General features: G+C 39.7%; 2 pseudogenes; both read right to left on the bottom strand.

Moving 5' to 3' along the window:
• Positions 1–13,657: 13,657 nt before the first annotated feature.
• On the bottom strand, positions 13,658–31,906 carry LOC136150039 (guanylate-binding protein 7-like; annotated as a pseudogene).
• A 21,958-nt stretch (positions 31,907–53,864) lies between these two features.
• On the bottom strand, positions 53,865–66,922 carry LOC136149298 (guanylate-binding protein 7-like; annotated as a pseudogene).
• Positions 66,923–72,089: the final 5,167 nt, after the last annotated feature.

Genomic DNA, 72,089 nt, shown 5'->3' with positions numbered 1-72,089 from the left:
CTTAAAGTGATGAAAGAAAATAACCTACAGCCCAGATTACTGTACCCAGCAAGGATCTCATTCAAATATGAAGGAGAAATCAGAAGCTTTACAGACAAGCAAAATTGAGAGAATTCAGCACCACCAAACCAGCTCTCCAACAAATGCTAAAGGATCTTCTCTAGACAGGAAACACAGAAAGGGTGTATAAACTCAAACCCAAAACAATAAAGTAAATGGCAATGGGATCATACTTATCAATAATTACCTTGAATGTAAATGGGTTGAATGCCCCAACCAAAAGACAAAGACTGGCAGAATGGATACCAAAACAAGACCCCTAAATATGTTGCCTATAAGAGACCCACCTTGAAACAAGGTACACATACAGACTGAAAGTGAAGGGCTGGAAAAAGATATTCCATGCAAATAGAGACCAAAAGAAAGCAGGAGTAGCAATACTCATATCAGATAAAAAAGACTTTAAAACAAAGGCTGTGAAAAGAGACAAAGATGGACACTACATAATGATCAAAGGATCAACCCAAGAAGAAGATATAACAATCATAAATATATATGCACCCAACATAGGAGCACCACAATATGTGAGACAAATGCTAACAAGCATGAAAGAGGAAATTACTAATAACACAATAATAGTGGGAGACTTTAATACTCCACTTACACATATAGATAGATCAACTAAACAGAAAATTAAAAAGGAAAAACAAACTTTAAATGATACAATAGACCAGCTAGACCTAATTGATATCTATAGGACATTTAACCCCAAAACAATCAATTTCACCTCCTTCTCAAGTGCACACGGAACCTTCTCCAGGATAGATCACATCCTGGGCCATAAATCTAGCCTTGGTAAGTTCAAAAGAATTGAAATCATTCCAAGCATCTTTTCTGACCACAATGCAATAAGATTAGATGTCAGTCACAGGAGAAAAACTTTTAAAAATTACAACATATGAAGGTTGAACAACACGCTGCTGGATAATCAATAAATCATAGAAGAAATCAAAGAAGAAATCGAAATATGCATAGAAATGAATGAAAATGAAAACACAACAACCCCAAACCTATGGGACACTGTAAAAGCAGTGCTAAGGGGAAGGTTCATAGCATTACAGGCTTACCTCAAGAAACAAGAAAAAAGTCAAATAAATAACCTAACTCTACACCTAAAGCAACTTGAAAAGGAAGAAATGAAGAACCCCAGGGTTAGTAGAAGGAAAGAAATCTTAAAAATTAGGGCAGAAATAAATGCAAAAGAAACTAAAGAGACCATAGCAAAAATCAACAAAACCAGAAGCTCGTTCTTTGAGTAGGTAAATAAAATCGACAAACCATTAGCCAGACTCACCAAGAAACAAAGAGATAAAAATTAAATCAACAAAATTAGAAATGAAAATTAAGATATCAGAACAGACAACACAGAAATACAACGAATCATAAGAGACTACTATCAGCAACTATATGCAAATAAAATGGACAACTTGGAAGAAATGGACAAATTTTTAGAAAACTACAACTTCCCAACATTGGACCAGGAAGAAATAGGAAATCTCAACAGATCCATCACAAGCACTGAAATTGAAACTGTAATCAGAAATCTTCCAACACAAAAAAGCCCAGGACCAGATGGCTTCACAGCTGAATTCTACCAAAAATTTAGAGAAGAACTAACACCTATCCTACTCAAACTCTTCCAGAAAATTGCAGAGGAAGGTAAACTTACAAACTCATTCTACGAGGCCACCATCACCTTAATGCCAAAACCAGACAAAGATGCCACAAAATAAGAAAGCTATAGGCCAATATTACTGATAAACATAGATGCAAAAATCCTTAACAAAATTCTAGCAAACAGAATCCAACAACATATTAAAAAGATCATGCATCATGACCAAGTGGGCTTTATGCCAGGGATGCAAGGATTCTTCAATATCAGCAAATCAATCAACGTAATACACTACATTAACAAATTGAAAAATAAAAATCATATGATTATCTCAATATATGCAGAGAAAGCCTTTGACAAGATTCAGCATCCGTTTATGATAAAAAATCCTCCAGAAAGTAGGAATAAAAGGAACATTCCTCAACAAGATAAAAACTATATATGACAAAACCCTCAGCAAACATTATCCTCAATGGTAAAAATTGAAAGCATTTCCCCTAAAGTCAGGAATAAGACAAGGGTGCCCACTCTCACCACTACTATTCAATATAGTTTTGGAAGTTTTGGCCACAGCAATCAGAGCAGAAAAAGAAATAAAAGGAATCCAGATTGGAAAAGAATAAGTAAAACTCTCACTGCTTGCAGATGACATGATCCTCTACGTAGAAAACCCTAAAGACTCCACCAGAAAATTACTAAAGCTAATCAATGAATATAGTAAAGTTGCAGGATACAAAATTAACACACAGAAATCCCTTGCATTCCTATACACTAACAATGAGAAAATAGAAAGAGAAATTAAGGAAACAATTCCATTCACCATTGCAACGAAAAGAATAAAATACTGAGGAATAAATCTAGCTAACGAAAAAAAATGTATAGAAAACTATAAAACACTGATGAAAGAAATCAAAAAGGACACAAATAGATGGAGAAATATACCATGTTCATGAATCAGAAGAATCAATATAGTGAAAATGAGTATAATACCCAAAGCAATCTATAGATTGAATACAATCCCTATCAGACTACCAACGGTATTTTTCAGAGAACTAGAACAAATAATTTCACAATTTGTATGTAAATACAAAAAACCTCGACTAGTCAAAGCAATCTTGAGAAAGAAGAATGAAACTGGAGGAATCAACCTGCCTGACTTCAGTCTCTACTACAAAGCCACAGTCAACAAGACAGTGTGGTACTGACACAAAGACAGAAATATAAATCAATGGAACAAAATAGAAAGCCCAGAGATAAATTCATGCACCTATGGACACCTTATCTTTGACAAAGGAGGCAAGAATATATCATGGAGAAAAGACAATCTCTTTAACAAGTGGTCCTGGAAGAACTAGTCAACCACTTGTAAAAGAATGAAACTAGAACACTTTCTAACACCATACACAAAAATAAACTCAAAATGGATTAAAGATCTAAATGTAAGATCAGAAACTATAAAACTCCCAGAGGAGAACATAGGCAAAACACTCTCCGACATAAACAACAGCAGGGTCCTGTATGCCTCACCTCCCAGAATATTGGGAAAAAAGCAAAAGTAAACAAATGGGACCTAATTAAAATTAAAAGCTTCTGCACAACAAAGGAAACTATAAGCAAGGTGAAAAGACACCCTTCAGAATGGGAGAAAGTAATAGCAAATGAAGCAATGGACAAAGGATTAATCTCAAAAATATACAAGCAACTCCTGCAACTCAATTCCAGAAAAATAAAAGACCCAATCAAAAAGTTGGCCAAAGAACTAAACAGACATTTCTCCAAAGAAGACATACAGATGGCTCACAAACATATGAAAAGATGTTCAATATCACTCATTATCAGAGAAATGCAAATCAAAACCACAATGAGGTACCATTGCACGCCAGTCAGAATGGCTGCTATCCAAAAGTCTATAAGCAATGAATGCTGGAGAGGGTGTGGAGAAAAGGGAACCCTCTTACACTGTTGGTGGGAATGCAAACTAGTACAGCCACTATGGAGAACAGTGTGGAGATTCCTTAAAAAACTGGAAATAGAACTGCCATATGACCCAGCAATCCCGCTGCTGGGCATACACACTGAGGAAACCAGAACTGAAAGAGACATGTACACCCCAATGTTCATCACAGCACTGTTTATAATAGCCAGGACATGGAAACAACCTAGATGCCCATCAGCAGATGAATGACTAGGAAAGCTGTGGTACATACACACAATAGAATATTACTCAGCCATTAAAAAGAATACATTTGAGTCAGTTCTAATGAGGTGGATGAAACTGGAGCCTATTTTACAGAGTGAATTATGTCAGAAAGAAAAACACCAATACAGTATACTAATGCATATATATGGAATTTAGAAAGATAGTAACGATAACCCTGCATGCGAGACAGCAAGGGAGACAGAGATGTATTAAACAGTCTTTTGGACTCTGTGTGAGAGGCGAGGGTGGAATGATATGGGATAATGGCATTGAAACATGTAAAATATCTTATGAGAAACGAATCGCCAGTTCATGTTCGATGCATGATACAGGATGCTTGGGGCTGGTGCACTGGGATGACCCAGAGGGATGGGATGGGGAGGGAGGTGGGAGTGGGGTTCAGGATGGGAAACACATGTATACCCATGATGAATTCAAGTCAATGTATGGCAAAACCAATACAATATTGTAAAGTAAAAAAATAAATTAATTAATTTAAAAAACAAAGCAATTTTGTGTGAACCCTTTTAGACTGAAGTCTCTGTTTCCCCAAGTTCTGTGGGGTTCCTGCAACTAAGTCCTATTGGTCTTCAAAGCCAGATGCTCTGGGGTTCACCTTCTTTGTGCTGGAGCCCTGTGTTCAAGATCCTGAAGTGGGGCTCAGAACTCTCACTCCTGCAGGAGAACCTCTGCAAGATAATTATTCTCTAGTTGGAGGTTCACTCACCCAGGGACTATGGGATTTGATGATATCATGATTTTGCCTCTCCTACACATCTCCTTGTCATTCCCTCCTTCTGTCTTTAATTGGAGAAGATCTATTTGGTGTGTTCCTGTCTTTTTCACTGATGGCTGCTCTGCAGATATTTGTGGTTTGGTGTGCTCATGAGAGGAAGTAAGCTCAGGGTTTTTCTACAATGCCATTTTGGGTGCTCTCAAAAATTATTTCTTACCTAAGCTTTCAAGGAATTGGTATCAGGTACTCAAATGATAAGTCAGTGCGTCCATAGAGTTTCAGGCTATATTTAACTTTAATTTGAGAAAAATTGGGCAACAATGCATGAATTCTGCCTGTCTTCACCCTTGCCTTTCCTTTCTTGTTTTGTCTGATTAATATTTTATAAATGATAAGTACTAAAGTTTATCTCCACCTTTCTTCATGAATGTAAAGTGCTGATGTCAATTTTAGGACAAAATGTGAAATGCAGTCTATGATTATTAGAAGTGAGATTGCAAATGAAAGTAGGGGCAGGACTGCTTTGAAATAGGACTAATGCTAGGAAACCAGCTTCTTACTTTGATCAAAAAATCTACTGTTTATGTGGCAAACAAACCAAAACATTGATACCAAGGACAAGTGAACGTTCTTGTATACTGTGTGCAAGGTAAATGTAAATGATGGTGAATTCTTCATGTTTCTAACCTGAAGAAGGCCCATTTGTCCATCTCCTTTTTAGAAATTTTCTTTGGAGACAGCTCGGCAAGGATCCTTTCCCTATTTTTTAACTTCAAAAGTTTCATGTTAAATATTACAATTTGATTTCTGTATACACAAAAAGTGATCACCATCACAAGTCTAGTTGTCACCTATCACCATACAGTTGACCCCCTTCACCATTTGTCCACCTCCTTTGCCCTGGCCCCCCTTGCCTCTAGTAACCACCAGTTGTTCACTGTATCTATGAGGATTTTTTGTTTGTTTGTTTGTTTTACCCTGTTTGCTCATTTGCTTTTTTTTGTCTCCTCATATGTGAGTGAAATCGTATGGCATTTGTCTTTCTTCACTTGACCTATTTCATTCAGCATATACTGTCAAGGTCCATCCATGTTGTCACAAATGTCAGAATTGAATTCTATTTTATGGTTGAGTATTTTACATATATATATATATGTATGTATGTATGTATGTATATGTATATAAATATGTATATTTCATATCTTTTCTATACATTCAGTCATTGACTGGCACTTAGGTTGTTTCCATATATTGGCTAATATAAATAATGCTACAAGGAAGATCTCAGTGCCTATATCATTTTGAATTACTGTTTTCCTGTACTTTGGGTAATTTCCTGTTCAGTTCAGTTTAATCACTCAGTCATGTCTGACTCCCTGCGACCCCATGGACTGTAGCACGCCAGGCCTCCCTGTGCATCACCAACTCCCGGAGTTGACCCTAAGCTTTTCCACAAACATGGAATAGCTGGGATATATGGTGGCTGTATTTACAGGGTCCTTGACACCAGGTTCAATCCTGGCTGTAACCATTTCTTCTCAGGGAGATGAAAGGCATTAGTTTATTCTTTCAAGGATCCAAAAAATCAATTATTCAGTTTCCAATTTAGCATGAGTTTGACTCTCTGAAGCAAGGTACAGAAAATTTAGCATGTAAATTGTGCCATCCTGTCTGCTTATGGAAAATAAGATCTCATTGATCTTAAGGAAACATGCTCTCTACCGGCTAAAAACTGCACTGGTAAAGGACTCATTGGCCTAGATATATGAATAACATGAGTTTATTCTTTCTAGTCATTTGAGTCTACTGACACACATGTACTGGGTACTGCTTATTCAATAAAATGAAGTGTTCTCTTTTTATGTTGTTATGAAGAGGACTTTCTTTAAGACGTTTAATTCACCAATAATATGAAGGAATGAATTTTTTGCCCATATTCCACACCTTTTTCCAGATAATCAAAGTTACTGTTGTAGACAAATTTGGGCATGCTGGCTGTGAATAACTCAATTCATAATAGGTGCAATACTGTTCTATTAATGAGAACATTTATATATCAATAATAAGTAGATTCTAGGAATCTATTCTAGGAATGGGCAAACGAAAATGGACTGGCATGGGTGAATTTAACTCAGATGACCATTATATCTACTACTGTGGGCAGGAATCCCTTAGAAGAAATGGAGTAGCCATGAGTAGCCATCATGGTCAACAAAAGAGTTCGAAATGCAGTACTTGGATGTAATCTCAAAAATGACAGACTGATCTCTGTTTGTTTCCAAGGCAAACCATTCAATATCCAAGCCTATGCCCCAACCAAAATGCTGAAGAAACTGAAGTTGAATGGTTCTATGAAGACCTACAAACCTTTTAGAACTAACATCCAGAAAAGATGTCGTTTTCATTATAGGGGACTAGAATGCAAAACTAGGAACTCAAGAAATACCTGGAGTAACAGGCAAATTTGACCTTGGAGTATGGAATGAAGAAGGGCAAAGGCTAGTAGAGTTTTGCCAAGAGAACGCACTGGTCATAGCAAACATCCTCTTCCAAAAACAGAAGAGAAGACTCTACACATGGACATCACCAGATGGTCAACACTGAAATCAGATTGATTATACTCTTTGCAGTCAAAGATGGAGAATCTCTATATAGTCAGCAAAAACAAGACCAGGAGCTGACTGTGGCTCAGATCACAAACTCCTTACTGCCAAATTCAGACTTAAATTGAAGAAAATAGGGAAAACCACTACATCATTCAGGCATGACCTAAATCAAATCCCTTATGACTATACAATGGAAGTGAGAAATAGATTTAAGGGACTAGGTCTGATAGACAGAGTGCCTGATGAACTATGGACGGAGGCTTGTGACATTGTACAGGAGACAGGGATCAAGACCATCCCCGTGGAAAAGAAATGCAAAAAAGCAAAACGGCTGTCTGAGGAGGCCTTACAGATAGCTGTGAAAAGAAGAGAAGTGAAAAGCAAAGGAGAAAAGGAAAGGTATAAGCATCTGAATGCAGAGTTCCAAAGAACAACAAGGAGAGATAAGAAAGCCTTCCTCAGTGATCAATGCAAAGAAATAGAGGAAAACAACAGAATGGGAAAGACTAGAGATCTCTTCAAGAAAATTAGAGATACCAAGGGAACATTTCAGGCAAAGATGGGTTCGATAAAGGACAGAAATGGTATGGACCTAATAGAAGCAGAAGATATTAAGAGGTGGCAAGAATACACAGAAGAACTATACAAAAAAGATCTTCACGACCCAGATAATCACAATGGTGTGATCACTCTTCTAGAGCCAGACATCCTGGAATGTGAAGTCAAGTGGGCCTTGGAAAGCATCACTACGAACAAAGGTAGTGGAGGTGATGGAATTCCAGTGGAGCTATTCCAAATCCTGAAAGATAATTCTGTGAAAGTGCTGCACTCCATATGCCAGCAAATTTGGAAAACTGAGCAGTGGCCACAGGACTGGAAAATGTCAGTTTTCATTCCAATACCAAAGAAAGAAAGTTTGCCATAGAATGTGCAAACTATCACACAATTACACTCATCTCACACGCTAGTAAAGTAATGCTCAAAATTCTCCAAGTCAGACTTCAGCAATATGTGAACCACAAACTTCCAGATGTTCAAGCTGGTTTTACAAAAGGCAGAGGAATCAGAGATCAAATTGCTAACATCTGCTGGATCATCGAAAAAGCAAGAGAGTTCCAGAAAAGCATCTATTTCTGCTTTATTGACTATTCCAAAGCCTTCAGCTGTGTGGATCACAATACACTGTGGAAAACTCTGAAAGACATGGGAAGACCAGACCACCTGACCTGCCTCTTGAGAAACCTTTATGCAGGTCAGAAAGCAACAGTTAGAACTGGATATGGAACAACAGACTGGTTCCAAATAGGAAAAGGAGTATGTCAAGGCTGTATATTGTCATCCTGCTTATCTAACTTATATGCAGAGTACATCATGAGAAATGCTGGGCTGGAAGAAGTACAAGCTGGAATCAAGATTGTCAAGAGAAATATCAATAACCTCAGATATGCAGATGACACCATCATTATGGCAGAAAGTGAAGAGGAACTAAAAGGCCTCTTGATGAAAGTGAAAGAGGAGATTGAAAAAGTTGACTTAAAACTTAGCATTCAGAAAACTAAGATCATGTCATCTGGTCCCATCACTTCATGGAAAATAGGTGGGGAGACAGTGGAAACAGTGTCAGACTTTATTTTTGGGGGCTCCAAAATCACTGCAGATGCTGATTGCAGCCATGAAATTAAAAGAGCTTACTCCTTGGAAGTAAAGTTATGACCAACCTAGATAGCATATTAAAAAGCAGAGACAATGCTTTGCCAACAAAGGTCCATCTAGTCAAGGCTATGGTTTTTCCAGAGGTCATGCATGGATGTGAGAGTTGGACTGTGAAGAAAGCTGAGAGCCGAAGAATTGATGCTTTTGAGCTGTGGTGTTGGAGAAGACTCTTGAGAGTCCCTTTGACTGCAAGGATATCCAACCAGTCCATCCTAAAGGAGATCAGTCCTGGGTGTTCATTGGAAGGACTGATTCTGAAGCTGAAATGCCAATACTTTGGCCACCCCATGCGAAGAGTTGACTCATTGGAAAAGACCCCGATACTGGGAGGGATTGGGGGCAGGAGGAGAAGGGGACGACAGAGGATGAGATGGTTGGATGGCATCACTGACTCAATGGACATGAGTTTGGGTTAACTCCAGGAGTTGGTGATGGACAGGGAGGCCTGGCGTGCTGGGATTCATGGGGTCACAAAGAGTCAGACACAATGAAGTGACTGAATTGAACTGAACTGAACTGAATAAGTAGATCAGAGGCTTCCCAGGTAGCTAGTCGTAAAGAAACTGCTTGCCAAGCAGGAGATGTGGATTGGATCCCTGTGTTGGGAAGGAAAAGAAGATAGCAACCCACTCCAGTTCTTGCCTGGGAAGTCTCATGGACAGAGGAGCCTAATGGGCTATAGTCCAAGTGGTTACAGAGTCAGACACAACTTAGCGAATAAACAACAAGAACAACAATAAATAAATCAGAGCTTTGAATATTTGCATTCCATTATAAACAGCACTTTTAGCCATATTTGGATTGCAGTTTATCATTTTTATACTTTTCTATGAATAAGTGAAAGTGAAAGTCTCAGTCATGTCTAACTCTTTGCAACTCCAAGGAATTCTCTAGGCCAGAATACTGGAATGGGAAGCCTTTCCATTCTCCAGGGAATCTTCCCAACCCAGAAATCCAACCCAGGTTTCCCACATGGCAGGCAGATTTTTTATCAGCTGAATCACAAGGGAAGCCCAACAAAACTGGCATGGGTGGCCTATCCCTTCTCCAGGAGATCTTCCCGGCCCAGGAATCAAATCAGGGTCTTCTGCATTGCAGGTGGATTCTTTACCAACTGAGCTATGAAGGAAGCCTTTCTGTGAATAGCAAATCTTTAAAATGATACTAAATTCTTTGATACTCATAGAAGAACTTATACCCAACAGGAAAGTAGTTTTCTTCTGAAAAAAAGAAATCATTTATATTAAGAAAATTTCTCTGCTAGTTGATGGGTGTTGAAATCCCTTGTCATACATTTACTTGATGAGTATTAATGAATGACATTACACAAAATCTGTCATATAGTGTGTTCAATGTCGTCAGATGAGTTATCTTAATAAAGTCTCTTGCATAGGAAATGAGGCAGCAATGAGGAATTTTACTTGTCCTCATGGTTTAGACAGAATCCAGAGTCAATTTATGTAGTTGCAGGGTGCAATAAGGGTGCAAGGTGCAATAAGGTCCTAGTGATTAAGTAGGAGACAAACATTCTGAACAATCACAGATTGGAACTCGAAAAGGTTATTTTTTTCCCATGTGGCTGTTGTATTTAGTGGCGAAGTCATGTCTGACTCTGCGACCCCATGGACTGTAGCCCGTCAGGTTCCCCTGTCAAAGTTTTGTGTGGAAATTAGCAGTAAAATATTTCAGAATAATGTGTGCTGTCTTTGTTTAGATGCTGACTCCAGTTAATACCCACAAGTGAGTGAAAGTCACTCTGTCGTGTCTGACTCTTTACAATCCCACAGACTGTAGCCCGCCAGACTCGTCTGTCCATGGGATTCTCCAGGCAAGAATACTGGAGTGGGTTGCCACAGCAATTTGTGGCCCCGATGGGTGGAAGCTCATGTATTTATTCACATTCCCTATTTGAATACCTGGGGCTTATGTGGTGGGAGCTACATAGATAGTGAAGAACATCAAAAAGACAAGATCACGAGGCAGTAGGAGACAAAATATAAATAGATCATTTTAGTATTAAAATTACACAAAAATCCTGTGGTTTGAGGGAAATCTGATACAATGGCATCACAGAGAAGGACACCAGACCCAATCTTAGGAAATCAGTAAAATCAGAGACAGTAAGGAGGAATGCATGGTGACTGATCAGGGTTTCGGACTGAGGACCTGGATTAGGGATATCTGTGTTGGGCTCAAATTCCCAAAATCAAGAGAATTTGTCCTATTGGGGAGTTGCCAGTGATTTATTCTAAGTACAATGGTCAAGCATCAGACAACTAAGAAGAATTCCTAAAATGTTGAGTTGAAGGGAAATTTTTCTTTGAAATCACCATCTTTTAAAATCTAAGGTTAGTACTTAGAGAACATTTTAGCCAACACACCCAGGGACCCTTTTTCTGTAAAGAATTAGAGACTAAATTTCAATGCCTTAGTGAGAACTCCAAATGACAAGAAAGTTAGGATGCACCTCATATATCTTCCATTTCCTGCTGTAACAAGTAGGTGCTTCCTGTTGAGCTGACATGTTATTTCTAGTAGTATATAATCCTTTCACCTTGTCATAGGAGCATCTTCATTCCATACATTATTTTGTTCTTAATTTTAATAACTGTACTTATGTTTCAATATGTAAGAACTCTTACAAAATATAAATGTCACAGAAGAAAGTGTTGTACAAAGTTAGTTATCCTCTTATGTCTTACATGGAGAAGGCAATGACACCCCACTCCAGGACTCTTGCCTGGAAAATCCCATGGACAGAGGAGCCTGGTAGGCTGCAGTCCATGGGGTCACTAAGAGTCGGAAACGACTGAGCGACTTAACTTTCACGCATTGGAGAAGGAAGCGGCAACCCACTCCAGTGTTCTTGCCTGGAGAATCCCAGGGATGGGGGAGCCTGGTGGGCTGCTGTCTATGGGGGTCACACGGAGTCGGACAAGACTGAAGCGACTTAGCAGCAGCAGCAGCAGCAGCATGTCTTACATCAAACATGAAGGACTATTCATATTGTGCACATGGATACCAATTTCTTCTGTATTTTCAAAGAGAGATGATAGCTAATGCATACATTCATTATTTCTTTCAATCAGTAATACAGCTATACACAGTTTCCATATCTTAGATTTTCCCACACTAGCACAAAGAGTTTCCTTTTTTCGTCTAGAGACTGTGAAGTATTCCTTCGTAAGTGTGTTTCAGTATTTATCTCACTGGTATATGACATAGGGCCTTGAAAGTTGTTTCCAGGGCTTCTCTGGTAACTTGGTGGTTAAGAATACAACTGCCAATGCAGGAGACATTGGTTCGTCCCTGATCTGGAAGATTCCACATGTTGTGGGACAACTAAGCCTGTGCATCACAACTTTTGAACCTGTGCTCTAGAGCTGGGAGCTGCAATGACTGAGCCCATGTACTCCAAGTACTGATGCCTGAGTGTCCTAGAGCCTGTATTCCACAATAGAGAGGCCACCACAATGAGAAACCTGCACTCTGCATTTAGGATGAGGCTTCACTTGTTGCAACTAAAGAAAGGCCTGCCTAGCAACAAAGACAAAGCACAACCCCAAATTAAAATAAAATAAATAAATAAAAATTATAAAAAATTGAGTTGTTTCCAGTCTCTGAAATTACAGCAATCCTGCTACAAATATACTGCAGCATGTGCCATTTTCAACTCTGGTTAATAAGTCCGTTAAGACGAATTACTAAATGTGGATTCTGTATCAGCAGTACTTGCGTTTAAATCTTTGAATTATATTTGTACCAATTTGCACTCTCCCTAGCAGTTAACAGAGACCCCCAATTTCCTGGAACCCTTGACACCTAGTGTCCTGTCCAAACTGCTGTTTCTGGCCCATCTGGGAGGTGACACAGGTCCCTCCTAATTTTACCTCGTATGTCATTTATTAGTAGTGAAGTTAAACACATTTTCTCTTTCTGTATTTTTGCCCATGTAAAAATGTGCCTGTTGCTGCTTCTTCTCTGTTATATAAGGGCTCATTATAACTTAAAGAACTGACTGTATTATATTCAGGACTGTATTATAGATTGCAAATGTTCTTCCTTTTACATTTGTTTCTTGCTCTTCTCAACACTTTACCAGAATTAATCATTGTCTTTCAACTTATTTTCCATTTCTTTAAATTAACTAATTCAATCAGAATTGCTTGTTTTTTATTTTTTGTGTATCAGACCATGGTAATCATGTTGGTAATCACTTAAGTGGGATTCCCTGGTAGTTCAGAACGTAAAGAATCTACCTGCAGTGCAGGAGACCTGGCTTCAATCTCTGGATCGGGAAGATCCTCTAGAGAAGGGAATGGCAACCCACTCCAATATTCTTGCCTGGAGAATTCCATGGACAGACCATGGGGTCTCAAGGAGTTGGACACAACTGAGTGATTCACACACACACACACATACACTACAGCAATTCTTCGATAATCAGTTTTTATTTTTAAGGTTTTCTTGAACAAAGCTATCATGACATACATGTTTCAAAAATGAGCTACAATGTTACAATATTAAGACAAAAGATGCCTTTTAAAATATACTTATTAGGGAATCTCAATCTTTTTCATAATTTCACTTATAGTGATATAAGTGGTTCGATATCAAACCATATACTTTACTAATCCCAGGTAGTACAGCAACTAATGCTAAGCTAGCCCCATCAAGGAACTGTGCAATCACTGAAGGCTTATTATTTTTATTTGTTTTAATGTCTTCTTTTAGTTGATATATGTCTTTAACTCCTCAGCTTTCTTTTTAAATCCTTCTGTAAGTAGTTCTTCTTGCATCTGTAAAAAGGGGGGAGTTCCTTTTAGAAAATAGACCAAATAAGTATTTTTTTTTTAATTTATTTTTTTTTATTAGTTGGAGGCTAATTACTTCACAACATTTCAGTGTATTTTTCAATCAAACAACTATAGCAGAAAAGCACGTTTGTCTATTTCTCTAACACCTGAGATGCTTTTTTGATGTCTGTCTAGTATTTGCAACATTTGCACCAGGGAAGGGAGACCATCCAAGGTTTAGAGTTTCTCATGTTCCTTCAACAGCATCTCCCTGGACACACAGGAGCTGGGTGTAGGTCAGGTTTGAAAACTACCCTAGGGAGGGGTTCCAGCCCTTGGGAGAGAATGCAGGTGAATTCTAAATATCTGTCAGTTTTACTGAGGTAGAATGCCCACACACACGTCACCAAAACAGCACTGCTGACTCTCTTTAGAACACTGGCATTCAAACTCCAGGCTGGGGCAAAGAATGCATTTATTCTAGGTATATAAAATGAAATCAGGCAGACCTGGAAACAAATGTAGCAAATTTTACAGTTTTTTAGTATCCTGTATCTCACAGCAGGCACCATCTGATACCTTCAAGAGCAGATGGAACTATCCCAGGTCTCTGACGGTTGTCCCCAAAATTCTAAGGAGTCTAAGACAGAGGTCCTATTCATTTCAGGGCAAATGTGATGCTATAATTACCGTGAATGGCATTCTAATAGTCTGGGTCATTTTATTTGTCCCATCCAAACCCTAACACTACAGAAGGTTCTGAGTCTTACAGAGGTAAGCCTTTAGCACGATCCACATCTCTTTGACATTATAGTGAATCCTGTGTCTCTGAAGTTCCCTCCGGGATCTGACCTTAGGTCAAATTTCTGTCCCTTTATTCCTGAGAAGTTAGGGTTTTCCCCATCAGGCCCTGCCCAGGCCCTTCTAAACTTACCTTCAGCTTGTGTTTCATCATCATTTCCTGCTCTCTCAGAAGGTTTTCTCTTTCCCTTTCCATCTTCTCTCTCAGCTGGGCCACATCTTCACCGAAACCTCTCTCTTGTGCTTTCATTATTTTGCTCCTTGTCATTCAGTTTCTGTGTTAGCAGTTCCTCCTCCATCTCCGCTTTCTGTCTCTTGGTTCGTTCTTCTGTTTCACAAGCATTTTAAAGAGAGATATATGACAGTTATACTGAGCTCTACCCTCCTGAGCTCAGAGACTAGGATGACTTTAAGTTGGTGGGAAGGTGTCTGCTGTTCCTGCTACCACATCAGGCAACCTGCTTTAGCACATGATATAGAGGCACTGATTGGATGTACATGCCACCCAAACTCCCCCATTTATTTCCACATGTAGCAGAGAGGTTCCACAGAAGAAGGGAAAGCTCTGGTTCCAGGAAGTGTTTGCTCCCAACCTGTCTAAGGGCAGCACAGGAGCCACATTCCCCTCTGAGTGCTCAGTCCTCCCCTGTACTTGCCATGGCCTTGTCCCCATCAGCGAGGGCCTGGTCTGCCTGCAGGATGGCTTCCTCCACTCCTCCCTGTGACTGCAGGAAGTTCTGGAGGACCTCATTGGCCCGAGGAAACAACAAGGAGCAAAGACTTGTCAGGTGGGGAAGATGTAGTGTCTTGCTGTGGAAATTATCATTTAGTAAACTTACACCCCAGACCCTTTAAATTCTCCATCCTTTGCAGGCTCCCAAAATGTTTACAGACTCCAGAATTCAGGGCAGGTCTACAAACTCCCATCTCCCACTGTTTGCAACTGCCATATATGCATATTCTCTCTCTTTATTTTTGACTAATGCCCATGTACTCTTTCTTTGTTAGAATATCATTTATGGTTATTTCAACTTGGAGCTTCTACCACCTCTTTCAGGAAGCTTTCCTAAGCTGTTTTCTGAGTTTTGAATAATTGTCAAAAAATTACGGCTGCCCCACCAGCACTACCACTTGAACGCTCTGTGATCTTAAGCAACTTAGTGATATTTCCATATGACATAGTTCTCAGTTTTACAAAGAGAATGACAGCAGTACCTAATTTATTATTCTGAGGACTAAACTAACTGATCGTCTTGGTAATATGCTGGAGCAGACTGACCCTGAGTTCATCTCCTCTCACAGGCACACTGAAGTCACAGCTATGTGCAGAGCAATCATTGGTGAAAAAGAGCAAAATCTAACAGAAATTCAAGGGACCACAATTGATGGATAGGAGGGGCAGTGTCCCAGTACTGCCACACCCCATACACCCAGGTGGATGATCCACAATCCAGAGAGTAATTACAGCTTTAGAGGTGCTCCCACAGTGGTGAGAGGTCCGGCTCCCACATTGGGCCCCGCAGCCAGTGTCTAGCACTGGGAAGACAATCTTCCACAGCATTCTGCTTTGAAGACTAGCGGGGCTTCCTTTCAGGAGTCTCAGAGGGCTTGGGGAAATACAGATTTAACCCTGAAAGAGTACACACCAACTCTTACATGCTCCAGAACCCAGAGAAGAAGCAGCAATTTGACAGGAACCTGGGTTGGACCTACTTCCTGATCTTGGAGGGTCTCCTAGAGGCAGAGGGCAACTTCAGCCTCCTCTGGGGACACAATCACTGCAGCACTCATCTTTGAGAACTCTTTATCCCAGGTGCACATTGGTGCTGACAATTACCATTTAGGAATCTTGCTTTTAGTTTATTAGCTCTAAGACCCGAGTTTATCCTGGCCCAGTCAGCTGACACGGCTGGGATGGTTCAGGCAACTAACTGAGCATGAGCATAGATCCATGCACCAGAAGCCAGGCTACCTTATGAACTCCTGAGGCCAAAGCCAACTCCAGAAAAAAACCAGCACCTTTCAAAAGCCATGGGGTCTAAGCCTGAAAATCCCTGGGCCCTCCAGCCAGAGAGCTGTGACCTACATCTCCACACCAGTGGGAAGATACCGGGAGCAAAAAAACCTCAGTCTCCCAAACTGCACGACCAGCCCACCCTCTAGCAGGCCAGATCCCGCCATGCACCCAGCTGGGTTCAGGCCTTGACCAATATCAGGGCAACAGAAATTTTAAGACATCTCAGGCCCAGTAGCCTACTGTATGAAGGACCAGCTGCCCTATAGTTAACCAAATTAGGTTCTGGGTCTCTTGGATCCTGTAATCAGGACGCTGGAGGCTGCAACCAGTCCCCCCAAACTGGTTCTTCCCTCCAAGAGGCTGGCAACTAGCCCCACTACCTGGCCTTACCCACTAGTGTGGGCAACATCCAGGTCTCCCAGAGCCTCACATCACTCATTGGTAATCTAGCACTAGACTCAGAACCCTCCAGGTTTCCACAGTTAACCTCCTCATGACCTAGTCCCACCAACCAGTGGCTGACAGCTTCTGAACAAAGCAGGAACAAAGGAACCAACAAGCACCTCCTGACTGCAGTCTGCTGTTTTCTCCCAATTCCTTTACTCCTCACCTTAACCCCTTTCCAGGGCACCTGGTTATAATCCTGTTCAACTTTCTTCTTTGCTTCTAAGTAAACATTGTGTCCTCCAGGAACAAAGAAAATTCCTTCTGAAATACTTTGCATCAAAGGCTCTCAAAGGTACTTAAGCTCAGCCTAACAGTAATTGACAGATGCCTCTTCATTCTGAAGCAAGAAAATTGCCTTCTTTTTCTCTGTGAAGTCCTATCAGGGAGAGTGGAGAAATCCAATGGAAAGAAGCTGTTAGAAGGGAAGGTCCAGCTGTGATTCTTTTGGAGGAAGTCTGATAACATAGGGTTGAGACACAGAATAACCGACATGGAGCCAGGAGTCTAGTTTTAGTCCCAGTTCTGACCACCTCTATGTGTGACTTGTGGGAAGTCCCTTAAATCCAGTGGACTCAACCTCAACATCTGTTCAGTGAAGGGGTTGGCAGGCATGAACCCTATGTGGTTCCTTTAGCAGCAGTAGGACAAATAATGATCCATCCACCAACAATGAAAAATGAAAAGTTTAATTATGATGGGAAACAGGGATTCTTCTGCACACTGGGTGCTATGGATAAAAATACATACATAGCAAACCAACTGCCCATTAATGAGTTAAGTACACACTGATCAGAGTTTTGAACTCTTCATGAATTCTTGATTCCCTGAGAGCTTGAGTGTGTGAAAATATAGAAACAAAATTATTTGTTTGTACTTATAAATTAAAATCAGACTTGCTTTCTCAATATGAGGTAAGAGATTTTTGTAACTTGTAAGATGGTCAAGGGAGACTGAAAGTCAAACTTTCAGTGAAGCTGCCAATGGTAAGTAGAACTGTGATCTCCAAGCATTCTCTCCCCTGGTGTCCACACTCTGCATAGTCTGGAGACTTGTGAATATGACAAATATAGATGCTGTGTTTAGCCTATGTTATATGGCACAGGCTAAGTGAAGAAATGGAGATAACCCAAGTGGGCATTACCTAATCACACAAGCCCTTCACATGTAGTCTTCTCCAGCTGGTGGCAGAAGAGGTAATTAGAGAGATTAGAAATTGAAGAAAGAAACAGTGCCCCATTGCTGTTGAAGAGGTAGGGGCTTCCCCAGACTCTACATGTGAGTAGCAAGCCCACGTGACTTTGTTTTCAGCTACAGTACACCGAGCAGATACTCATGGACCCTGAGTGGGAATCTGACCCGGGGAACGATAAGCTATTAGATGTGTGTTTCAACTTGCTAAGCTCAGGGTAATTTGTTTTACTATGACAGAAAATAAAAAGCCCAACTTTTAGAAAGTGGATGGACTGTATAGCTTGTAGAGCCGTATCACCCACTAGAATCTAGACTCGTTTTATAAGAAGCATATGAACCATGGGGTCAAAAGTGCGGTGGCTAGGCATCATTCCAGAAGAAAGGAATCAGGAAGGATATATTCTAGGACACATTACCGTGAGCTTCTTCTGAAACGTCTGCTTGTCATCCTTGAAGGAGTCCCTCATGAAGATGGCGATGGCTTCCTTCTCACAGGCTGCATGCACCTCCAGCAGCTCCTGGAGCGTGTCTGTGGGGAGGCTCAGTCGAGGGGTCATCTGCTCACTGTAGTGGTCAGCTGCCTTCTGCATGACTGCTGAGTTCTCATGCTCAGTCAGAGTTATTACTGCGTTCTCCAAACAGGGAGCTCCTCCACTGTTGATGGCATCTATGTAAGCCTCCACCAGAGTCCCTTACCCTGAAAGATACATGATATTTATGAAATGGGAGAGAATTCTCACCTGCTTTTTAAAAACAGCTTTACAGATCAGCATTTTCAAAATCATTAAAATTTTTTGAAGTTAAAGATTTCTTTTCTTCTATTTATCCTTCTATTCTATTCTATTTATGAAGATTTTCTTCATTCTTGTATCCTCTTCCATTTTCTTGTATGAATCCACTTTTTTTGAATATCATCACTGTATCTCCTATGCACTCTACCTTGTATGTTTCTCCAATTCATCACATTACAATATTGAACAAATCATCTCAAACAGTATGCTCAAGGGTCTCCCAGAACACTTTTCCCGCTGTAATAAAATAAGAACATCTTATAACACTTGTAAGTAATTTACATAATTTGGGGGCTCTATTTGCAAATTAAAACATCTTGATGAAAATGTCATCAGAATTTCGGTACAGTGACACAAAACACGAAACAAGAAGGACTCAGCACAGGACACTGTGTGACTGCCCAGCTGGCATGTTCATGAGGCCAACCCTGTATATAAGATGTATTTATATTTGTTTCTCAGACTCTCGGTAAAACTACATGGATTCATGGACTACTATTTATTTTATTCTTCGTGTAAATTCACAAAATACTTTGCATATCCTCACTCAAAACACCTATCGCATCTCATCACCATGAAGATTTCTATCTTTAACTTATATCATTATTGTAATAGTTTCAAGAGATTTGATAGACTGCAGAAAAAACACACATGTATATAGGCTTCTTTTAGTGAAGAAACATGCATTTCCATGTGTGGCATGAGCATCCACTTTCCAAGTTACATGGAGAAGAAAACACAATTACTGAGAATCCCAGAGTACAATCACAAGTTCATTGCACACTGAGTCACAGAAAGACATGCTCTATTGTGAGAGAATCACGTCCCCCCTTGACAGTGATTCCTTCTCTTAGGGTCTTGGGTTTTGCATGGGTAAAGATATATGAACAGAAATCGTCTGATTTTTTCTGGAAATTCTCATCCACTTGGTTATCTAGCACTTCCTCAATATGGAGTAATAGCTTTTTGTCACTTGTAGGCCAGTCAAAGGCAAAGCATTTTCTTTCTGGAAAAAATTTCCTGATATTCTCTCTGGGCATGCTGGAGTTTTGAATTCTGGGATCCTCGCCAATAGTAGTGAAAAACAAGCAATCATGGAAGGGACAAATTTCAGGTGAGGGGGCTCAAGTGTTTCATTTCTGGGATATTTGCATTTTGGTATCTCCTGTGTCTGTAAATCTTTACTAATCAATTTATGCAAGTCAACTTTATGCTAATCTACTCAGGAAATGGAAAATCCCTTCCCTATTTTTTTTTTTTTTCTGCACAAAGCTGAGAGTGAAGGAAGGCCTCCCAAGTGGTTCAGTGGTAAAAAATCTGCCTCCCAATGCAGGGGACCAGGGTGTGATCCCTGGGTCTGGAAGATCACCAGGAGAAGGAAATGGCAACCCACTCCAGTATTCTTGCCTGGGAAACCCCATGAAGAGAGGAACCTGGTGTGCTATAATCCACAGGGTCACAAAAGTTTAGCACATGACTGAGTGACTAACAACAAGAGTGATGAAAGTACTTCTGAGGAGGCAGTGGAGGAATCCATTCCAAGTGAAGAAACTTCTGATTATTTTCCTTAACCTTCCATGCTGTGTAGTGAATCAACTAATTATTAGATGGTTTTTGAGCAATAGATTTATCCAAGAAATTGTCAGAAATATTTTTCTGATATTACAGTTCCCATGTCTCTAAATGACATGTGTGCTCTAAAGTAATGTAATTATAGAAATAAAGATATTTATGATAATGCTGGGAAGAAAACCTATGGAAATAAATGATTCTCAGGACATAAAGAAAAGCTTTATAAACCAGGGTAAAAGTGTACACATACTATCAAAAGATCACTTTAGCATATACCATCCCATAGTAAAGATAGCTTAAATGAAACTTGGAGACCTCATCCATCTCCTGTATCTTTTTATATTATGTCTTACAGCATCATAGAAGATAGTTCTAGGCATATCTATCAGTAAGTAGTTATTGAAAGAGTGAATAAATGATTTAATATGCAAAATTAATAAAGCTTTTCAGTTCAGTTCAGTCGCTCAGTTGTGTCTGACTCTTTGCCACCCCATGAATCGCAGCACCCTAGGCCTCCCTGCCCATCACCAACTCCCGGAGTTTATTCACACTCATGCCCATCAAGTCAGTGATGCCATCCAGCCATCTCATCCTCTGTCGTCCCCTTCTTCTCCTGCCCCCAATCCCTCCCAGCATCAGGGTCTTTTCCAATGAGTCAACTCTTCGCATGAGGTGGCCAAAATATTGGAGTTTCAGCTTCAGCATCAGTCCTTCCAGTGAACACCCAGGACCGATCTCCTGTAGGATGGACTGGTTGGATCTCCTTGCAGTCCAAGGGACTCTCAAGAGTCTTCTCCAACACCACAGTTCAAAAGAATCAATTCTTTGGCACTCAGCCTTCTTTACGGTCCAACTCTCACATCCATACATGACTACTGGAAAAACCATAGCCTTGACAAGACAGATCTTTGTTGGCAAAGTAATGTCTCTGCTTTTTAATATGCTATCTAGGTTGGTCATAACTTTCCCTCCAAGGAGTAAGCATCTTTTAATTTCTTGGCTGCAATCACCATCTGCAGTGATTTGGAGCCCCAAAAAATAAAGTCTGTCACTGTTTCCTCGGTTTCCCCAAATATTTGCCATGAGATGATGGGACCAGATGACACGATCTTAGTTTGCTGAATGTTGAGCTTTAAGCCAACTTTTTCATTCTCCTCTTTCACTTTCATCAAGAGGCTTTTTAGTTCCTCTTCACTCTCTGCCATAATGCTTTTAGGTACCAGCAATTATCCTCTCTGCTAAAATAACCTAAGCAACTAGCTTTTCTTTTAACATGACATGCACTGTGTAAGTTCAAGAATGAAGAGTGTGATGTTATGAGAAAGAGCATTTAGGAACCAGACAGTCTTACTGGAAGGACATAGCAATTTTTCCCCCTGAACTCTTTAGTGTATAAACAGCCTGTCTATGAAGGAGTTATCTGTGTAGGCTAGTAACATACATTGTGTGAAATGTATGTCAAAAATTAGTCCTTTTGTTTACCTTACGATTCCGTATTTACCAATTTCCAATCTGATAGATTATCTTACTCAAATAGGAGAGGAGAAACACTCAATATATAATACACATATGTCATGAAAAGATGCTCAACATCACTCTTTATTAGAGAAATGCAAATCAAAACCACATTGGTACCATTACACGCCAGTCAGGATGGCTGCTATCCAAAAGTCTACAAGCAATAAATGCTGGAGAGGGTGTGGAGAAAGGGGAACCCTCTTACACTGTTGGTGGGAATGCAAACTAGTACAGCCACTATGGAAAACAGTGTGGAGATTTCTTAAAAAACTGGAAATAGAACTACCATATGACCCAGCAATACCACTTCTGGGCATACACACCGAGGAAACCAGATCTGAAAGAGACACGTGCACCCCAATGTTCATCGCAGCACTGTTTATAATAGCCAGGACATGGAAGCAACCTAGATGCCCATCAGTAGATGAATGGATAAGGAAGCTGTGGTACATATACACCATGGAATATTACTCAGCTGTTAAAAAGAATTCATTTGAATCAGTTCTAATGAGATGGATGAAACTGGAGACCATTATACAGAGTGAAGTAAGCCAGAAAGATAAAGAATATTACAGTATACTAACACATATATATGGAATTTAGAAAGATGGTAACGATAACCCTATATGCAAAACAGAAAAAGAGACACAGAAGTACAGAACAGACTTTTGAACTCTGTGGGAGAAGGTGCGGGTGGGATGTTTCGAAAGAACAGCATGTATATTATCTATGGTGAAACAGATCACTAGCCCAGGTGGGATGCATGAGACAGGTGCTCGGGCCTGGTGCACTGGGAGGACACAGAGGAGTCGGGTGGAGAGGGAGGTGGGAGGGGGGATCGGGATGGGGAATACGTGTAACTCTATGGCTGATTCATGTCAGTGTATGACAAAACCCACTGAAATGTTGTGAAGTAATTAGCCTCCAACTAATAAAAAAAATTAAAATAATAATAATAATACACATATGTCAGCCTTGCTTTTTCTTGGTACCCATTTCTCTAATATTGGATTCTAAACTTCCTCTGTGAACTTACGCTCTGGTCACTGGGGTTTCCAAGTAACAGCAATGATGGAGCCACACCTACATTTCATTCATCAAGCACCATTAGCATGGCCTCAGTCCAGCCCCAAATCAAGATTGACATCAAGTGCTGAATGTCAGGGCTCTTGATCCCACTTCCTACTGAGCTTTCTACCACCTTGCCCCTGCTCTGATACCTGGAATCAACTTCAAGGCATTCTCCAGGTACTCATCTTCAGTTATGGGGTTTCCATCTAACTCCAGCTCCAGCATGAAATTCCGCACAGTCCAGACAAAGTCTGGAAAGAATCTCACAAACTCGACTGAGTCCTCTACATCATCGGAGATGGGAGATGATTTGATTCTGATCAGCTCCAATAATTCAGTCACATAGCTGGGATCTTAGGTAAGGAAAAAGAAGCACTCTGCAACAAAATTTCCAGCTCCTACCCCAAAACAAGTTTTACGAATATTCCCTTTTGCTCCATTTTACTATCTCATCTGCCAACAGAACGGAGTCATGGAAAAGAAGAAACATTGTCAGTTGCTATTCTTAGGAACTAAATGGAATGTACTCTTTCAGTTCTAAGTATACTGCAGCTGTTCCAGGGCCTGGTGGTTGATGGTGTTCACCTGTTGTAGACAAAGCTGCTGCTCAGGAGCACGGCCAGGACAAAGATCCTCGAGTCATTCTTGGAGTCCCCTAGAGAGTACATTACAGCGTGAGGATGCTACCCCTTATGTTCTCATTCAGTTGTTCATTTACTATAACGGCTTCACTGTAACTCAGTAGTGAGACAAATAACACATTATCAAGACAATGAAAATGCAAACCTTTCTGGTGAAGATATTGACCCCTCTAAGCACTTGAGTGTGATTAGCCACTAACAGAAGTGAATGATGCCCTATATATACTTAAAATGTTTAGTACAGTGCCTAGAACATAGAAGCTGTGGGACAGTAAGTGAGTGTTGGTTGCCTTTCCAACATTTTTCTAATATACCATGGTGTATATTAAGAACACAAATGATATTCACTTAAATTAATCAACTACTAACTGCATCTAACTAACAGGAGACACTGATTTGCTTGCTTGGATATAAAGCTTCATATTATACTCCTTGCCTTAGAGAGAGGGCATTGAAGAAGTGCAGGTATACCTGGGAACATAATCTTATTGGAGACATTTACATGCATCCAAGATAAGCTACCAGGCATGGAATCAAATGTTATATTATAAATGGCAAAGGTAAACAAGTAAGTGTTAGTTGCTTAGTCATGTTCGACTCTATGCGACCTCATGGACTGTAGCCGGTGAGGCGTCTCTGTCCAAGGAATGCTCCAGGCAAGAATACTGGGGTGGGTAACCATTCTCTTCTCCAAAGAATCTTCTGGACTCAGGGATTGAACCTGGGTCTCCTGCATTGTAGGCATATTCTTTACTGTCCGAGATACCAGGAAAACCCATATGCCCAAACCAGAAAAAACATTCTGTGCATTCAGAGCAGTAGTGCTTGTGTCTGACTGTAATATGATGGCATTAAGAAATAAATACCTGGAATTTAAAGAATTGACAGAAGATGGATTTGTGGGGTTATAGAAATCATGCAGCTGGAAGGACCCAGAGAAGCCAATCATAATTGCCAGAAAGTGTGGTCATGTAAAGGTATTACATGGTTATTTTATTTGACTGAAGTAGTGATTGTTTGTGTGATAGTAGATGATGAGGCTGAAAACAACATTCAGGGCAATTCATGAGTGACTTTGGAATAGAATACACACACACACACACACACACACACACACACACACACACACACACTCAGGGCTTCCCTCATAGCTCAGTCTGTAAAGAATCTGCTTGCAATGCATGAGACCCAGTTTTGTTTCCTGGGTTGGGAAGATCCCCTGGAGAAGGAAATGTAAACCCACTCCAGTATTCTTGCCTGGAGAATCCTATGGACAGAGGAGCCTGGAAGGCTACAGTCCATGGGGTTGCAAGAGTTGGACTTAGTGACTAAATCATCATCATATATACTATCAAGATATTTATACTAATATGAGCAGCAAGTAGTTCTACTATCAGTGTGCAGTTCAGTGTGCTTTGGTTCTTTGAAAAATGCAGTTAGATAAAAAAAAAAAAGAGGGTCATGAAAATTACAGTCTATAACGAATCCATAGACCAACTTGGGTTGACACTAATGTGATTATTGAACACAATAAATCTGGATTTTTAAATTTAGAAATTCTGAATTTATGTACCAGCTCTTTTCTACAATGATGAAGGCCAAAAATTCAATGCTACTGCTTTCTTGTATAGATACAGATTACTACAAATAAGTCAAAAAGTTTGATTACAACTAACACTGCAAAGACAAAGATTCTAAAATTATCCCATTTACAAAGTTCTTGGTTAAAGTAGCTCATGCTTCTAGATAAGTCAGTGAAGAATTCATCTTCAGAATCTAAAATGTTCCTGGGATAGCTTAAACTTTTCTGGAGATTTGAAAAATACATTATTCAGAGAAATCCTATGTTAATTGTTCCTACCTACACCACCATTAACTCATCAACTCCACATACTTCAACGACTAGGTCCTATTGATTGAATGGGTTATAGCTTTCATAAGGAAGTTTTCAGGAACCTGAGCAACTGGGATAGAATCTCACATTCTTTTCCTCTTGGTTCCCTGTACTGAGAACACTGAATATTTGTCTCCCCAACTCAGCTCTAGGTCTTTAACTCACCGAGATATCTGTTACACTTCATCCCCAGGATTCAAATGCCCAATAAATATTTATTAACTTGTATGGGCTCCCCTGATAGCTCAGTTGCTAAAGAATCCACCTGCAATGCAGGAGACCCCGGTTTGATTTCTGGGTCAGGAAGATCCTCTGGAGAAGGGAAAGGCTCCCACTCCAGTATTCTGGCCTAGAGAATTCCATGGACAGTATAGTCCATGGGGTTGCAAAGAGTTGGACAGGACTGAGAGACTTTCACTGTATCTTTCATCTCAGTGTTAAAAATAATAAAGCTTATTCCTATCAACTGAAGTATATGTTTTACCAAAGAATTAATTCAAGGAAAGAGAATTTGGCCTCATCATTCATAATAGGATTTGTAGTTTATAGGACATGTCATAAAAATCAAATCGAGGTGGGAAATTGAAATGCAAGTGGAGTCTCAAGAGTAAAGAAGATTCCCTGTGTTACTTTATCCACATTGCCCAGACCCTCAGTGTTCAGAAGGACCAGGGTGTGGTTCTCCTTGGAGGGATGGTGCACACACAACATCCAGATGTCCTTGGTTTCAGACCTGACTGTGGAGCCCAGAGGGTAACCTGCACAGAAAGACAAGAATGCAATACCCAGTAAGAGTAATCGTCCAGACTGCCCAGGGGCTGCTTTGGGTGAACTTGTGTGCAGATGAATGCCCGCATGGGAGGAAGATACTTCCATTTTAACAAGGACAGAAAATCCAACCTCTATACATGTTCAGAACCTTCTCAAGGAACACTTTGCTTCCCCTATTCACCTCCTACCATTAATGGCTCTAACTGTATCACATTTTAGAAATAATGCAGACTGTATTAAACTTTCTATATTTATCTGACACTGAAGATCCCCCATATCCTCCATCCTTTCTGATGGATATTTACCAGTGAGAAGCACTAGCAGGAGACTAGAAATCAGGCTCCTGTTCCCCTTGCTTCCACCCTCATCAACCACAGTGCCCCAGTGTCTCTGTTCCTCTACCTTGGTCACATCTTTCATTTAGCATCATCCATTATCTCTGATCTTCGATAATTCTGGAATTCACGCATTGCTTGCCTTTTCACTCTACACGAGTTATAAAAGCTATCTGGTCCTTGTTCCTACCACCTTCTGACTGCTCCATATCCTTCATTGAATCCCTCTGCTTGTGCCCTTGAACTTGTCCCTCCCCTGTCCCCCGCCTTGAAGTTACCTGCTAAGTGGATTATCTGTGTACTTCTAGCACCCGGACTATACATCAGCTGTTGTCAGATATTCTTCCTCCCCTTCCTCTCTGTGTTTCCCTCATTTCTGTTCTTCTCTTCAAAAAGGATGAATTCTTTGTTCATTGACTGAGGTGGGCATGTAACAGCAGGAAATTCAACAAGACCTGTGAGAATTGCTTGCCCCTCTTTCTAAAGGTTTAAACCCATAGTGGGAGAGGATGTGAGGTATATGTTGAAGAAGCTGCAGGCAATGTATCTTATCCATACTCCAAGATTTTGACTGTCTGCCTTAGGCAATGCTCCCTTCAACTGAGAATAGAAATGGATATGATCAAATACCTAGGGGAGCATGGTTCAGCATGGCTCAGGCCAATCAGCTGCCATGTCCTGTGTGTTCTTAGTGTGGGTATAACACCTGAGATGATCTCTACCCCTCTACCTCTTGATGGCATTTGACTTCTTACTGATTAATACAGAGCAACTTGAGCTCCCAGTTTCACCAAGGAGAAAAGACAAGGAGCTCACCACTGTCAGGTATTTGAGATAAAGAGCAGATAAAGAAGTCATCACAAGGAGAAAGAGAAAGCAGTGACCTGGTCTTGATTGTCCACCTACCTGGGCATAAGTATAGTTTGTTTGGTTTTTGTTCTTTCTGTGATATGACTGGGGTTCAGCTCAGTCACTCAGTCGTGTCCAACTCTTTGAGACCCCATGGACTGCAGGACGCCAGGCCTTCCTGTCCATCCTGAACTCCCGTAGTTTACTCAAACTCATGTCCATTGAATCGGTGATGCCATCCTCATCTCATTCCCTTCTCCTGCCTTCAATCTTTCTCAGCATCAGGGTCTTTTCAAATGAATCAGTTCTTCACATCAGGTGGCCAAATAACTGGAGTTTCAGCTTCAGCATCGTCCTTTCAATGAATATTCAGGAATGATTTACTTTGGGATGGACTGGTTGGTTCTCCTTGCAGTCCAAGGGACTCTCAAGAGTCTTCTCCAACACCACAGTTCAAAAGCATTGATCTTTCTGTGCTCAGCTTTCTTTTCAGTCCAACTCTCATATCCATACATGATTAGTGGAAAAACCATAGCTTTGACTAGACAGACCTTTGTTTGCAAAGGAGTGTCGCTGCTTTTTAATATGCTGTCTAGGTTGGTGACAGCTTTTCTTCCAAGGAGTAAACGTCTTTCAATTTCATGGCTACAGTCACCATCTGCAGTGATTTCAGAGCCCCCCAAAATCAAGTCTGTCGCTGTGCCCATTGTTTCCCAATCTATTTGTCATGAAGTGATGGGACTAGATGCCATGATCTTAGTTTGCTGAATGTTGAGTTTTAAGCCAACTTTTTCACTCTTCGCTTTCACTTTCATCAAGAGGCTCTTTAGTTCTTCTTCACTTTCTGCCATAAGCGTGGTGTCATCTGCATATCCGAGGTTACTGATATTTCTCCCAGCAATCTTGATTCCAGCTAGTGCTTCATCTAGCCCAGTGTTTCTCAAGATGTACTCTGCATAGAAGTTAAATAAACAGGGTGACAATATACAGCTTTGACGTACTCCTTTTTCCATTTGGAACCAGTCTCTTGTTCTGTGTCCAGTGCTAACTGTTGCTTCCTGACCTACATAGAGAATTCTCAAGAGACAGGTCAGGTGGTCTGGTATTCCCATCTCTTTCAGAATTTTCCAGTTTATTGTGATCCACACAGTCAAACGCTTTGGCACAGTCAATAAATCAGAAATAGATGCTTTTCTGGCACCCTCTTGCTTTTTCAATGATCCAGTGGATGTTGACAATTTGATCTCTGGTTCCTCTGCCTTTTCTAAATCCAATTTGAACATCTGGAAGTTCATGGTTCACATATTATTGAAGCCTGGCTTGGAGAATTTTGAGCATTACTTTGCTAGGGTGTGAGATGAGAGCAATTGTGTGGCAGTTTTGAGCATTCTTTGACATTGCCTTTCTTTGAGATTGGAATGAAAATTGACCTTTTCCAGTCTTGTGGCCACTGCTGAGTTTTCCAAATTTGCTGGCATATTGATTGCAGCACTTTTGAAGCATCATCTTTTCGGATTTTAAATAGCTCAACTGAAATTCCATCACGTCCACTAGCTTTGTTCATGGTAGTGTTTTCTAAGGTCCACCTGACTTTGCATTCCAGGACATCTGGCTCTAGGGGAGTGACCACACCATTGTGGTTATTTTTTGTATAGTTCTTCTATGTATTCATGCCACCTCTTCTTAATATCTTTTGCTTCTGTTAGGTCCATACCATTTCTGTCCTTTATTGAGTCCATCTTTGCATGAAAATCTCCCTTGATATCTCTAATTTTCTTGAAGAGATCTCTAGTCTTTCCCATTCTGTTGTTTTCCTCTATTTCTTTGCATTGATAGCTGAGGAAGGCTTTCTTATCACTCCTTGCTATTCTCTGCATTCAGATGGGTATACCTTTCCTTTTCTCCTTTACCTTTCACATCTTTTCTTTTCTCAGTTATTTGTTCATTTTGCCTTTATGCATTTTTTTTTTTCATGGGGATGGTCTTGATCACTGCCTCCTGTACAGTTCATGAACCTCCATCCATAGTTATTCAGGCCCTCTCTCTATCAGATCTAATCCCTTGAATCTATTTGTCAATTCCAGTGTATAATTGTAAGGGATTTGATTTAGGTAATAACTGAATGGTCTAGTGGTTTTCCCTACTTTCTTCAATTGAATTCTGAATTTGGTAATAAGGAGTTCACGATCTGAGCCACAGTCAGCTCCCAGTCTTGTTGTTGCTGACTATATAGAGCTTCTCCATCTTTGGCTGCAAAGAATATAATCGATCTGATTTTGGTGTTGACCATTTGGTGATGTCCATGTCTATACATGGACAGTCTCCTCTTGTGTTGTCGGAAGAGGGTGTTTGCTATGATCAGTGCATTCTCTTGGCAAAATTCTATTTAGCCTTTGCCCTGCTTCATTCTGTACTCCAAGGCCAAACTTGCCTGTTACTCCAGGTATCTCTTGACTTCCTACTTTTGCATGCCAGTCCCCTATAATGAAAAGGACCTTTTTCAGGGTGTTAGTTTTTTTTAAATTAATTAGTTAATTGATTTTACTTTTCAATGTGGTATTGGTTTTGCCATACATTGACTTGAATCCGCCATGGGTGTTCATGTGTTCCCCATCCTGAACCCCCCTCCCACCTCCTTCCCCATCCCATCCCTCTGGGTCATCCCAGTGCACCAGCCCCGAGCATCCTGTATCATGCATCAAACCTAAATTGGTGATTCATTTCATATATGATAATTTACATGTTTCAATGCCATTCTCCCATATCATCCTGCCCTCGCCCTCTTCCACAGATTCCAAAAGACTGTTCAATACATCTGTGTCTCTTTTGCTGTCTTGCATACAGGGTTATCGTTACCTTCTTTCTAAATTCCATATATATGCATTAGTACAGTGTATTGGTGTTTATCTTTCTGACTTACTTCACTCTGTATAATAGGCTCCAGTTTCATCCACCTCATTAGAACTGACTCAAAAGTATTCTTTTTAATGGCTGAGTAATATTCTATTGTGTATATGTACCACGACTTTCTTACCCATTCATCTACTGATGGACATCTAGGTTGTTTCCATGTCCTGGCTATTATAAACAGTGCTGTGATGAACATTGGGGTGCATGTGTCTCTTTCAATTCTGGTTTCCTTGGGGTGTATGCCCAGCAGTGAGATTGCTGGGTCATATGGCAGGTCTACGTCCAGTTTTTTAAGGAATCTCCACATTGTTCCCCATAGTGGCTGTACTAGTTTGCATTCCCACCAACAGTGCAAGAGGGTTCCCTTTTCTCCACACCCTCTCCAGCATTTATTACTTGTAGACTTTTGGATAGCAGCCATTCTGACTGGCATGTAATGGTACCTCACTGTGGTTTTGATTTGCACTTCTCTAATAATGAGTGATGAGGTTATTTTCATGTGTTTGTTAGCCATCTGTATGTCTTCTTTAGAGAAATGTCTGTTTAGTTCTTTGTCTCACTTTTTGATTGGGTCATTTATTTTTCTGGAATTGGGCTGCAGGAGTTGCTTGTATATTTTTGAGAATAATTTATGTCTGTTGTTTAATTTGCTATTATTTTCCCCATTCTGAAGGCTGTCTTTTCACCTTGCTTATAGTTTCCTTTGTTGCACAAAAGCTTTTAAGTTTCATTAGGTCCCTTTTGTTTATTTTTGCTTTTATTTCCAATATTCTGGGAGGTGGGTCATAGAGGATCTTCCTGTGGTTTATGTCGGAGAGTGTTTTGCCCATGTTCTTTAGGAGTTTTGTAGTTTCTGGTCTTACATTTAGATCTTTAATCCATTTTGAGTTTATTTTTGTGCATGGTGTTAGAAAGTGTTCTAGTTTCATTCTTTTACAAGTGGTTGACCAGTTTTTCCAGGACCACTTGTTAAAGAGATTGTCTTTTCTCCATGATATATTCTTGCCTCCTTTGTCAAAGATAAGATGTCCATAGGTACATGGATTTATCTCTGGGCTTTCTATTTTGTTCTATTGATCTATATTTCTGTCTTTGTGCCTGTATCACACTGTCTTGATGACTGTGGCTTTGTAGTAGAGACTGAAGTCAGGCAGGTTGATTCCTCTGGTCCCATTCTTCTTTCTCAAGATTCCTTTGGCTATTCGAAATTTTTTGTATTTCCATACAAATTGTGAAATTATTTGTTCTAGTTCTCTGAAAAAATACCGTTGGTAGTTTGATAGGAATTGCATTGAATCTATACATTACTTTGAGTAGTACACTCATTTTCACTATATTGCTTCTTCCGATCCATGAACACGGTATATTTCTCCATCTATTTGTGTCCTCTTTGATATCTTTCATCAGTGTTTTATGGTTTTCTATATATAGGTCTTTTGTTTCTTTAGGTAGATTTATTCCTAAGTATTATATTCTTTTTTTTTGCAATGGCGAATGGTATTTTTTCCATAATTTCTCTTTCTGTTTTCTCATTGTTAGTGGGATGTTAATTTTAGAAGGTCTTGTAGGTCTTCATAGAACCATTCAACTTCAGCTTCTTCAGTATTACTGGTCAGGGTATAGACTTGGATTACCGTGATATTGAATGATTTGCCTTGGAAACGAACAGAGATCATTCTGTCGTTTTTGAGATTGCATCCAAGTACTGCATTTCAGACTCCTTCCATGACTATGAGGGCTACTCCATTTCTTCTAAGGGATTCTTGCCCACACTAGTAGATATAATGGTCATCTTAGTTATTCACCCAATCCAGTTCATTTTAGTTCACTGATTCCTAAAACGTTGATGTTCAATCTTGCCATCTCCTGTTGTATCACTTCCAATTTAACTTGATTGATGGTCCTATCTTTCCAGGTTCCTATACAATATTGCTCTTTACAGCATCAGACTATACAGCCATCAACAGTCACATCCACAACTGGGTGTTGTTTCTGCTTTGACTCTGTCCCTTCATTCTTTCTGGAGTTATTTCTCCACTGATCTCCATTACCACATTGGGCACCTACCGACCTGTTCATCCTTCAATGTCCTATCTTTTTGCCTTTTCATACTGTTCATGAGGTTCTCAAGGCAAGAATACTTAAGTGGTTTGCCATTCCCTTCTCCAGGGCACCACGTTTTTTCAGAAGTCTCCACCATGACCTGTCTGTCTTGGGTCACCCTACAAGACATGGCTCATACTCATTGAGTTAGCCAAGGCTGTAGTCCATGTGATCAGATTGGTTAGTTTTCAGTGACTGTGGTTTTCATTCTGTCTGTCTTCTGATGGAGAAGAACAAGAGGCTTATGTAAGCTTCCTGATGGGAGAGACTGACTGAGGAGGAAAATTGGCTCTTGTTCTAAAAGGTGGGACCGTGCTCAGTAAATCTTTAGTCCAGTGACCGTGGTTCAGTTTAGTTTAGTACAGTTCAGTCGCTCAGTCGTGTTGACTCTTTGCAACCCCATGAATCATAGCACGCCAGGCCTCCCTGTCCATCACCAACTCCTGGAGTTTACTCAAACTCATGTTCATCGAGTCAGTGATGCCATCCAGCCATCTCATCCTCTGTCGTCCCCTTCTCCTCCTGCCCCCAATCCCTCCCAGCATTAGGATCTTTTTCAGTGAGTCAACTCTTGACATGACGTGGCCAAAGTACTGGAGTTTCAGCTTCAGCATCAGTCCTTCCAATGAACACCCAGGACTGATCTCCTCTAGGATGAACTGGTTGGATCTCTTTGCAGTTCAAGGAACTCTCAAGAGTCTTCTCCAACACCACAGCTCAAAAGCATCAATTCTTCGGTGCTCAGTTTTCTTCACAGTCCAACTCTCACATCCATACATGACCACTGGAAAAACCACAGCTTTGACTGTATGAACCTTTGTTGGCAAAGTAATGCCTCTGCTTTTTTATATGCTATCTAGTTTGGTCATAATTTTCCTTCCAAGGAGTAAGCGTCTTTTAATTTCATGGCTGCAATCACCATCTGCAGTGACTTTGGAGTCCAAAAAAATAAAGTCTGACACTGTTTCCACTGTCTCCCCATCTATTTTCCATGAAGTGATGGGACCAGATGCCATGATCTTAGTTTTTTGAATGTTGAGCTTTAAGCCAACTTTTCCACTCTCCTCTTTCACTTTCATCAAGAGGCTTTTTAGTTCCTCTTCACTTTCTGCCATAAGGGTGGTGTCATCTGCATATCTGAGGTTATTGATATTTCTCCCGGCAATCTTGATTCCAGTTTGTGCTTCTTCCAGTCAGCATTTCTTCAGTCAGTATATGATGTACTCTGCATATAATTTAAATAAGCATGGTAGCAATATACAGCCTTGACATACTCCTTTTCTTATTTGGAACCAGTGTGTTGTTCCTGTGGCCACTGCTCAGTTTTCCAAATTTTCTGACATATTGAGTGCAGCACTTTCACAGTATCATCTTTTAGGATTTGAAATAGCTCAACTGGACTTCCGTCACCTCCATTAGCTTTGTTCCTAGTGATGCTTCCTAAGGCCCACTTGATTTTGCATTCCAGGGCATCTAGCTCTAGGTGAGTGATCACACCATCATGATTATCTGGTTCCTGAAGATCATTTTTGTACAGTTCTTCTGTGTATTCTTGCTGCTGCTGCTGCTGCTAAGTCACTTCAGTCGTGTCCAACTCTGTGCGACCCCATAGACGGCAGCCCACCAGGCTCCCCCGTCCCTGGGATTCTCCAGGCAAGAACACTGGAATGGCTTGCCATTTCCTTCTTCAGCACATGAAAGTGAGAAGTGAAAATGAAGTCGCTCAGTCATGCTCAACTCTTAGCGACCCCATGGACTGCAGCCTACCAGGCTCCTCTGTCCATGGGATTTTCCAGGCAAGAGTACTGGAATGGGTTGCCATTGCCTTCTCCAATGAAAGGCTATATGTACATGTAATTATTTTAAGTTGTTGATGTCTCATTTTCAAATACATTTTCAAAACCCTGCATTTGTATTCTCCTTCCTTCAAGATTACAAATTTTGATAGTCTATTTTGCATCTCATTATTCTGTGTATCTTTTAATTGCTCATTGTGGTTAAAGACCATTTTACTGCTTTTGTCTTGTAATCTCCATACTAGATTTGTGTGTGGCTGATTTCCTGCCTTTGCTGTTGAGCTTTTCATTTCATAATTTTCTTGTTTGACTTATGGCCATTTTTGCCTAGAAGTTCTTTTATCATTTGTTGTCATGGTTGTTTGGTGGTATTGAACTCTTTCAGCTTTTGCTTATCTGTAACACTTTTGAAGTCTCCATCAGGTCTTAATGATTGCCCTGTTGCACAGAGCAGGCTTAGTTTTGGTTTTTCCCTTTTATCACTTTAAATATGTGATGTCTATATATTTCATCTAGCCTGCAGTTTCTGCTGAAAAATCAGTTGATAGCTTATGGAAGTTCTTTTGCATATTATTTGCTTATTTTCCCTTGTTTCTTTTATTTTTATTTTTTCCCCTTGTTTCTTTTAGTATTGGCTCTTAGTCTTTATTTTTTTTTAAGTTTTGCCCATATTTTATTTTATTTTATATTCTTATTGAAGTATACTTGATTTACAATGCAATGTTAGTTTAAGGTGTACAGAAAAATGAATCATTTATACATATACATATATCCACTTTTTTTTTTTTAAGGATTCCTATCCCATAGAAGCCATTACAGAGTACTGAGTAGAGTTTCCTGTGCTATACAGTAGGTCCTTAGTAGTTATCTATTTTATATATAGCAGTATGTATATGTCAACCGCAACCTCCCAATTTATCCCTCCCCTCCTTATCCCTTGGTAACGATAAGTTTGTTTTCTACATCTGTGACTCTACTTCTGTTTTGTAGATAAGTTCATTTGTACCCTTTTTGTAGATTCCGCATATAATAGATATCATATGATATTTGTCTTCCTGTGTCTGATTTCACTTAGCAATGACAATCTCCAGATCCATCCATGTTGCTGCAAATGGTATTATTTTGCTCTTTTTATGGTTGAGTAATATTCCGTTGTATATATGTACCACATATTCTGTATCTGTTCCTCTGTTGAGGGACATTTAGGTTGTTCCCATGTCCTGGCTATAGTAAATAATGCCTCAGTGAAAATTGGGGTGCATGTATCTTTTTGAATTATGGTTTTCTCTGGGTATATGGCTAAGAGTGCAACTGTTGTGTCATATGGTAGTTTTCTTTTTAGGTTTTTAAGGAACATCCATACTGTTCTCCACAGTGGCTATGCTGCGCTGTGCTCAGTTGTGTCTGACTCTTACAACCCCATAGACTAGCCCACCAGGATCCTCTGTCCATGGAATTTTCTAGGCATGGATACAGGAGTGGGTTGCCATTACCTTTTTCAGGGGATCTTCCCCAGACAGGGATCGAGCCCTAGTCTCTTTTGTCTCTTGCACTGGCAGGTGGATTCTTTACCCTGAGCCATCTGGGAAGCCCCATTATGGCTATGCCAATTTATATTAATTTTATTTTATTTAAAATTTTAATTAATAATTTTATTTATTTATTTTTTTCTGCCAATTATTTTTATTAATTGGAGGCTAATTATCTTACAATATTGTAGTGGTTTTGCCCATACATTGACATGAAGCAGCCATGGGTGTACATGTGTTCCCCATCCTTAAACCCCTCCCACCTCCCTGCCCATCCCATCTCTCAGGGTCATCCCAGTGAACTAGCCCTATGTGCCCTGTCTTATGCATCGAACCTGGACTGGCAATCTATTTCACATATGGTAATATACATGTTTCAATGCTGTTCTCTCCAATCATCCCACCCTCACCCTCTCCCACAGAGTCCAGAAGACTGTTCTATACATCTGTGTCTCTTTTGCAGTCTCACATATAGGGTCATCATTACCATCTTTCTAAATTTCATATATATGTGTTAATATACTGTATTGATGTTTTCTTTCTGACTTACTTCACTCTGTATAATAGGCTCCAGTTTCATCCACTTCATTAGAACTGATTCAAATGCATTCTTTTTAACAGTTGAGTAATATTTCATTGTGTATATGTACCACAGCTTTCTTATCCAGTCATCTGCTGATGGACATCTAGGTTTCTTCCATGTCCTAGCTATTGAAAACAATGCTGCAATGAACATTGGGGTACATGTGTCTCTTTCAATTCTGGTTTCCTTGGTGTGTATGCCCAGAAGTGGGATTGCTGGGTCATATGGCAACTCTATTTCCAGTTTTTAAGGAATCTCCACACTCTTCTCCATAGTGGCTGTACTAGTTTGCATTCTCACCAACAGTGTAAGAGGGTTCCTTTTTCTTCACATCCTCTCCAGCATTTATTGCTTGTAGACTTTTGGATTGCAGCCATTCTGACCGGCATGAGATGGTACCTTATTGTAGTTTTGATTTGCATTTCTCTGATAATGAGTGATGTTGAGCATCTTTTCATGTGTTTGTTAGCCATCTGTATGTCTTCTTTGGAGAAATATCTGTTAGTTCTTTGGCCCACTTTTTGTTTGGATCATTATTTTTCTGGAATTGAGCTGCATGAGCTGCTTATGTATTTTTGAGATTAGTTCTTTGTCAGATGCTTCGTTTGCTATTATTTTCTCCCATTCTGAAGGCAGTCTTTTCACCTTTCTTATAGCTTCCTTTGTTGTGCAAAAGCTTTTAAGTTTAATTAGGTCCTATTTGTTTATTTTTGCTTTTATTTCCATTACTCTGGGAGGTGGGTCATAGAGGATCTTGCTGTGATTTATGTCAGAGAGTGTTTTGCCTATGTTTTCCTGTAGTTTTATAGTTTCTGGTTGTCTTTTTCATTATAATGTATCTTGGTGTGTTGCTCTGGATTCATGTTACCTGAAACACTCTCCACTTCCTAGACTCCAGTGTCTGTTTCCTTTTCCAGGTTAGGGAGGTTTTCAGCTATGATGTCTTCAGTTACGTTCTCATCCCCCTTTCTCTCTCTCTTCTCCTTCTGGGACCCCTATACTACAATGAAAATATGTGTCAGCTTAATGGTATAGGGTCTCTTATATTGTCTTCAGCCTTTTGGGTAGGGACAGATCTTGGCACTAAAGAGTCAATATGACAGCTGCTGAGACTGTTCATGTGGTTCAAAGTTCCTCAATATGGCTGCCACCAGAATCTGTGACTCCAGGGTGATCCACCTCGCCTCTCCAGGAGACTCCAAAATTAGCCAGTATGGCTGGCCCAGGCTCCTGTCAAATTGCTGCTTTTTCTCTGGGTCCTCATGTGAGTGAAATTTTATGTGTGCCATTTTAGACTGAGTCTCTATTTCCCAACATTCTGTGGGATTCCTGAAACTATGCCCTATTGGCCTTCAAAGTTAGATGCTCTGGGGCTCATCTTTCTGGTACTGGAGCCCTGTGTTTAAGAGCCTGAACTCTTACTCCTGCAGGAGAACCTCTACAAGATAATTATTTTCCAGTTTGAGGGTTCCCTCACCCAGGGTGTATGGGATCTGATGATATTGTGATTTTGCTCCTCCTACCAATCTCCTTGTCATTCCCTTCTTATGTCTCTAATTATAGAAGATCTATTCTGGTATTTTCCCATATTTTTCATTGATTGTTTCTCTGCAAGTAGTTTTGGTTTGGTGTGCTCATAAGTAGAAGAAAGCTCAGGGTCTTTCTAAAATTTCATCTTGGCTGTTCTCAAAAGTTATTTTTTAACTAAGCTTTCAAGAAATTGGTGTCAGGTTCTCAATTGACATGTCAGTGTATCCACAGAGTTTAAGGCTGTATTTAAGTCTAATCTGAGAAAATTTGGGCAACAATGTATGAATTCTGCCTGTGTCCTCCCTTGTTTCCTTTCTTGCTTTGTTTGATTAATACTTTGTAAGTGGTAAGTTCTAAAGTTTATCTCCACCCTTCTTCATGAATATAAAGTGCTGATGTCAATTTTAGAACAAAATGTGAAATACAGTTTATGGTTAATAGAAGTGAAATTGAAAATGAAAGTAGGGTAGGATTGTTTTGAAATAGGTCTAATGTTAGGAATTCAGCTTCTTATTTTGATAAAAAAAAAATGTACTGTTTATGTGGGAAACAGACCAAAATGTTGATACCAGGGACAATGGAAACTTTTTGTAAATTGCATATAATATAAAGGTAAATGATGGTGAATTCTTTAAATTTATCACCTGAAGAAAGTTCATTTTCGCATCTCTCTTTTAGAGCGTTTCTTTCGAGATAGTTGGGCAAATGTACTTTCTCTATTTTTAAAACTATTTACGTTTCATGTGTACATCACTATCATTTGACATCTGTATATAGAAATAAATCATCACTACCACAAATACCCTTGTCATCCATCACTATACAGTTGATTCTCTTCACCAGTTTTGTCTACCCCCTGGCACCCTTTCCTCTGGTAATTGCCAATTGTTCACTGTATCAATGAGTTCATTTTGTTTTACTTTGTTTGCTTATTTGTTTTTTTTTTTTTTTTTTTTTTTGCCTCCTCATACCGGTGAAATAATATGGTATTTGTCTTTTTCCACTTGATCTATTTCATTCAGCATAATAGTGTCAAGGTCCATTCGTGTTCCAAATGTCAGAATTTCATTCTATTTTTTGGCTGACTAGTATTTATTGTATTTATATATAAAACACCTTTTTTGTCCACTTATTCATTGATAGGCACTTAGGTTCTTTACATATCTTGACTATTGCAAATAAAACTGCAAAGAATATAGAGGTGCCTGTATATTTTTAAGATATTTCCTGGTGGCTCAGATGGTAAAGAGTCTGCCCGTAATGTGGGAGGTCTGAGTCTACCCCTGGGTCCAGAAGATCCCTTCGAGAAGGAAATGGCAACCCACTCCAGTATTCTTGCCTGGAAACTCTCATGGATGGGGAGCCTGACAGGCTACAGTCCATAGGATCACAAAGAGTGATCACACGACTGAGTGACTACACTTTTATATCCTTTTGAATTACTTTTCCTATTCTTTGGGTAAATAACCAGAAGTGGAATACGGGGTAATGTTCAGGATCCTTCAAGCTAGGAGTCAACAGTATATGAACTGAGAACTTCCAGATGTACAGATTTAGAAAAGGCAGAGGAACCAGAGATCAAATTGCCAACATCTGTTGGATCATAGAAAAGGAAAGGGAATTCCAAAAAAAACATCCACTTTTGCTTCACTGACTACACTAAAGTCTTTGAGTATGTGGATCACAACAAACTTTGGAAAATTCAAGAAATGGGAATACCAGACCACCTTATCTGCCTCCTGAGGGACCTGTATGCAGGTAAAGAAGCAGCAGTTAGAACCGGACATGGAATAATGAACTGGTTCAAAATTGGGAAAGGAGTACATAAAGGCTGCATGTTGTCACCCTGCTTATTTAACACACATGCTGAGTACATCATATGAAATGCTGGGTTGGATGAATCACAAGCTGGAATCAAGACTGCTGGGAGAAATATCAATAGTCTCTGATATATGAATGACACCACTCTAATGGCAGAAAGCAAGGAAGAACTAAAGAACCTCTTGATGAAGGTGAAAGACGAGAGTGAAAAAGCTGGCTTAAAACTCAACATTCAAAAAGTGAAGATCATGGTATCTGGTCCCATCCCTTTATGGCAAATAGATGCAGAAAACATGGAAATACTGACAGGCTTATTTTCTTGGGCTCCAAAATTAGTGTAGACAGTGACTGCAGCCATGAAATTAAAAGATGTTTGTTCCTTGGAAGGAAAGATATGACCAAACTAGACAGCATTTTATAAAGTAGAGACATCACTTTGCAAAAAAAAAAAAAAAAAAAAAAAAAAAAGGACTTATAGTCAAAGCTATGGTTTTTCCAGTAGTCAAGTACAGATGTGAGAGTTGGACCCTAAAGAAGGCTGAGCACCAAAGAATTGATGCTTTCAAATTGTGGTGCTGGAGAAGACCATTGAGAGTCCCTTGGAGAGTCCCATGGAGATCAAACCAGTCAATCCTAAAGGAAATCAATCCTGAACATTCGTTGGAATGACTGATGCTGAAACTGAAGCTCCAATACTTTGGCCACATGATGCAAAGAGTCAACTCACTCTGGAAAAGACCCTGGGAAACATTGAAGGAAGGAAGAGAAAGGGGAGACAGAGGATGAGATGGTTGGATGGCATCACGGACTCAATGGACATGAGTTTGAGCAAACTTTGGGTTATAGTGAAGGAGGGAAGGCTGGCAAGCTGCAGTTCATGGGGTTGCAAAGAGTTGGACATGAGTGAGTGACTGAACAACAACGATGGTAGTTTTATTTTCAGGCTCCCTGACATCTCGGTGGCTGAACCTATGTTCAGTTCTGCCTGTAATCATTTCTCCTCAGGGAGCTGAGATGTAAAATTATTCTTTCTGATGAGGGCCATTAACCTAGCAATAGATTACTCAGTTTTCAAATTAGCATGAGTTGAACACTGTGAAGCAAGGCTTAGAAAGTTCAGCAAGTAATAGCAAATTTTGCAGTTTTAATCATTTTATGGGAAAACAAGATCCCATTCATCTTAAGGAAACATGCTCTGTACTGGCTAAAAAATGCAATGGAAAGGACTTATTTGCTTTGATATATAAATGAAACCATTTTATCCTTTCTAATCATGTGTGTGTGTGTATTAGTCAGTCATGTCTGACTCTTTTTGACCCCATGGGATTGTAGCCCACCAGGCTCCTCTGTCCATGGAATTCTCCAGGGAAAAATACTGGAATAGGTATACATTCATTTCTCCAGAGGACCATCCTGACCCAGAGATCAAATCCAGGTCTCCTGTATTGCAGGCAGGTTCTTTACCATCTGATTACAGTCTACCTATATGCATGTTCTAGTGTTATTCACTTAGTTGTGTCTGACTCCTTGCAACCCCATGGACTGTGGCCCACCAGGCTCCTCAGTCCTTGGGATTCTCCAGGCAAGAACACTGGAGTGGGTTGCTTTGCCCTTCTCCAGGGGATCTTCCCAACCCAGGGATTGAACCCAGGTCTCTGTCATTGCAGGCAGGTTCTTTACTGTTTGAGGCACGAGGGAACCCCATGCATGTACTAGGCCTGCTTATTCAATGATATAAAAATGTCCTCTTTTTAAATTGTTATGAAGAGGAATTTCTTTAAGAGTTTTAACTCACCACTAATATGAAGAAATGGAATTTTCCCCTACATTTCACACCTCTTTTCAGATGACCAAGGTTACTCTCTGTAGAGAAATTTTGGCATGTTGATTGTGAACAACTCAGTTCATAATAGGTACAAAGCTGTTCTTTTATGAAAACATTTATATATCAATAATAAACACCTGAGAATGTTGAAAATCATGTATTCCATTATAACCTGCATTTCTAGCTCATTGTTAGAATTGTAGTTTATTATTTTCATACTTTTTTTGTCAATAGTGAATTTTTTTCAATTATTTTGAATTCCTTTATAATCATAGTAGAATCATGGAAGAACACATACACAACTGGAAAGTAATTTCCTTTGTAAAAGAGAAATCATTTATTTCAAAAGAAAATTTTCTGCTAGGTGATGGGTATTGGAATCCATTTTCATACATTTGCTAGGTAAGTATTAATGACATTGCACAATGTCTGTCGTACAGTGTGTCCAATGTACACGGATGAATTATCTTAATAAATTTGCTTACATAAAAAGGAGGCTTCAATGAGGCATTTTATTTGTCCTTTTGGTTTGGACAGAAGCTGGGGGCAAGTAAGGAAGCTTCAGGTATGATAATGATGTTTGATTCTAGTGAGCAAGAAAGAGACAAATATTCAAGTCAATGGCAGATTGTAACTGAAAAAGATATTTGCTCCATGTGGTAATTAACATTAAAATATTTCAAATAATAATGTGCTATGTACGTTTAGATGCTGACTTCAGTTAATACCCATAGGGTAGTTAATAGAATGTGAATTGACAGGGACATAAGAGTCCATAGTAATGATGAAATCAGTGTTGCTTAAGACATGCAATATGTTAGGAAAACTGAGCAGTTCCAATCCTCTTGCATGAACAGGACATAAGGTAGGGAGGGGCCATGGCTCCTGGCACCTGTGCTGTTCTGAGGCTCCCTTCTACTGCTCTTATTAACCACATCTCAGAGAAGACCCAGCCCTTGATAGAACTTCAAGGCCAGAGGACCTGCCATAACTGGTAACCATGGACCAGGTGTTTGCTTCATAGAGCAGGGCTTCCCCAGAATGCAGATTGGTTGCTTAAATGTTCTTGCCTATCTTACATTCAATGCTCACACAATTAGCAGAAAAAACATCTGAGCCTGAGGAGACCAAAGGACCCTACTTGCCACTTTCTTACTAGTCCTGCTTCCGTAAGAAGCTATTTCCCGTATTCTTGAAGAGAAGTCTCTTTTCCAATCTGTGTGTTAAGCTTCTGTTTTTAATTTTAATAACATATTGATGTTTCAATAAGTAAGAGTTTCTACAAATTTTTAAATCACAGAGGAATGTGTCATGCAACGTTAGTTATCCTCTCATGTCTTACATCAAATATGCAGGTCCATTCCTATTGTGCTCATGCATACCAATTTCTTCTGTATTTTCCAAAGATAGATGATAATATATTCACATATTCATTATTTTTCCAATCACAACTATACTCACTTTCTCCATCTTGAGTTTTTCTCATGTTAGCACATATAGAATTTCCCTTTTAACTTCAATGACTGTAGAGTATTCCTGTGTGTCTCAGGATTGATCTCGCTATTGTGTGACAGAGGGACTTCAAAGTCGTTTCCTCTTCTGGAATTAAAACAATCCTGCAGCAAATATACTGCTATATGTGTCATTTTCAACTTGGGTAAATAAATCTGCAAGATGAATTGCTAAACGTGGACTTCTGTATCAGCAGCATTTGCATTTAAATCTTTGGTACATATTTGCACCAATTTTCACTCTCTCTAGCATTTATCAGAGACCCCCATTTCCTGGTACCCTTGCCAGCCAGTGTCCTGTCCAAACTCTTCTTTTTCAACCATCTGGGAGGTGACATAGGTCCTTCCTAATTTTACCTTGTACATCATTTATAATCAGTAAAGTTAAACACATTTTCTCTTGTATATTTCTACCCATTTAAAAATATCTTTGTTGCTTTTTCCTCACTGATTTATAAGGGCTCATTATAACTTAAAGAATTGATCTCCATGACTGTATTATAGGCTACAAATGTTCTTCCTCTTCTCATTTGTTTCTTGCTTTTCTTAACACTTTTCTAGAATTAATCATTATCTTCCATGTTGTTTTCCATTTCCTAAAATTAACTAATTTAATCAAAATTGTATTTTTTTTCTTTTTTTAATATCAGGCCCTGGTACTCACTTTGGTAATAACTTAAATAATTTTTTGGTAGTCAGCTATTATTTTTAAGCTCCTCCTGAACAAAACTATAATGATAAACATATTTTTAAAATGAACTGTAGTGTTACACTACTAAAACATAAGAAGCATTACAAATTATACTTAGTAAGGTTTCTCAGTCCCTTTCATACAATCACTGAGAAGTTTTAGTCCCACACAAAATGCTTTATGAGCCCCAAGGAATATTGCAATTAATATCATGCTAGCCATATCAAGGACATGTCAAATGAAGGACTTATTTTCAGTTGTTTCAATATTTTCTTTTAGCTAATCTATCTCTTTAGTTAGCTACTCAGCTTCCTTTTTAAATCCTTCTGTAAGTGTTTCTTTTTCCATCTGTAAAAAAGGAGATTCCCCTTTTGAAAATGCCCCAAATTAGCATTCTGTATCAAACAGCTACAGGTGATATGCATGTGTGTCTATTTCTCTAATACCTTAGATGCTTTTTGATATAAGTCTAGTATTTGCAAACATTTGTACCAGGGAAGAGAGAACATCCAGGGTTTGGAGCTTCCCATGTTCCCTCAAGACCATCTTTCTGGGCACAGAGGACTTGGGCCTAGGTCACACCTGAAAACTACCCCAAGAAGGGGTTCCAGCCCTAAGAATACACTTTGGGAGAATATGTGAGTGAATTCTAAATATTTCTCAGTTTCACTGAGGTAGAACGACCGTACACAAGTCACCAAAATGGTACTCCTGACTAGCTTTAGAACTCTGGCCATCAAACTCCAGACAGACAAAGAATGCGTTTACTCTAGGTGTATGAAATGAATCAGGCAGACGTGGAAACAAATGTAGTAAGTTTTACAGTTTAGTATCCTGTATTTCACACCAGCACAAGCTGATACCTTCAAGAGAAGATAGAACTATTCCAGGTCTCTGATGATTGTCTCCCAAATTCTAAAGACTCTAAGACTAAGGTTATATTCAAATGGGAATAATTGTAATGCTGTAATTACCACAAACAGCAGCCCAGGAGCCTGGGCCTTGTTATTAGTCCCATTCAAACACTAACACTACAGAAGGTGCAAGTCTTAGAGAGGGAAAACTTCAGTGCAATTCACATATCTTTGATGATACAGTGAATCCTATGGTTTTGTATTTCCCTCTGGGATCAGACTTAAGGTCAAATTCCTGTCCCTTTATTCCTGAGGAGTTAGAGTTTCCCCATCAGACCCCACCCAGGCCCATCTAGACTTACCTCAGCATCATTTCCTGCTCTCTCTGAAGGTTTTCTCTTTCCCTATCCGTCTTCTCTTGCAGTTGGGCCAAGTTTTCTTTGAAACTTCTCTCTTGTGCCTCCATTTTTTGTTCCTCTTCATTCTGTTTCTCTCTTAGCAGCTCCTGTTCTCTCTTAGCTGCATCCTTTTTTGGCACGCTCAGCTCTTTTACAAGAGTTTTAAAGATGGAACAGTTGTGCTGAGCTGTCACCTCCTCTGCTCACAGATAAAGTGGCTTTAATATGGGAAGGAGTCTGACTGTTCCTGCTACCACATCAGACAACTTGGTTCAGCTCATGATATAGAAGCACTGAGTGGATGGATATGCAACCCAAACTCTCCCGTTTACTTCCACATGTAGCAGAGAGGTTCCATGGAAGAAGAGGAAGCTCTGGTGTCAGGAAGTGTTTGTTCCCACACCTGCCAAATGGCAGCACAAGAGCCACCTTCCCCTCTGAGAGCTCAGTCCTCCCCTGTACGTGCCTTGGCCCTGTCTCCATCAGTGAGGGGGTCTGCCTGCAGGATGGCTGCCTCTACTCCTCCCTGTGACTGCAGGAAGCTCTGGAGGACCTCATTGACCTGAGGAAACAAAGAGCAAAGACTCATCAGGCAGCAAAGATGTGGTGTCTTGCTATGGAAATTGTTGTTCAGTAAACCTACAGACTGGATTCTGTAACTTCTCCATCTTTTGTAGGCTCCCCAAATGGTTACAGACCCTAGAATTCTGTGCAGGTCTACAAACCCCCATCATCCGTTGTTCACAACTGTCATATCTGCATATTCTTTTTCTCTTGACTAATGCTCATCTACTGTTTCTTTAATAGGGCATCATTTATGCACACTTCAACTTGTCCTTTCTACCTCATCTTCCTGGAAGCTTTCCTAAGCTGTATTCTGAGTTCTGAATGACTGCCAAGAACTCACAGCTACCCCACCAGCACACCACTTGCTGGCTGTGTTGTCTTAATCAAATTAGGAATGTCTCTGTACATCATAGTTCTCAATTTTATTATGGCGTGACAGCAGTACCTAATTCATTATTCTGAGGACTAAGCTCATTGTCTACGCAATATAGTGGAGTGGAAAGATTCTGAGTTCACCCCCAAAGAAACAACTGTTTGCAAAACAACCATTGGTGAAAAACATGGAACCTATCAGAAGAGATCTCCTATGAATGGTGATATAAAGGAGGAACCACAGTGAGATGAGTAGGAGTGGTGGAGTCTCAATACAGTCAAATTCCATACCCCCGTGTGGGCTATTCAGAACTTTGAGGATAATTATAACCCGAAATGTTTTCCAAGGAGTGAGAATTCCTAGGTCTGTATCATCACCCGCCCCTCCACCACAGCCATGGATCTAGCACCAGGAAGACAGTCCTCAAGAACTTTGCTTTGAAGGCCAGTGAGGCTGACTTTCGGCAGTCCCAGAGGGCTTGGGGAAATAAGAATCCTAGCTCTTACAGGATGCACACTAAATGTCACAAGTCTCAGGACCCAGAGAATAAGCGATAATTTGATAGGAGCCTGGGTCGGACCTACCTGCAGTGTGGGGTCTGAGCAGGGGGATTTATTGTTGTTATCTAACGGAAGTATGCTCAGAAGGTCAAATTTAAGAGTAAACTTAACCTGAAGCTGCAGCCAGGGGTCAAGTCAGCTGCCCTGGCTTGCCCCTAGGGCTTCTCCTGCGTCCGGCTCCTCTGGAAACCTGACTATTATATTCAGAAGCTGAAAAGCCAGCAAGTTTTTAAGGGCCATCCAAGTATTGGTGGCAATTATGAGAAACGAAATAAAAATTGAAAGAACATGGATTTTTTTTTTTTTTTTTTTAAACAGAGGCCAGGAATCTGGACGAATTCTGGGAAAGAGAGGGGATGATTGTTCCTCCATGCCTGGCTGGGTAAGCACACTTTGTCCCTCCTACACAAGTGGCTTGAATGTGGCCCAAGTAATGTGCAGATGAGAGTTCAACAGTCTGTCTCTCAGGGGTGTTTTTGTGAGAGAGAGGTTTGTTTGTTAATATTTCTCCACTTGAAAAATGTTTCATTTTTTCTTTTCTAAAATGTTTCTTGTTTTTAACTCAGTGATTTTTTTCATTAGTAAAAGAATTATGTGTGTGTATAAAATCTTTAATTTTATAGCCCATAGTCACTATTTTTTTTAAATTTTAATTGGAGAATAATTGCTTCACAATGTTGTGTTGATTTCTGCCATACACCACCACAAATCAGCCATAATTATATGTGTATCCCCTCCCTCTTGAGCTTCACTATTATTTGGTTAAGAGTTTTTCTCTTTTCTTTTACTAATGTGGATCCAGATTTGGAGGTTAGGACTTGATTCATCCCTTCCATTCTTTTCTATATCCTTCAAGGCATTGTTAAAACCTGCAAGTTAAAAGCTTGACTGCTGCTGTTAGGGAGCCCGATTCTTTTGCCCGAGGAGCTGCAAGCCAAAACACTGAGATCCCAGGTTTGCAGCAGAGAGTTTATTTGTGAGGTATCAACTAAAAAAGATGCACAATTTGAGAGTTGTGAGTTAAGTCTTGTTTGGGGCAAAATGAGGACTGTAGCCTAGAAGGCAGCACCTCAGAAAGCTCTGAGAGACTGCTCCAAAGAAGTAGTGGGGGAGTTCAATATTTAAGGTTTTGGTGAAGGGGGAGTTCAATGCAATCAAGTGCTTAATTTACAAGAGTTTTTCTTCTAGTCACGAGGATCTGATGTTACCATGAATGGATTTAGTGTTTTTCTAGATATGAGGGGGCTCTTCCCTGATAGCTCAATTGGTAAAGAATCCGCCTGCAATGCAGGAGACCCTGAAGAAGAGAAAGGCTACCCACTCCAGGATTGTGGCCTGGAGAATTTCATGGGCTGTATAGTCCATGGGGTTGCAAAGAGTCAGACACGACTGAGCGACTTTCACTTTAGAGAAGAGGAAATACAGGGATTGTTATCATAAAATCTGTTCCCCAAAAATATCCAACTATATGAAGACCTGTCCCATCAGATTACCTGGAGCACAGAGTGCTCCATTCCACCCTGAACTTCCTCAGGGGTTGTTGAAGGTCAACAGCTGCAGCAGCACAGGGTTCAATCTCCTCAGAGGCAGATGGCAAATGCCCTTATTGTTCAGTTCTTGGCAGTGCTCTTGGCAAGTGCCCATTTATAGTTGACAGAGGCAACCCAGTAAGGCTGCACGGGCTGTGATGACAGTAGGTCATGGGACAAGCAGGTCTCTTCTGAGCAGACTCTGATGAGCAATATTGGTTTCACTGTGTTTCAGCCAGGTTTGTCGTGTTACAATAGGAAAGAGTTTTCAAACAAGCTCTTCTCTTATCTGCTGTTCTGTGAAAGGAGCTCAAGAATATCCCTTAGTTACCAGTTTCTGTTACAGGTTTTTAACACTGTGAATCAGGATTTTGCTATCTCATCTATATATCAGATGGCAGTGAGGGGAAGGAAGGACATGCAGAGTATAGTCTCAAAATGCTATGCCCAAGCCTTCCCAAGAGCAAGGGCGGTTGCACAAATTCCCTATGCAGACTTCTCTAGCTGCAAAGGCAACTAGAAAAGTATAAGAATCCTTAGATTACCATACCCTTACTTTGTAAAATAGAATGATATGATATTTGGAGCTGCAGAGTGTGTTATAACTATAAAGGTGTATGTGACAATATCAGGGACAGATTTTTCTTGAATTCTGAGACCACAATTAGTATCTTCAAGACTTGAACCCAAGCTGGGAAAATTACTGTGGCCTCATAAGCCTGAGTCACTGAAATGGATTTAGAGGGAGATTGGGGATGTGACCTAAAACCAGATAAAGTTAATCTTTTCTCAGTTACCTGTATCCAAGAAATTTTTCTCTCTTTTTCTCTCTCACTCTTAGTCTTTTTCGGGCTCTCTTGATCTCCTCTATTCTGTTTTCATTAACTTTTTGTTGTTGTCAGCGAGGGTATAAACATGTATGATTCAAAATGAAAATTGTAATGCCATTTAGATATGTTTGGCTCTGAAACATGATATATATTATAAACATGATATATATTATTACTTACAAATAAATTTGGAGTCTTCCAGTTTCCATGGTTTGTAATTGCTTCAGGAAAGATACTTTAAAAGTTATATCCTGTAACTCTAATTCACAAAACTATAGTATTAGGAAAGGAAGAATGAGTAAGATGTGTTCCTAAATGGAAGGCAGTCAATGAGATGATTTAACTGAAGATTTTTATAGTTCCTATTTATTTAACTCCAGAAAAAGTGGTCTTGCATCTTGTTTTAGAAGTTGTGCTTCTTTGTCACCTAGTAAGGAGATCAGTCTTGGGTGTTCATTGTAAGGACTGATGTTGAAGCTGAAACTCCAATACTTTGGCCATCTGATGCGAAGAACTGACTCATTTGAAAAGACCCTGATGCTGGGAATGATTGACGGCGGGAGGAAAAGGGGGCGACAGAGCATGAGACGGTTGGATGGCATCACCAACTCAATGGACATGTGTTTGAGTAAGCTCCAGGAGTTGGTGATGGTAAAGGAAGCCTGGCGTGCTGCAATCCATGGGGTTGCAAAGAGTCGGACAGACTGAGTGACTGAACTGAACTGAGTATTGAACACTGTGTCCAGTGAAACATCTGAGAGGAAGAATCTCATTTCCACATTCTCAGAGTTTAGTGCCAGACCACAGGGTGTGGATGGACGAGCATTATAAACAGCTCAAACATGAAGCACTTGCAGTTCAGAGATATGAGTGCCGTCCTTCACATGGAAAATGTGGGCACAGAGAAGTAATAGCTCTTTGGGGGATAAAATTCCTAGGCCTGGGGAACTTTAGAATTGGAGAGAGTAACCACTGAGGCAAAATATTTATAAAAACGTGGCAAAACTAAAAGCATCTTGGATATTGCAGAGCACAGACATAAACAAGATAAAAGAATAGGCATTCAGGACTGTAAAATTGTAAGGTGATAGCCCCTGATTGCTTACTTGGCTATAATAAGTATGTCTCTCTTCTTACAAGCTGGGGTGGAGGTGTATCACCTGAGGAAGTTCAGCCTCAGTGTATCTGCAACACGAGATAAAGGAATAACTGATAGTGTTCAAGCGAAACTCTCTTTAGATCTCATTTTTAAAGGAAAAAGTTATTTCTGGCTTAAGGTTCCTTTTACCATTTTTGAAGTGTCAGAGAATTCACATGATCAAAGTCCGCAGACTTTAATATAGTTGGGTCGGAGTTTCGGGGGAAGGTGTCTATTAGCGCTATACAGAAACAGAAAGCAGGATCTAATACAAACTGAAGGCCCCAGGTGTCTGTATATTCATCCACCGTTAGTTTCATTTTGTGTTGTCCATTCTTCTAAATTTTTAGGATCCACATGTTCTTCACCAGGAATGGTTACCTTCTCACTCATCTCCACTACTTTTCAAGAGTATCGCAGCCAATAGTCCTATCACAATTGTATTACAATATAATTGTATTTGTATTGTACAATGTAATTGTATTACATATTACAGTTGTATTATCACAATTGCAAAATCTTAAACTATATATCTTAAACTAGTCTATCTAAGTCTTGCATGAGAAGTGGTGTGGACATCTATCAATTAAAGTGCTATTCTGTTTTGTCTTGGTTCTTACTTCGAAAGAGGGGAATAGAAACTGCAGCCATTACCAGACAAGGACAAACTCTAGTTAGGCACAAACACTTTCTTTTTCAAAGTGTTCCCAACTGTTCAATATACCCAGCTGAATTCCACTCCCTAATTTGTGCCCTTTAAATGTGTCTTATGATGATAAACAAACAAAGGGATGCTTTGCAGAGGAATTTGGAGGAGAATGTGTGAATCTCTTTAAAGCTATAGCTTTGTAGTTCCTCCTTGTTATGCTGGCTCTGATCACAGCAGGACTTCAGCGTCCTTTTGAAGATGAGCCTTTTTTCAGCACTTGGGGATGTGTTCGGCCACTCACACAATACAGAATGAGCTTAAGATCATGTGACATGAATTCCACTGGTTCTACCACAGTCACACAGTTCAGAGCTAGCTTGCCCAGCAGAATTGTGGAACACTCTCAAGAGGCAATTGAGATGCCAATTTGACCATAACTCTTGAGGGGATGGGATGCCATTGTCCTGGATGTGGTCAGTAATTTAAGCCCAGAGTCATTATAGGATGCTGGGTACCCAATAGGCATAATACATGGGTTTGGAGGTCAGTGGCACACAGTATCACTCCCAGTGACTTCTTTGGGGAAATTTGTGCTCCTTGACCTTGAATATCTAGGCCTGTGGTTCTGGAGAGGGAGTGTTTCATTGAGGGGGCACACTAAAGGCACCTTAAACCTAAAGCTATAGATGCTGCCTGTTTTCTCTGGGCATCTTTTGCCAATAAAGCAGCAGGCACAGGAGTAGTTTATCATGACAATTGACTTTGATCATCATGAAGAGGTATTATTGCTATCATGTGATGGGAGCAGGGAAGAATATTTTGGTTAAAATACTAGCCTACAAGTCCTAAAGGCATATATGTGTCTTTGCAGACCTTGTTTTCTTGGGAACAGAATAAAAGCACTGCTGTTGTTGCTATTCAGTCACTAAGTTGTGTCCAGTGCTCTTGCCTGGAGAATCCCATGGACAGAGAAGTGTGGCAGGCCACAGTCCATAGGGTCTCAAAGAGTTGGATTTTCTATTTGCATTTCTAATGAGTTCTGACAATCCATCTGTAACACTAAAGAATTTCCTTAATAAATACATTCTGGGAGGACTGTGTAATACCCAATCAACAGGCAAGAGACCCTCATGAGCATGCCGTACACTAGTCTAAGGAGAAGGAGGAATGGATGCAGAAATGTCCAGAGAAGCTCACTCTTCCTGTACTAAGTACTGTGTGAAAAAAATGATTGTGATGCTGTCTTCCTCCAGAATTGTTCAACAAGTACTTGGGTAGATCTCTGATTCCATCAGTAATTTAACAAATATTTATTAATTGTGAAGTCTGGAAGAGGGCTTTCACCTGGAGCCTTGTCTTAGGATGTGTATAAGCTTATTCCAACAGACGACCACTTGGGACTGAACATCAGAGCAGTGCAGGTTCCTTTCACTCTTTCCTAACAGTCCTTTCCCTCACTCCTGACCTCTTCCTTTCTCTAAGCCATGGTCACTTCATGGCACAAATGTGTGTGCCTGTTTCTTGTTTGCAGTACTTGTCATGTGTGTTGGGGAGATTTGATGGGGAAACAGAACTCCTCACTGATCTCTTGACCCCTTTACCAGACCATCCAGACTTCTGGTATTCGGGATATTCCCCTGATGACACCAGAGGGTCTTTGGGGACTGGAACCGCTGAAGGGCTTATTCCAGAGACTTTGGTCAGAGAAGTGGCAATTGAGCATTAACCCTGAACCCTTAAGAAAGCAGAGTCATCCTATAGACTCCGCAGTTTGTCAGCATGTGGGTGTCATGTTCATTGAGAAATGGATCCTCCTCACATCAAAGGCACAGTTTTATTTCAACAGACGTTCCTTGAACTGTTAACAGTTATGGTGACAGTGTGAATTTTGCCAAACTGGCTCTCTTTTTGCTATTTTAAACAATATCATTGTTCTGTGAGCCAAATGTGGCAGCTTCATTGCTCGGCAAGTTTCCTGGGAGAGAAACTGGAGGAACTCAGAGTACATGGGCTGTGCAGTCTCTCTCAGAGAAAAGTGGCAGGTTCAGATGGGTGTGCGTGTACTTTCTGCCTGAATTCTTTCAATACCGGTTCCTAAAATTGTGCCCTTTATTTTGAGAACCCTAAGCAGCAATTAATGTAGCAAGGAAGTGGTGATTTGGGACCCTGATGGGTGGAAGCTTACGTATTTATTCATGTGTATTGTTTGAACAACTGAAGCTTCAGTGGTGATCTTTGTGGTGGGAGCTAAGTATACAGTGAAGATCATCTAGTAGACAGGATCATGAGGTGGTAGAGGAGATAAAATGTAAACAGGTCATTTCAATGTCAAAATTATATAAAAATCCTGTGCTCTGAGTGAAACGTGGTGCAATGGGGGCACAGAGAAGGGACATCACACCCAGTTCATTCTAAGCACAAAGTCTAGCATTCGACAGCTGAGAAGAAGCCTTAAATGTTGTGTTGAAACTGAAGAAAACCTCTTCTTTGAATACACTGTCTTCATAAGGTGTAGCAGGAATTTGGGGTCATAACATTCCAGCAGACTTTATACCTAAAAATAAGTTAGGGGCTATAAGTTCAAAGCCTTAATGACAACAGTGTGATACACATCTGGTGCTTTCCATTTCCTGCTCCAATAAGTGGATTCCTCCTGTGGAGCTGACTTTTTTTATTTCTCACACTATTCAACACTTGCATCTTGTCATAAGAACTCTTCCATCCCATGTATTATTATTTCTTATTTAATGTTAATAATTCTATTTATGCTTGAACAGGTGATAAATCATTCAAAATATAAAACCCACAGGAGAATATGTCATGTACTTTTTGTCTCAAATATGCAGGTCCATTCCTGTTTTGTTCATGGATACCAGTTTCTTTTGTATTTCCAGACATAGAAGATAATATATGTTGGGGTCCTTTAATGGACTGGAATCTGTGGGCCCAGAGTCGATGATAAGAAAGTGAAAGAGAGAGCTGGAGGGAGGGAGAGAGAGAGAGAAAGAAAGAAAGACATGGGGACCCAACCTCTGATGGAGCAAAGGTATTTTATTAGCAGAAATGCAGGCTTATATATCTTTAGTAAGATGATTACTCAGCTATTACACAGGATGAAATTTTATCAATAGCCACAATACGGATAGTCTAACACATACAAGGTCGCTGACACTGAAAGGAGTCACTGAAGGGAGTTACTGAAAGGAATCCAAGCAGATACCGTTTCTCATGATCTCAGTCCTGAGAGCTGCATGCAACTCTACTTGTTCTCGGAATAGGAACTGATAAGGAACAGAGAATTTATGAGAAACAGCACGTAGGAATCCTCCTGTTAAACATTCCCTGACAAGTATATTCACATATTGATTATGTTTTAAATCAGTAATGCAACTTACACACTTTCTGCATCTTTATTTATTTATTTATTTATTTTGCTTATGATACATCGTGGAGATTTTCTCACATTACCACAAATAGTTTCCCTTTTCACTTTAGTGATATAGAGTATTCCTGTGTAATTGTGTCTCAGGATTTACCTCACTAGTATGTGATCGGGGGACTTTAAAAATGTTTCCAGTCTTTTGGAATTACAACAATCCTTCAATAAATGTACCACCATACAGTCCCTATTCAGCTTGGGTACATAAATGTTTAAGATAAATCCCTAAGTGAGAACTTGCTGGATCAACAGTATTTGCATTTAAATTTTGGTGTACATCTGTATAAATCTGCACTCTTCCTAGCAAATATCAGGCTGCCACTTTCCTGTAACCCTTGCCAGGCCAGGGTCCTCTCAAAACTATACTTCTTGGCCCCTGAGAAGTGACACAGTTATCTCCTAATTATACTTTGTATATCTTTTATAATCAGTAAAGTTAAACATTTTAATTATCTTCTTATATGTTTACCCATTTAAAAAATGTGGTCTTTAACCTTTCCTTGCTGATTTATGAGGGCTTGTTAGATCGGGCCTAAAGAAACTCTCTCCATGTCTATATCATAGGTGAGTGTCCCTTCTTTTATGCTTTGCTTAAAACTTGGCTATGAATCAATCATTATCTTTTAACTCATTTTCCATTCCTTTAAATCGACCAAGTCAATCAAAATTATTTAGATATTTGGATATCAGGCCCTGATTCTTTGGTAATAGCCTCTTATTTTTACACTTTTCTTGATTGAAACTCTGTGACATATACTTCAAGGATTAGCCACCCTTACATCAAGTTTTTTCTTATGTACTTAACAGGGATTGTCAGCTCATTTAACAACTCACCTGAGATCCATCATGTCTATATACGGTTAAAAACTTTAGGCCGTGAGAACGCTAACAACGTAAGGCTAATTCCTGACAGAATCCTTAAAGTTTCAAGGAACTTATCATCTTTAATTCTTTCTATTTCCTTTTGTAGTTGAAGTATCTGAATATGTAATTCACCGGCTTTCCTTTCAAATCCTTCAGTAAGCATTTGTTCTTGCATCTGTAAAAAGAAGACAGTGCCCTGTCTGAAAACATCCAACTATCAGAACTTCCTATCTAACAACTACAGGAGCTCAGCACCTGTGCCTGTTTCTATATGGTCTTAGATGCTTTTTGACGAGTTTGTCCAATATTTCTAAAGGTTTGGATGTGGGTGGGTAGACAGAGTATTCATAGTTTATAGCTTCCCAGGATTGACCTATACCAGTGACCCAAACCTTTTAGGCACCAGGAACCAATTTTGTGGAAGACAATTTTTCCTCAGACCAGAGTAGGGGGGTTTCAGGATGATTCTAGCATATTGTATTTATGTGCACACTACTCCTATTATTATTACATCATGATATATAATGAAATAATTACACAACTTACTGTAAAGCAGAATGAGAGGGAGCCCCGAGTTTGTTTTCCTGCAACTAGATGGCTGCATCTGAGGGGATGGGAGACAGTGACGTCTGAAATGTGTTGCTTATGTCCAGTCTACTAGGCAATCTCATTTGAGTTGCTGTTACTGCAAAAAAACCTGCTTCATGAAGACAGGATGTTGAAACGGAAGCAGGCTTTTCAGTGCTTTTGTGGCAACCTCAGGATATTTCACTTTGACTTGAATCCGGAAAGTATTTGACATTTGAAGCTGTCTCAGACATACTTTTAAGGCCACTGTCATTTGGGATTTCATGCAAATTCATCCTCTTCTAGCATGGATAAGGTTGATTCATTTGGTTTATTCACAAATGAGTCTCAGATCCTTTCTTTTCCAGGTTAGGAGTCTTTTGTGTTTGGGAAGTGATGTTCAAACTGTTTTGAAAGCTGAAATAGGTGTTCACACACCAGTTGGGAGAAAGAAGGCCCTGGCTCGGTCTTTTTCAAAATCTCTGCTAATGCTTGAAACGTGTCAAAAATCCCAGTTTACTCATCATCCGCATACTTACAGTTTGGCTTTGAATGCAGCCATTTTATCTGCTGACTTGAACACAGTTGTCATTCTCTCATGAAGTTGACAAATTGAGTTTCTATATATCACACAAGTAAGCAAGTTTGGGTCAGAACCCATTGTGTGTCACTGAAATGTGCTGTCAGTGGTGACTGTTTTTATAAAAGAAATCTCTGGAGCGGCTCTCTTAACTCAAAAACTCTGGCCAGTCACCTACCTGTAGAAAGCTATCCCACTTTTGTGTATAAGAGGAGATGTGTGTGCTCTTCATCTGTTTCCTCACAGAGCTGGGCAAACAGACATGAGTTAAGGGCAGATACTTTAATGTGGTTGACTATTTTAATCACATCGTGCAAAATGTTGTTACATTCAGGTGACATTTTTCATCTAGGCAGCATTTCTCTAAGGATAACACAGTGCATAGACTCACATTCAGAAGTGAGCTCTTTGACCTGAATAGTGAAACAAGAAAGCCGTTCAGTCATGGCAGCCTCTCCGTCCATGCGCATACCAACACAAATGCCCAATTCAGGTGTCCTTTTATGTAATCATTCAAAGCCTTGAATAGTTCTGTGGTTGTGGTGTTGGTTGGCGACAAAACTGCACATAACATATCCTCATGCACATCCTCTGAAAAATAGATGCCTCAAAAACAAGATTGTTGCTTTGTTGTCAACATTCATAGATTTGTCAGCCTGGATTGCATACCACCATGACTCATTAACCTCTGACAATTGTGCCTCAGTGTCCTCTGCTATTACATCAATTCATCTAGTTATAGTGCTAGCCGAAAGAGGAGCACGTGCCACCTTCTGAAATGCAGCCTCTCCTAAAAGTTCCTGACAAATGTCCTTGGCAGTTGGCAGGATCAACTCTTCACCAACTCTTCTTAGCTCTAGCATGTGGTTAGCCACTAAGAACGATGCTTTCAGTGCAGACACGCTTGATGAAGTGGTGGCCTTCAATGATTGCTTCCATTCCTCTTGTTCACATTTTTCCCTTTTGATAAACTCCTAAAGCTTGTCCTTTAATGCAGAAGGCTTGGTTTCTATGTGGCAAATCAGTTTTGAAGGTTTCATGGCTTCAATGTGTAGCTGGTCACTACAAACTATGCAAAGTGGGTTGGAGAATATGAACCACCTATTGCAATGAACCTGTAATTTAAGTAGGACTTTTGGTATTTTCTTTTAAATGAAACTTTCATTTTGTTGGCAGTCCTAGAGTCTTCTGCTGTCTCATTATTGGGTCTTTCCCCCTTTTCAAAGAAGCTCTCCAGTGACATTTTTTTTTTTTTTTTTTTTTACTTATTTTGGCTAGGCTTAGCTTGTGAGCTCACCAAAACTGTGACTGAGATTAGTGAGCAGTGTGGAAAAGAGGCGGGGACAGAAGTGGGAAATACAATAATCAATGGGCCATCTATGGACTAAAATAAGTGTTGGGTACTTACTTGAAACCTGCCACCAGGTGTATAATTGAAGTACATCAACTCACTTGACAGTGTAGAACCTACCACCAGATGCAGCTTAATTGTCACTTGCCGCTCACTAACAGGGTTTTGATATGAGTCTGCCCATTGATTTATGATGGCTCTGTGCAGTCAAACCTCTCTGCTAATGATAATCTGAATTTGCAGTCACTCCCAAGCATCACAGCCTTAGCTCCAACTCAGATCATCAGGCATTAGATTCTCATTAGGAACATGCAACCTAGATCCCTTGCATGCACAGTTCACAGTAGGGTTCAGGTTCCTCTGAGAATCTGATGCTGCCACTGATCTGACAGGAGGCAGAGTTCAGGCAGTAATGCGAGTGGTGGGGAGTGGCTGTGAGTACAGATGAGGTCTTACTCACTTGCTTGCTCACCATTCACCTCCTGCTGTGTGGTCCAGTTGCTAACAGGCCACAGACTGCTACCAGTATGTGCCTGCGGGCTGGGAACCCAAGCTCTACACCATCTCCCTGGGCAGGGAGGATCTGTGCCTCAGGCAGGCCTTAAAACTATGCCAGTAATGTGTTCCAGCCCTAAGAATGCACTCTGGGAGGAAATTTAAGTGAATTCTAAATATTTCTCAGTTCCCCTGAGATAGAATGACCACACTCATGTCACAAATAATGAGATCTGCTGACCCTCTTTAGGACACTGACTGTCAAACTCCAGGTTTGAACAAAGAATACATTTACTCTAGGTGTGTAAAATGAATCAGGCAGATCTGGAAACAAATGTAGCAAATTTTAGAGCTTTCAGCATCCCATATATGGTACCAGGCACAATCTGATACCTTCAAGAGCAGACGGAACTATTCCAGGTCTCTGATGGTTGTACCAAAAATTCTAATGCCTCTAAGACCGAAGTCCTATTCATGGTGGGGCAAATATGACACTATAATCACCACAAACAGCAGTTCAGGAGCCCAGGCCATGTTATTTTCCCTTCCAAACCCTAACACTACAGAAAGTGCTGAGTCTTGCAGAGGTGAGTCTTCAGCATGATCTACATCTCTTTGATATTTACATGAAACATATGTCTTTGGATTTCTCTCTGGGATCTGACTTAAGGTTGAAGTTCTGTCCCTTTATTATTGAGAAGCTAGCATTTTGTCCATCAGATTCTGCCCACGCCCAGCTAGACTTACCTTCAGCTTGTGCTCTAGCACTGCTTCCTGCTCTCTGATAAGGTTTTCTCTTTCCATATTGAACTTCTCTTTCAGTTGGGCTACATGTTCCTTGTGGCTTCTCTCTTGGGCCTCCATTTTTTGCTTCTCATCATTCAGTTTCTGTGTTAGCAGATCCTGTTTCATCTCTGCTGCTTGTCTCTTGGTACGTTCCTCTGTTTCACAAGAGTTTTAAAGAAATAGCAGTTATGCTGAGCTGTACCATCCTGAGTTCAAAGACTAAAATGACATTAAATTGGTGGGAAGGAGTCTGACTGTCCCTGCTACCACATCAGACAACCTGCTTCAGCATATGATGTAGAAGCCCTGACTGGATGTACATAAAACCCAAACTCCCCTGGTTATTTCCACATGTAGCAGAGAGGTTCCACAGAAGAAGAGGAAGCTCCGGTTCTGGAAGTGTTTGCTCCCACACCTGCCAAAGGGCAGCATAGGAACCACCTTCTCCTCAGAGTTCAGTCCTCCCCCCGTACCTGCCATGGCCTTGTCTGCATCAGTGAGGGCCTGGTCTGCCTGCAGGATGGCTGCCTCTTCTCCTGCCTGTGACTGCAGGAAGCTCTGGAGGACCTGGTTTGCCTGAGGAAACAACAAGAAGCAGACTCATCAGGCAGCAAAGATGTAGTGTCTTGCTATGGAAATTATTCAGTAAACCTACAGATTGGACCCTATAAGTTCTTCATCCTTCTTGGGACCCCACAGTGGTTAAATACCCTGTAATTATGTGCAGTTGTACAAACACTAATCCCCCACCGCTTGTAACTGTAGTTTTTCTTCTAATGTTCATCTACTCTTTCTTTATTAGGATATCCTTTATTGACACTCCAACTTGTGGTTTTTACTTCCTCTTCCAGGAAGCATTCTTAAGCTTTATTCTGAGCTCTGAGTGGTTTCCAAGAACCTAACAGGTGTCCTGTAAGCATTACTACTTGATAGTTGTGTGATCTTAGGCAACTTAGTACATTCTCCTCATGTCACATTTCTCAATTTTATAATAAAGATGATACCATCTAATTTATATTATTTTCAGGACTAAATTGATAATCCAACCAAATCACCTAAGGTACAGTTGATGTAGTGAGTGCTCAACATACATCAGTCATCATCATCATCGCCACCACCATCACTGTCACTTATCCCTATCAATGTATTGTCCCACCATGTCCCACCATATCCATTGACTATTTATATGTTTCTCAGGCAAGACCATAAGCTTCTTGAAAACAGCAGCTTTTCTTTAATTTTCCTATTCTTTGCAGAAAGCCCATTTGAGGGAAATTTCTTTTTAAAATTTTGTTATTTTATGTTTATACAATTTTTAAATTTTTTTTTAAAGGTTACACTGCATTTACAGTTACTACAAAATATTGGCTATATTCCCTATACTCTGCAATACATCTTTACAGCCTGTCTTACACCCAATCATTTGTATCTCACACCCTTCCTCCTGTATTGCCCCCACTCCACACTGGTAACCACTAATTTGTCCTCTATGTCTGTGAATCTTCTTCTTTTGTTATGTTTACTAGTTTGTTGTAGTTTTGGACTTCAAATACAAGTGATATCGTCAATATTTGTCTTTCTCTGTTTAACTTGTTTCTCTTAGTATAAGTCAACCCATGTTGCCAAAAATGGCAAAATTTCACCCTTTTATTTTTTTAATAACTGAGTAAGTAGCATTCATATATATGCACACTCCACATCTTCTTTATAAATTCATCTGTTGATGGATATTTAGGTTATTTCCATATCTTGGCTATTGTAAATAATGCTGCTATGAACTTTGGGATGTGGGTATCTTTTTCAATTAGTATTTTGCAAAACCTAGTACACTGTTTGAATAAAAGGAATATTCTCTTTCATCTAGATCCTTGATAATAAGTCCTGCTTTGGATAGAAATATTTCTGGTTTGTTGAAGAGTAGCTAACAAACCGTAGATATAAACGCTGAGAATGTAAAGATACTGCCATGCTCTCCTTTCTCTACAAAAGTTGTGCTATGGTCTCAGAATTTCAAAAAGCCAGCAACAACCCTTGGTCTCCAACCTGTTGTGCTTTCCCAATCCCCTTCCTCCTCACCTTAACTCCTTTCCTGGGAATGAGTTTATAGTTCTCTTCAAGCTTGTTCCTTGCTTCTAAGTAGCAATGGTGTCCTCCAGGGACAAAGAAAGTTCCCTCTGAAATACTCATCTTTAAGGGCTCTGAAAGCTTTTTAAGCTCAGCCTGACAGTATCTGTCAGATGCTTCTTCATTTTGCAACAAGAAATCATCTTTCTTTTTCTCGATCATGATCTGTTGAAAAAACAAGGAGAAATTCAATAGAAAGGAGATAGAAGAAAACATCCAACTGTGATCCTCTTGAAGGAAGCAATTGGACAACATTGGCACAGAGACACAGAATAACAGATATAGAGTCAGGAGACTAGTTTTAGTCCCAGGTGTGACCAACTCTGTGTGACTTACAGGAAGTCTCTTAACGTTCTTGTCTCAGTCTCAACATCTGTGAAATGATGGGTTGGCAGATGTGAATTTCTTTGTTCCTCTAACAGTAGTAGGATTAATAGTGATAAATCCATCAACAATGAAAAATAGCAAGTTCAATTATGATTTGAAGTAGGCTTTATTATGCATACTAAGTGTTATAAATAAAATATATACATAGCAAATCAACTGCCTAACATAATGAATGAAATATACACCGAACAGAGTTTTGAACTTTTTCTGAATTCTTGTTTCATTGAGGGTTTGATTGTGTGAAAATGTAGGAAGAGAAATTTCATATTTGTCCTTATAAATTACAATTGGGCTGGTTTTCCTCTAAGAGGCTTTTGTAACTTGTAGGATGTACAAAGGTAGACTGAAAGACAAGGTTTCAGTGATGGTTCCAATGGTAAGCAGGATTATGAACTCTAAGAATTCTCTCCCTTGGCGTTCACACTGCATAGGCCCTGGACTTGTGAACATGATGAATGTTGATCCTGTGTTTAGATTATGTCATACGGCACAGGCTCCTTTAAGAAAGTGAGATTACCCTAGTGGGCATTACATAATCATCCAAGCCCTTCACCTGCAGTCTTCTCTAGCTGGTGGCAGAAGAGGGAATTGGAGAGATTAGAAACAAAGGAAGAATACAATGCATCATTGTTGGCTTGAAGATGAAACGGGGTTCCCCAGAGCCCATATGAGTTCTGATGAAAGATATATTCACATATTTATATATGGGGAGGACACTCTGGCTTGCACATGATTTAAATTAAACTTTATGCTAACTACAGCAATCTGTTCTGTGGCCTATCAAACATGTACATCTGCTCTAATCATTTAAAAAGAATCCATTTAAAAATCAAAATGCAGTAACTGTCGGACAGGAATTAAAAATTGAGCTTGGTGGCCATTGTGGATGTGGTTTCAGACATGTTTCTGCATCCGTGAGAACTTGAATCTTCTGAACTTTATCAAATTCAAGGATGCCACCATCCCTTCCCAAGAGTGTCTGCTAGTAACTGGGAGCTGCAAACTTAGGAACTCAAAGTGTACCATTGTAAATATGCAATAGATTCAGACCCAAACAATCCGTCTTTAAGAAGCACTCTCATTTCTTTCCAGCTACAATCTTATTTCTTGACAAATAATACAGGTAATTTTATGGGTTTTGCCTATAGTAAGGGTTCTCCACCCCCCGCCCACCCCACCCCGCATTTTGTCATGTAACAGAACAGAATTCAAGTTCTTCTTTAATCTGTATCTAGTCTTCATTTGGCTCAAATAAAACTCTTTTCTTATCCTGAGAAAAATTGCTTACTGATTATTCTTGGGGGTATTGCTAAACCCATTTGAATCTTTTTTTGTTTTCAGCTTGCTGTACTCCGAGCACATCACCCATACACACCCTGCACTGGAGTGTGACCTGAAAAAGTGTTAGCTAATAATTGTGTGTTGTTTTAAGCACCAAAGCACAGGGTAATTTGTTTACAGTAGAAAATAAAGAGGCCAGTTTTTAGGAAAAAAGAAGGAAAGTAGCCTGTAGAGTACTGTCATTCACAACAATCCAAACTCCTTTTACAATGAGAAGCATATGAATCATAGGTGAATAGAGGGAGCCTAAGAACATTTCTCATCCTCTGCAGAGGGTGAGATGGCTGGATGGCATCCCCCACTCAGTGGACATGAAATTCAGCAAACTCCAGGACATAGTGGAGGACAGAAGAGCCTGGTGTGTTGCAGTCCCTGGGGTTGGAAAGAGTCAGACACGACTGAGCTACTACTGAACAACAGCAACAACAAAGCACATTTCTAGAACCACAGGAATCAGGAAGGATATATTCTAGGCTACATTACCACAAGTTTCTTCTGGAAATCCTGATTTTCATCCTTGAAGGAGTGCTCCATGAAGACTGCAATGGCTTCCTTCTCACAGGCTGCGTGCACCTCCAGCAGCTCCTGGAGCGTGTCTGTAGGGAGACTCAATCGATGGGTCATCTGCTCACTGTAGTGGTCAGCTGCCTTCTGCACAGCTGCTGAGTTCTCACGCTGGGCCAGAGTTATTACTGCATTCTCCAAACAAGGAACTGATCCACTGTTGATGGCATTTACATAGGTCTCCACCAGAGGCCCCAGCCCTGAATAACATATTATATTGTGTTGTCCAAAAAGTTCGTTAGATTTTCCCATAAGATGTTGCAGAAAAATCCAAACAAACTTTTTGGCCAATTCAATATTTTGAAAATAGAATGTTTGCATTCATTTTATGAACCTTATATCAGTATCCTAAAAATCACTAAAATTTTATTGAGCTTCAAATTTTCTTTTCTTCTCTTTTGTCTCCTCATCTTCATATCCTTCTTTTTCTTCTATAATTTTATTTTAATAACACCAATGTCTCCTATTCATTCTCTTTTATGGTTCTCAATACATCACAATACAATATTAACTGAATGACCTCAACAATATGTTCAAAATTCTCCTGGAACACTTTCCCCATTGTAGCAAAATATGGAGAATTTATATATGTAAATAAACTGTGTACTTTGTGGGTACTATTTCCAAATGAAAATGCAGTGCCTCATGTAAAAATGTCATCAAGAATTTCCAGACAGTGACAACATTAAAACAGATAGGGCATGTCTCAGCATAGGGCACCGTGAGACTGCTCAAGTAGCCTGTGCATGAAGCCAGCTCTGCTTATGAGACTGTATTTACATTTGTTTCTCAGACTTTCAATGAGTTTACATGGATTCATGGTGTACTATTTATTTTCTGACTTATGTGAATTCACAAAATAACTTGCATATCCTCGCTAGAAACACTTATCCACCGGATGGCTCATCATAATGAATATTCGTATCCTTAACATGCCTTCAATGTAATATTGGGTTGGCCAAAAAGTTTTTTTGGGTCTTTCCATAGCATCTTACTGAAAAACCTGAATGAACATTTTGGCCAGCCCTACAGTTTCATGAGATATGATAGTCTTCAAAAAATCCTCATGTAGGGAAATTTTAATGAAGTAACATGCACTTCTTTGTGGGGCATAAATATGCTTTTCCAAATTATATAGAGAAGACACAATTACTGAAAAAAAGAAAACACAATTATTGGCAATCCCAGAGGATATTCCCAATTTCAACTCCACCACGCATTCCTCACCCACACTGAATCACAGAGAGACATGCTGTAGCAAAGGAGGCTCACTTTTCCCGGTGACAGTGATTCCCTCTTTTAAGGTCTTGGTCTTTGCATGGGTGTAGATATATGAGCAGAAATCTTTCGATTGCTTCTGGAAATTCTCATCCAGTTGATTATCTGGCATTTCCTCCAGATGGAGTAATTGTTTTTTGTTGCTTGCAGGATGGTCAAAGATGAAACACTTCCTTTTGGGAAAAAACTTCCTGATACACTCTCTGGGCAAGTTGAAACTTTAAATTTGGGGATCTTCATCTGCAAAAGTGGAAAAAAAGCAATCACAGAAGCGACAAACTTCAGGTAAGGGGGCTAAGGACTTTCATTTCCAGGGATTTTTGGATCACTCTGATTCCTGTGCCTGTAAATGTTTTTTAGTCTTATGGTGATCTACCATGGAAACTCTGTTTATGTACTAAGCCAAGGGTGAAGAAAGTACTCCTGGGGTAGAAGAAGAAGGATCCATCCGAACTGAAGAAACCTGTGGTTGTTTTCCTCAGCCATTGTATAGTATGCCATGGATTAACCATTTATTAAATGAAGACCTCATACAGCTCATGGCAGAAACCCTACAGGCCAGGTCTATAGAGCTGCCAATAAACTTCCCTTGTGGCTCAGACGGTAAAGCGTCTGCTTACAATGCAGGAGACCTGGGTTCAATCCCTGGGTCAGAAAGATCTCCTGGAGAAGGGAATGGCAACCCACTCCAGTATTCTTGCCTGGAAAATCCCATGGATGGAGACGCCTGGTAGGCTACAGTCCATGGGGTCGCAAAGAGTCAGACATGACTGAGGGACTTCATTTTCTTTCACTTTCTTGAAAGATAAACTAATACAAATCATTGTCAGAAATACTTTTCTGATCTTACAGTCTCCATTTCAAGTATGAAATGTGAGCTCAAAAGTAAAGAAATTATAGAAATAAGGATATTCACAGTATTTCTGGGAAAGAAACCATGCGGGAGACAAATGATATACAAGGCAGTAAAGTTTTACAAAATCAGAGTTAAAAAATGCACCTTCTATAAAAATGTTTTGAGATTACTTTAGCATACACAATCTCATGGTAAGATTGGCCTAAATGAAATTAGGACACCTCATCAGTCTTTTGCATCATTTTCTGTTGGAAGTGACAGTATCATCCAGAGAGATTCTGGCCATATATCTGCAGTTCAATAAATATTTACTGAAAGGGTAGATAAATGATTTAACAAACAAACTCAATATTTCTTCTAAGTGCCACTCATTATTCTCTCTGCTAATTATAATCTGTTATAACTAATTTGTTATATAATATGACATACTATGTAAGGCTCTAGAATAAAGAGTGTGAGATTAGACGAAAGCATTTGAAGACATTTCACAGTCTCAGTGAAAGGACATAGCAATGCTTTTCTTTGGAACTAATTAAGGTATAAGTAGTCTGTCTGTGAAGAATGTATCTATATAAGACAGTAAAATACACTGTGTGAAAAGTATTTAAAAATTAATTATTTTGCTTACCTTATGATTCTATATTTACTAATTTCAATTTGATGGGTTATATTTCTTGAATAGAAGAGGAGAAACACTTAATATGAAACACAATATATGAGCATTTCTTCTTCATGGTATTAATTTTTCTGAAGTCACTTGGTAGATTATTGGATTCTAAATTTCCTCTGTGAGCTTAAGCTCTGGTCACTGGGGTTTTCCCAGTAACAATAATGACTGAAGCCACCTCGCAGTCATTCACCAAGTACCACTAGCATGGTCTCAAATCCAACTTCAAATCAAAGGGCTCTGTTGACCCCACCTCCTACTGAGCTTCTTACCACCCTGGCCTTGCTCTGATACCTGGAATCAACTTCAAGGCATTCTCTAGGTACTCATCTTCAGTGATGGAGTTCCCGTCTAACTCCAGCTCCAGCGTGAAATCCCGTACGGTCCAAATTAAGTCTGGAAAGAAACTCACAAATTTGGCTGAATCCTCTACTTCATCAGAGCTGGGAGATGATTTGGTTCTGATCAGCTCTGTTAATTCAGTCACATAGCTGGGATCTTAGCTAAGGAAAAAGAAGTACTCTCCAACACAGTTTCCAGATCTCACCTCAAAACAAGTTTTATCATCATTCCCTTTTGTCCCATTTTCCATCTTCATCAACTATAAGAATGAACTCATGGGCAAGAAAAAACAGTGTCAATTGCTATTCCCATAAACTCAATGAAACATGGTGGTTCAATTCCTGAAAGGATACTGCAGTTGCTGCAAGGCCTGATTGTTGATGCTGTTCATGCCGTTGTAGATAAACATGCTGCTCAGGAGCACAGCCAGGGCAAATATCCACAGGTCATTCTTGGAGTCCTCCTAGAATGTATGTGAGAGAGTGAGGACACTATTCCACATGCTCTCATTCAGGCGTTCATTCACTATAACAGCTGTACTGTAACTCAGTTGTAAGGTAAATAAATTTTCAAGACAATGATAAATTCAAACTTTCTGGTATTGACATTTTCCCTTTCAAGTGCTTCAGTGTGATTAGATATTAACAAAAGTGAATAACATCTTATATGTGATTAAAATGTTTAATACAGTGCCTGGAACATAAAAGTTGTACAACAGTAAGTGGGCAGTGATTGCTTTGCAAGTTTTTCTAGATCACAATGTATATTAGAGACAGAAATACTATTTCATTAAATTCATCAACTGCTAACTATGCATCTAGATAGCACAAGATATTATTTGCTTACTAGGATATAAAGTTTCACATGATAATGCCCACCCTAGAGAGATGGCTTTCTTGAGGGGCAGATATACATGGGAACATACAAATCAATCCACAATGATAAACAGCCTGGCATGGAATCAAATGTTGTACTGTAAAAGACAAAGTGGCAACTCCCAAAAGACAGAAAAAAATACTCTGTGCATTCAGAGCCAGAATTAACTATGTCTGATAGTGACATGATGGCATTAGGTTGAAAGGAACTGGGCTTTAAAAAATTGACAGAATGTGGATTGGAGTTATAGGGACTCTGCAGGTAGATGGGCTCACAGAAACTGATCGAAATTGCCAGAAAGTTGGTCATATAGAGAAATTACAAGATTATTTTATTTGACTGAAGTAGTTTTACCCATGTAGTAGTAGATGTTGTGGCTAAAAATGAGATTCGGAAGGTCATGAGTGACTTTGGAATTGATTATATATATACATAAATATATAGAGAGAGGTTATATATATATTGAATATATATATATACACACTACAGAAATGGGCTCCCTGCTTGCCAATGCAAGGGACATGTGTTCGATCGCTAAGTCAGGAACGTCCCCTGGAGAAGGAAATGGCAACCCACTCATGTATTCTTACCTAGAAAATCCCATGAACAGAGGAGCCTGGCAGGCTACAGTCCACGGGGTTGCACAGAGTTGGACACGACTTGGTGACTGAGTACACAGGCATACTACAGAGATACATGACACATAGTGGGGCAGCAATGAGTTCTGCTGTGCCGACACAATATATTCCAAGTGATGAAAGGTGAGAACCAAGAAACAAGAATACTTTACCCAGCAAGACTCTTATTAAGATATGATGGAGAAATCAACTGCTTTCCTGACAAGCCAAAAATTAAGAGAATTCAGCGCCACCAATCCAGCTTTGTTTGCTGTTCAGCAAGAGCAATAGTTGCCCAGAAGTGTCCAACTCTGCAAACCCCATGGACTGCAACATGCCAGACTTCCCTAACCTTCACTGTCTCCCAGAGTTTTCTCAAACTCGTGTTTCCATTGAATCGGTGATGCCATCCAACCATCTCATCCTCTGTCACCCCCTTCTCCTCCTTCCTTCAATCCTTCCCTGCATCAGGGTCTTTTCCAGTGAGTCAGCTCTTTGCATCAGGTGGCCAAAGTCTTCAAGCTTCAGCTTGAGCATTATTCCTTCCAAAGAATATTCAGGGTTGATTTCATTTAGGATTGACTGGTTCGATCTTGCAGTTTAAGGGATTCTCAAGAGTCTTCTCCAGCACCACAGGTCAATAGGATCAGTTCTTCGGTGCTCAGCCTTCTTTATGGTCCAACTCTCACATCCATACATGATTACTGGAAAAACTACAGCTTTTACTAGATGGACCTTTGCTGGCAGAGTGATGTCTGTGTTCTTTAATAAACTGTCTAGGTTTGTCACAGGTTTCCTTCCAGAAACAAACATCTTTTAACTTCATGGCTGAGGTCACCATCTGCAGTGATTTTGGAGCCCAAGAAAATAAAGTCTCTCACTATTTCTATTGTTTCCCTATCTATTTGCCCTGAAGTGATGGGACCAGATATCATGAACTTCATTTTTTGAATGCTGAGTTTTAAGCCAGCTTTTTCACTCTCCTCTTTCACTTTCATCAAGAGGCTGTTTAGTTCCTCTTTACTTTCTGCCGTGGCATAAGGGTGGCATCATCAGCATACCTGAGGTTATTGATATTTCTCCCGGCAATCTTGATTCCAGCTTGTGCTTCATCCAGCCTGACATTTCTCACGATGTACTCTGCATATAAGTTAAATAAGCAGGGTGACAATATGCAGCCTTGACATACTTCTTCCTAGTTGAACCAGTCCATTGTTCCATGTCTAGTACTAATTGTTGTTTCTGTCCTGCATACAGGTTTCTCAGGAGGCAAGTAAGGTGATCTGGTATTTCCATCTCTTGAAGATATTACCACAGTTTGTTGTGATCCTCACAGCCAAAGACTTTAGCATAGCCAATGAAACAAAAGTAGATGCTTTTCTGGAATTCCCTTGCTTTTTCTATGATACAACAGATGTTGACATTTGATCCCTCGTTCCTCTGAGTTTTCTAAATTCAGCTAGTACATCTGGAAGTTCATGGTTCATGCACTGTTGAAGCCTAGCTTGAAGGATTTTGAGCATTACCTTGCTAGCATGTGAAATGAGTGCAATTGTGTGGTAGTTTGAACATTCTTTGGCATTGCCCTTCTTTGGGACTGAAATGAAAACTGACATTTTCCAGCCCTGTGGCCACTGCTGAGTCTTCCAAGTTTGCTAATATATTGAGTGCAGCACTTTAATAGCACCATCCTTTAGGATTTGAAATAGCTCAGCTGGAATTCCATCACCTCCACTAGCTTTGTTCATAGTAATGGTTCCTAAAGTCTACTTGACTTCACACTCAAGGATGTCTGGCTCTAGGTGAGCGACCACACCATTGTGGTTGTTGGGTCATAAAGACCTTTTTTGTGTATTTCTTCTGTGTATTCTTGCCACCTCTTCTTAATCTCTTCTGCTTCTGTTATGTCCATACTGTTTCTGTCCTTTATTACGCCCGTCATTGCATATAATGTTTCCTGGTATGTCTAATTTTCTAGAAGAGATCTCTAGTCTTTCCCATTCTATTGCTTTCCTCTATTTCTTTGTATTGTTCACTTAAGTGAAAGGCAAAGGAGAAAAGGAAATATATACCGATCTGAATGCAGAGTTCCAAAGAATAGCAAGGAAGGATAAGAAAGGTTTCTTTTCGTTTATTTGTTTTTTTAATTGAAGGGTAATTGCTTTACAGAATTTTGTTGTTTCCTGTCAAACCTCAGCATGAGAAAGGCTTCTTAAATGACCAATGCAAAGATATAGAGGAAAACAATAGAGTAGGAAAGACTAGAGATCTCTTCAAGAAAATTAGAGAAACCAAGGGAAAATTTTGTCAAAGATGGGCACAATCCAGCTTTACAAATATTAAAGGAACTTCTCTAGGAGGGAAACACAAGAGAAGAAAAGGATCTACAAAAATAAACCCAATACGATTAAGAAAATGGCAACAGAATTATATATATCAATAATTACTTTAAATGTAAATGGATTAAATGCATCAACGAAAAGGCATAAACTGGCTGGGCTGATGAAAACATGTGCATCTATGCACTTCCACCTACCACAACACTCTACTTAACCCTCCAAATTGTATGTGATTATTTTATATTGTTAGGTTAGTCATGTTTTATTATGTCTTGCAATTGTAATTATCTTTTATTTTTTGTCTGGCTATTGATTGTGAAAACTGGTACACATCTTTTATTATTGTGATTATGTAACTATTGTTCCCTTAATACTCTTGCATCATGCTACAGCTGCTAAGTCGCTTCAGTCATGTCCGACTCTGTGCGACAGCATTGACGGCAGCCCACCAGGATCCCCCATCCCTGGCATTCTCCAGGCAAGAACACCAGAGTGGGTTGCCATTTCCTTCTCCAGTGCATGAAGGTGAAAAAGTAAATTGAAGTCACTCAGTCATGTCTGACTTTTAGCCACCCCATGAACCGTAGCCTACCAGACTCCACCATCCATGGGATTTTCCTGGTGCAAGAGTACTGGAGTGGGGTGCCATTGCCTTCTCCATATTGTATCATCATTGGTCAACAAAAAAAAATAACATAATTCTATATCAGTACAGTTACCATTCAATAAAAAACCTGTAATCACTTTTTAAAATCCAGATGCATATCAGAATTATCTTGGAATTTTTTGAAAAATACAAATGCCCAGGTATTGCTTTTTTTCTCCAAAGCTCTAGATGTGTTTCTAATGAACAGTGATATTTAATAACAAGTGGACTATATGATGATATTTCACTTTTCTCTATTTGTTTCACTTTTTCTATTTCTTATTCAGTGCTCCCAATTGGTTTAGTTTATGCTTTCCAATTTCTCTGTCCCTCTCTCTCTCTCTCTTTTTTTAATATTCTTTCTAAAGTCTTTATCAAGAATAGTAGAAAAGATTTGTATATATATATATTTATATATAATGTGTATTATATATATATATATATATTTCAGAAAACATAAATTTTTGTCTGGCTAAAAATTATGACATTTTGATTCCATTTGTTTGACTTAGTATGAATAGAGTCCTAGATTTCTAATTTATATTCACTCAAAACTTTGATATCACTCCATGTACTTTGGCATCTAGTATTACTACTAGAAGTCTGTATGCTTAGTTGCCCGGTCATGTCCTACTCTTTGCTACCCCACGCCTGCCAGGCTCCTCTGTCCATGGAATTCTCCAGGCCAGAATACTGGAGTGGGTAACCATTCCCTTCTCCAGGGTATTTTTCGGGTCCAGGGATTGAACCCAGGTCTGCTGCATTACAGGCAGATTCTTTGCTGTCTGAGTCACCAGAAAAGTTAATTATCTTAGTTATTTGTTTAAAAAGAAGTTTTTTGAATGAGGCTTGAAACTTCTGACCCAATTCTGAGAATATAAAGAAATACTATGTTGTAGGAAAAATATATCACATGTTAAAATGTGATATAGTATTATTAACTAAAGTTCAGATTTTGTTCAAATTTCACAAAACTTTATGCTTGTGTCCCTTGTTTTCATACCTTATTCGAGACTCCACATTGTATTTAACTGCATTGAGCAGCTTCAGCTGCATGTAACAAATTCTGATAAATTCTCTTTTCATTTTTATTCTATTACAAATATTTTCTAGTTTTCCTTGTTATGGCCTTTTGGATATACCCATCATTTA

This window comes from Muntiacus reevesi, chromosome 1 (assembly GCF_963930625.1).
Source record: "Muntiacus reevesi chromosome 1, mMunRee1.1, whole genome shotgun sequence".
NCBI lineage: Eukaryota > Metazoa > Chordata > Mammalia > Artiodactyla > Cervidae > Muntiacus > Muntiacus reevesi.
Note: the sequence above shows the minus strand (reverse complement) of the source record. Positions and strands in the feature narration are given on the sequence as shown.